At 39.9% G+C, this 72,089-nt stretch overlaps 1 protein-coding gene and 1 long non-coding RNA gene across 3 annotated transcripts; both read right to left on the bottom strand.

Annotated features, from left to right (window-relative positions):
- Positions 1 to 13,555: 13,555 nt before the first annotated feature.
- Positions 13,556 to 29,575, bottom strand: LOC132405154 (uncharacterized). The gene is made up of 3 exons (XR_009515777.1): positions 29,389 to 29,575; positions 23,848 to 24,031; positions 13,556 to 14,253 (listed from the first exon to the last, which is right to left on the bottom strand). It is a non-coding gene; the product is annotated as an uncharacterized LOC132405154 (long non-coding RNA).
- Positions 29,576 to 53,499: 23,924 nt separating this feature from the next.
- Positions 53,500 to 71,886, bottom strand: LOC132405459 (CDGSH iron-sulfur domain-containing protein 1-like). Of its 2 annotated transcripts, none has more exons than XM_059990285.1 (3): positions 70,839 to 71,886; positions 66,663 to 66,706; positions 53,500 to 53,741 (listed from the first exon to the last, which is right to left on the bottom strand). In XM_059990285.1, exons 1-3 carry the CDS (start codon positions 70,906 to 70,908, stop codon positions 53,625 to 53,627), a joined length of 231 nt encoding a protein of 76 aa, XP_059846268.1. In that variant the 5' UTR covers positions 70,909 to 71,886; the 3' UTR covers positions 53,500 to 53,624. The 2 variants fall into 2 exon arrangements, with proteins under 2 accessions (XP_059846268.1, XP_059846267.1); XM_059990284.1 differs by having other exon boundaries at positions 66,501 to 66,706; positions 70,839 to 71,050.
- Positions 71,887 to 72,089: the final 203 nt, after the last annotated feature.

The following is a 72,089-nucleotide window of genomic DNA, read 5'->3' as shown; positions in this document are numbered from 1 at the left end:
GTCATTGAATGGTTTATTGTACATAATTTTATTTTTGAATAAAGTATATTTTGATTAAAAAAAAGAAATGGAGAAATGGAAAACCCTAGAAATGGAGATAGCACTAACTACATTTATGACCTGTGTTTCAGGTTTCTGGACGCTGCTCACCGGACTTCACTGTAATGTTCTTCATGTAATTCTGACAGGCAGAACTGCTCACCGCAGTGGGTCTCAGACGTGGTCATTAAAATCAACTTCACTTAAGCAGAGTTATAAACCACAGTTGTGGTATCCAAAGGGGTCTTCCATTTGCACCCTGAAGTCATTACATGATATAGAAAAATGATCCTTACCTAGGAACTGCAAAAAGGCATGGCTGAGCAACCTTGACTTCATATTAATAGCTTTTTCAAATGCGGACTTTGCCAATAAAAGGCTATGCATGTTTTTAAAATCATGACGTCAATTTATAAGTAGTTAACTTGAAATAAGCTGTCAAGCTACCCTATCATGTTACCTCCCATATCTTAAGGACAGCAAAACATTGTGCAAGCTTACAAGTTACTTCCAAGACTTCTGGGACACTTTGCCAGAAGTGGAAGTATTTATAAAACCCTTTTGCTTTCAATATTGAGCGCCCAGTACAAACACAATCTATGATAATTGAACTGCAGTGCTGTAACACAATGAAAAGGAAGTGAAGTCTGATGTATGTCAGTATCCCACAAGCACTTGAGAGTGGAATTTGGAAGGCCCAAAGTATCACACCCAGAACAGGCTGTTATTAGGAAAGTGCATACTGCATTGTAATGCCTTCACATTTGCAGAAACTGAAGTTTGTTAAAGATACATACTGGATGTTTGTAATATATTTAACACTGCAAATGAATAGCTTGGTGAAGCATTGCAACCATAAAAGCTATATTGAAAAAAATGTAATTATTATTATGCAAGAAAATGTTAGCTAATAACCTTAACTATATTCTTTGTTGATTTAATGCTTATAAACTGCTAATATGCACAATGATTGTGAATAAATGTTCAAATTTCTCTTTAGAAAATGAAAATGATTACCTTGGATATGGTACTTCATGATAATTCTATTAGTTTTAACTATTATAGCTGTCAGATTCTGGTAAATGGGTAGATGTTAGATCCTGTCTGAAACAGCTATTTATTCAAGATTCAGAGACCCAATTTGTGTATCAGTTAGACTTTAGTATTAACTTCCTGAGTCTGCCAGCTTCCAGATACATTTATTTCCTCGTAATAAACATGTACAGTTTAGCACAGAATAAATGGTATGTAAACATGGAATCTATGCTATTGATTAACAGATCAGAAAATAATTTAAAAATAATCCAACAAAAAAAAACAACAGGCCAAGTAACTCATCATGTTTATAAGCTGTGCAAAGCAAAGTAATAATTCAGGAGAAAGTAGATTATGAAATCTGTACTTTGGTATGAGGTCAAACAGGCTATAAATTGATCAGAAAGACCAAAGGATTCCTATCCGCTTACATTAAACTTTAATCACCAAATTTATTATTCACCAAATGACACTTATCTTTGGTCATTAGCATGAATATTAATCATTCAGTACAATTGCTTGTGCATTTTAGTTAGTCGTCAGCATTTATTTTTGAGTCACAGTGCCTTGATAATGCTTACCACGTTTCATTCTAATACTAACTATGTTTTATTCTAGCTCCATTGTAAAAGTTCCAAGGTTGTCAAGCCGAGGAGTGGTGGTGGGGACAAGCTCCCATTACCTAAAAGTGCTCCTCACGGCATGTTCCTCAAATGCTTCTGATAACCAAGTCCAACTCCTGACCTTCTCGTGTGGCTTAGCCTCTAAGTCCAGCGGAACTGTTTCTACTGACAGGAGAAGGGACAAAGGCATGTTCCAGTGCCTTAAAACCAGTGCTTTGGGTAGATGGAGCTTGTCAGCCTGGGAAGGCAGTCCATTTAAGAAAGGGAAAACTCTGATTTCAAACCTCTGCTGCCTTGCGGCCATACCCACTTATGGGAAAGGCTTTGGGAGTAAGCCCTGAGGACAAAACCAGAGCTGGAGTCCCTAAGGCAGTCCGACGTTACCTTCAACCTCGTTCTGGCAACTCCTGCGATGACACTGGTGCCAAGCCCTTGCCCTTCCCTTGGACAACAAGAGTGGCATGGAAAGGGGAGACTTGCTGCATTTGCAACTGCTGGTCTTCCATACAACCTTGCCCAGGCCTGTGTCCTGGAGCCAGACTGAAGCAAAACTTGCCAGGTGCAGATCCATGGTCTCGCGAGACTAACGGATGCCATTAATCATTGTAAAAGTTAGAAACAGAACATGTTCCAAAATCCATTCAACTCAGGCAGATGGATAAGATTTTACCTACAGTAGCTGTTACAGGACAGAAGAGTCAAGAATTTGACAGAGTTACTAACCTTGCTCCTAACAAATTTGAATTTCAGCCCTACAGTATCACAGAGTGACATTTCATTAAATGACGTTGCTTTGTGATTTTGTGGGAGTCCTGATTTAAGGTGCTGATTTAAGATTAAGAGTGATGCTGAAGAACAATATCTGGTGTTGATAAACAGAAATACAAGTGGCATAGGAATATCTAAAATAGTAACTCTGAAAGCATTTCTGAGATGCTTTATTTTTATATTTGTTGCCAGACTTCTCTGACAACTCTGCAGATTCATCCAACGGTCTCGATACCTTCTCTACAGCTTAGGAAGTCCATGGTCACTGTGTTCTTCACCTGTATTTCCCTTTCGAATCTCTGTCCAATTACATAAATAATGTGCTTATTTTAAAATTTTACCATTTGAATAAAGTTCGTTCACTTGAAGTGTTTTTTTCAGCATCATTACCATATTGACATTACCAACTCACCTCTCCCAAGGGCGACATGAGGTGGGTGCAGATGCCAGTGATTGGTGGCAGGTTTCTGATGCAGCTTTACTTTTAATGTATTTAACCCTAAACCCACCTGCTCACAGGACGTACAAACTTCCTCCACGTACCAAAAACCTAATAGATAACAAAGAAGGAACATATAACATTACCTGGAATCCTTTAATATATTTTGGAGATGAAAGGCATCATGGAATTGAAAAAAAAAGCACAAATAGGATAATTTTGCTTAAGAAAGATGAAAGTTGATCCCATAGGTTAACTACCATTTAGTGGTAGTTTAAACATCTAAAAGTTCATTTATAATCAAAGTATACAACTCTGAAATTCCTGTGCTCCAAATAGCCACAAAACCAAGAAAGGAAAGAATGGCAACACGATCATCAACCCCCAAGTCCCTCTTCCCTGCACAAAATAGGAATAAAAATGGAACAGGCATATTGACCTCCAGATCCCCCTTCCTTGCACACAAAAAAAGAGAGTGATCGGGCAGAAAACAGAGAATGTAAAAAAAAACCGTAAGACTGAAAAAAAAGTCTTTCGTCCAAGTCCGTATCTAAAAAGCCGAAAGCCTGGGTAACATTCTCTGGGCAGAGCAGCTGTAGCAAAGCGACCCCACCAGTGATCAAAAGGCAGTCTCCCCTCTCCGGTAGCAGAGCGATCCCACCAGCGATCAAAAGGCAGTCTCCCCTCCCCGGAAGCAGAGCGATCCCACCAGCGATCAAAAGGCAGTCTCCCCTCTCTGGTAGCAGAGCGACCCCACTTGCGATCAAAAGGCAGTCTCCCCTCTCCGGTAGCAGAGCGATCCCACCAGTGATCAAAAGGCAGTCTCCCCTCTCTGGTAGCAGAGCGATCCCACCAGTGATCAAAAGGCAGTCTCCCCTCTCTGGTAGCAGAGCGATCCCACCAGCGATCAAAAGGCAGTCTCCCCTCTCCGGTAGAGCGATCCCACCAGCGATCAAAAGGCAGTCTCCCCTCTCTGGTAGCAGAGCGATCCCACCAGTGATCAAAAGGCAGTCTCCCCTCTCTGGTAGCAGAGCGATCCCACCAGCGATCAAAAGGCAGTCTCCCCTCTCCGGTAGAGCGATCCCACCAGCGATCAAAAGGCAGTCTCCCCTCTCCAGTAGCAGAGCGATCCCACCAGCGATCAAAAGGCAGTCTCCCCTCTCTGGTAGCAGAACGATCCCACCAGTGATCAAAAGGCAGTCTCCCCTCTCTGGTAGCAGAGCGATCCCACCAGCGATCAAAAGGCAGTCTCCCCTCTCTGGTAGCAGAGCGATCCCACCAGCGATCAAAAGGCAGTCTCCCCTCTCCGGTAGCAGAGCGATCCCACCAGCGATCAAAAGGCAGGCAGCTGGCGTGCACCATCTGCAATCTCTCTTGCCGCTTTATCAGCGAAATGGAGTCAAACATCAGCTCACAGCCTTCTTGTCACGAGTTTTGCACATGATACCTCTGCCTCCCGAAATCCTCCCAGAGACTGCAGAGGGCTGAAGCACCCAAAGGATCTCCAAACTGCAAGTCACAGACTCCAATAGTTCCAGGTTCTCATTTAAAATGATAAACAAACATAAGAGACATAAAAGAAGTGAAATATATGGTTTCATGATCTATCCAGAAAATGAAGACCGAAGGAGTGATGTATGCAGGCACCATCGTGACTAGAAGAAATTCGTTTCTCAATTTTAGTTTTTTTTTGTAATTTTTTTTATTGAAGTTCATCAAACAAACATTTCCATAAGATGTATTTCAGACATTGTACATATATATCACAAATCTCCACAAAGTATTTATCTGGGGTATACACTTATAGAAAAGAGTGGAAAGAAAAAATAAGCAAAAGGAAAGAACTATGTACAAGCAGGGAATTATCTTTTTTTTACAACAGATTCAAGTCTAAGCTTGGTTGTAATTGTAAATTTAAGTCTCCCCCACATAGCAGAAAACCTTCTGTTTCCGTTACCATAATATCAGTAATTTTCTGAAAGAAACTAAAATCACTTATTTTGCTTTAGTACTCGCTTTACTTTGGAGTATTCTTTGTGTTTCTGGAGGACCGCGGGGGGCAGGGTAATCTTGGTCAAAATATATTAATTTATCCTCTAAAAACATTCTCTTCTTACCCCAGATCCTTCGTAGAATTTCCGCCTTGGTGCTGTACCGAAGGATTTTAATTATTATTGAGCGTGGCTTTCTATCCTGGGGAGGTTTCGGGACGAACATGTGGTGGGCTCTTTCGACTTCCAGCTCCATAGCTGGGGGAAGATCCAGCACGTCCCGCAGTAACTTTCCGACAAACTCCATCATAGACGAGCCCTCCGCTCCTTCGGGAGCATTGTAGATTCTGAGATTTTTCCGCCGTGATCTTCCCTCCAGGTCAAGCATTTTACCTTCTTGGTGATTTAATATTTTTATTGTCTTACTCAGTATCTGTTCCATGTTTTGAATGCAATCTTCCACCTTCTCAATTCGAGTCCCTGACACCACTATATTTTGATTGACCCTGGAGAGCTCCAATTGTGCCTCTGGTAGATTTGGAACAAATGCAAAATCCTCTTATCACTTCGCATTCCTTTTATTCCTTAATCCCTATTTAAAAATTAGGGTTTGGCCATTCCTCCCAAAAGCTTTTGTGGTCTTCTTTCATGGTTTTTATGAAGGTCATTGCAACTGTTTTCTTTTGGTTAAAAACAGTAAATGAATTGAACTTTACCATTTCATAAGGTGATTTAATATTATTAAGTTCATGAACTCAGTCTGTATGAAGCTGTACTTCCTTATCAACACTCTTGCTTAATGAACCCAGTGCACTGATGTTTCTGTCAGTGCCACAATAGTGCCTATAGGTTCCTTTAGCACAGGGGTGTCAAACTCATTTTAGGTCACGGGCCGGATTGGGCAAAATGCAGCTTCATGCGGGCCGGATCAGTCGGGCGCGTGCGAACGCAGTTTTCATTGCCTCCGTTTTTTCAGCCTGTTCTCATGTGTCTCAGTCTCTGCTATAACTACAAAGTGTTTCACTTCACAAATTCCGTTTCTTATGAAGAAGACTGCTGAGCAAGCACTATTTTTATGATTGGTATTAACTTACAATCATAGGCTTCATATCGCCGGGCCATTAATAATTAAAATAATAGATCTATCTAAAATGATCTCGCGGGCCAGATATAATTGAATGCCGGGCCGGATATGGCCCGCGGGCCTTGAGTTTGACACCTATGCTTTAGCGTCACTAAGAGCAAGGCAGAACTAACAATAGAACATTATGTAATGAGGACAGTCATTCTCACAATGAATATTTGCATGATTATCTTCGTGTATTTGAAGTGTAGTGGTTAGGCTGTTACCGCTCTGGGCATCGGAGTTCAGTGTTCAACTCCCAGGAGTTCAATCTGTAAGCAGTCTGTACATCCATCCAGGAAAAACGTGGATTTCCTCCAGGTCCTCTAACTTCCTCCTACAGTCCGAAGACATACCAGTTAGTAGGTTAATTTGTCATTGCAAATTGTCTGTGAGTAGGCTAGAATTAAATCAGGGCTTGCTGTTCCACGCAGCTCCAAGGGACTGTTCGGCACTGTATCTTTAAATAAAAATAAGTTTTAAAAATGATATTCACTGGACCACTATATGAATGCCAAATTATTTGTTTTACACAGTTTGAAAATTCTTAACACAAACATTTAATAGCTAATTAATAACCACAAAATACAATCATTTACATACAATTCTTGAGTTTCCTTTTAGAATTTTTTTCCTGGCTCAACTCTCACACTACCAGTCTTTCTTTTGTCTCCTCCAATTCCTAATCCATGCTCTTCCTCTTTTTGATTTTTCCTCACTAGTCATGCCTACCACTAATTTCCCCTTGATGTACCTTAGGCTCCACTCTCAGCAGAAAACTTCATCTTCAGTCTTGTTCTGTTGGGACTAAAACACACTAGTCACCCAAGGTTTGATCTTTTATTGCCCAGAAACTAAAAGCAAAAAATGCTGGAAATATACAATGGGCCAGACAGGATCTGTAAAAGAAAAATTAAGTTACTCTGTTGGAATTAGAAAAGTGAAGAAACAAGTTAGATTTAAATTGGGGAGGTAGTACCACAGGCATGGATAGGACAGAGTTATACAGGTGATCAGAGTGATCTGGTTAGACTGAAAAAAGTGCAAATCAATTACTGTGAATGAAATGGTTGGGTCTTAATTTCACTTGCTGCTTCTTATGTAAGTATGTGTCCTCTGATTGAAGTTGCCCATGTAAAACTGAGTAGATATGTGTGACAGAAAATGTGAATAATGTGAATCATGGTCCTTTTTTTTTTAAAATAATTTTTTTATTGCATTTTTAAATGATTACAAAGTATGAAAAAAAACAATGTATATAACCCATACCCCCTCCCCTTAACCCCTCCCCCCTAACTACCCCTTAGAAAAAAAAGAAAGAAAGAAAGAAAGAAAGAAAGAAAGAAATTTGGAATCATGGTCCTTGATCTTTGCAAGTTGCCTTTATTTGCTCAACATCTGTCTCCAGTTTGCACCTTCATCAGCAACTTTTATTTACATCCAAACATCAGAGCTGACTTCCTGAACCCACTATACAGTTTTAGTTGGCTTTAGTCCACTGTCACAGATCATGTTGCACATCTGTATGTTTTATCATTGTGCCAAAACTTGCCATCTTCGATGTCTATGTCTTCACATTGAAAATACTGTCAATGAGATGTGCCCTCCAATTCCATTCCTAAGTTCCATTCCACAGCCATTACATTCTCAAAGTCAGTAAACATACTCATTTTCTAGGCCTTCTTGATGCCCAAAAAAGTTCAAATCTTTATGGCATCCGTGAAATTTTCCTTGGTATCAGACAGCATAATTTTGTGAGGGAGATCTTTAGCAATGTTTTACAAACACTCCCTGTATGGTATGCCTTCATTAATTTTGGATCAGTAGCACAGCTTACAGTTTCTTTGTGTGCAGTTCCTTCAGCTTCACTGGCTCAAGTTCATTTAAATGATACTTCAAAGCATCATTTTGCTCTTGCACCACCTCACATTGTTAGAAGTTCTTATCGGAAGATTACTTCTTTTCCATCCACCTGATAGTACACCTTGCATTTCCCAAAGAACGGCTAAGAACAGACACAAAAAAATAATTGGAATTGGGATTGAAGTCGGTTCATCATTGTCACATGTGACATGGCTGCACCTATACCATCGAGTGGGGCATCACAGGTAAGCTTCACTAGAGGATGTGGATCACAATGTGTGTGAACATTGTCTGAGATCATCATTTCCTTTGTCCTTTGGAAAGCCACCCCACACTGCCTTACCCATTGCCATTTCTTCCCATGCTGTAGTAATGAGTTCAAGGACTGGAGTACAGTAGCTAAGGCTCATTTGATGCCCCTGGGCCTGTACTCACTTGAATTTAGAAAAATTGGGAGGTGGATATCATTGAAACCTATCGAAGGTTGAAAGGCATTGATAAAGCAGATATGGAGAGTATATTTTGTATAGCAGGGGAGACTAGGGCCAGAGGGTAACACCTCGTAATAGAGGGGAATCGATTTAGAATGGATATAAGGAGGAATTTCTTTAGCCAGAGGGTGGTGAATCTGTGGAATTCATTCTCACAAGTGGCTGTGGAGGCAAAGTCATAGGGCGTATTTAAGGCAGAGGTTAATAGATTCTTGATTAGTCAGGGTGTAAAAGAAAGCAGGAGAATGGGTTGGCAGGGAAATTGGATCAGCCATTGATGAAATGGCAGAGCTGACTCAAAGGGCCAAATGACCCTTTTGGTTCCATCTTTTATGGGCTTAAAGATCTACAGTTTGGCAGGTACCTGTTTTAGTAATTGGCAAACCCTTTTAAAGGACTGCAACTGTAACATGTCTTTTGGCCTTGGAGCATCCACCACTGCATCCAGTATACTTGTGTAATCCTTATGTGTCAATGGTGTGACTACAGAAAGATGCTTGGTTTAAAGAATTCTCACTTGCATTATGCTCTGAGCTCATAACCTTATTTTTTAACATGGTCTTGAGATTTTGGAAATGTTTCTTATCATCCTTACCACCAACAACGATGCCCTCCAGGTAACACTGAGTGCCTGGGCAGCCTTGCAGCACCAGGGTCATTGCTTTCTGCCAGAGTCTAAGAGCAAATACTACTCCAAACATAAGCCTATTATAGCAATAAAGCCCTTTATGAGTGGTTATGGTGAGAGTCTCCATCTCCATCTGTAAGTAGGCCTCAGCTGTCCACTTTACTGAAGTGTGTCCCACCTGAAAGGTTTGCAAAGGTATCATCTATCCTAAGCAAAGGGTATTGATCTACTTTCAGTGTTGTATTGATGGTGACTTTAAAATTGCCACAGATTCTGACAGACCCCTCCTTCTTAGTTACTGAGACCACTGCTGTTGCTCTTTAGTCTTGATGTATTCTAACTTTATCAGGGAATGTATAAGGAACTGGATGGGCTATATAAAACTTAGGTGTAGCATTTTAATTTAACACTGTTTTACCCTTGATATGCTTTAAGTTACAATACTGTTGTGGCATCATTCAGTGCCTTTTTAAAATTACTTTCAGTTGCCTCTATTGTGGAGGATCTGGCATGCAAATGGTGGAAGGATTTCCAATGAATTTGTAGATGTCTCAGCCAATCACAACCCCACAATGCTGGCCCTCCTGTTTTTACCACCTATAAGCACAATGTGGCTTGTTGGTTGTTGTATTTCACTGTTAAGAATGTCAATCCCACAGGTAAAATTCTTTTTTCTTTTTACCAGTTTAAGCCTTTAGTTAGATATCTGCAAGCTTCTGTTCAGTTCAACATATCTTTTGCACGTTTTGAAAGGAAGAATAAAACTGCAGCATCTGGTGACCCTCTTCGGAGGCCACCGTCAGAACTCCTTTCATGAGAGTGAATGCTCGTAAGGCATCAGGTGCTGATGGTGTACCTGAAAACCAGAGGCAAACAACTGGCAGGAGTGTTCAAGGACATCTTCAGTCTCTCACTATTGCAGTTGGAGATTCCCATCTGCTTCAAAAGGGCGACACTCATACCAGTACCCAAGATAAGAAGTGTGAGCTGTCTCGATGACTATCACCCAGTTGCACTCACATCAACTGCCATGAAGTGCCTTGATAGGTTGGTCATAGGCAGAATGAGCTCCTACCTAAGCAAGTATTGGACCTACAACAATTTATCTATTGTCACAATAAGTCTACAGCGGATGAAATCTCACTGGCTCTCCACTCAGCCTTGGGTCACCTGAACAATAGCAATATTTATGTCAGGCTGCTGTTTATTGGTTACAGCTCATCAACAACATCATACACTTAGTACTATTCAATAAGTTCCAAGATCTGGGCCTCTGTACATCCCTCTGCAACTGAATCCTTGACTTTCTCATTGGGAGACCACAGACAATGTAGATTGGAAATGACATCTCCTCCTCATTGACAATCAACACTGGTGCACCTCAGGGATGTGTACTTAGCCCACTGCTCACTCCCTCTACACCCAGGACTGTGTGGCTAGGAATAGCTCAAATGCCACTGATAAATTTGCTGATGACAACTATTGTTGGCAGAATTTCAAACAGCAAGGAGGAGGCATATAGAAATGAGTTAGGTCAGTTGGTCGAGTGGTGTCAAAACAGCAACCTTTCACTCAATGTCAGTAAGACCAAAGATTATTGAAAGGAAAGTCACACCATTCATAGTCAGGGGATTAGCAGTGGAAAGGATGAGCAGTCTAAAGCTCCTGGGTATCTACATCTCTGAAGATATATCCTGGGCCCATATTGATGAGATAGTGTAGACCACCCAGTCCATCAAGCCTCATTCACCACGTAATAAGATCACAACTGATTTGTTTCTAAACCTCTGGCAAATATCCACAGATGTACCATGGACACCATTTTAACTAATTGCATTGCCGTCTGCTGTGGAGGGGCCACTACGGAAAAAACAGCAGAAAGTTGTGAACTTAGCCTGCTCCTTCATGAGAACTAGTCTCCCCAGCATCAAGAATATCTTCAAAAGGTGATGTCTCAAAAGGACAACATCATTAGAGACCCCCATCAACCAGGACATGCCCTCTTCTCTTGCTACTATCAAAGAGGAGGTACAACAGCCTAAAGAGACAAATACTAAATATTTTAGGAACAGCTTCTTCCCCACCACCATCAGATTTCTGAATGGACAGTGAAACCACGTACTGCACAGCTTCATTATCTTTTTCATCTCCACCCGAGGAGGTGTAAGGCACTCCTTGCTCCGTTAGCCTGTAGATCACCTTTGGGCAAGGTGTAACACCTGCTTACCCCCCCCCCCACCCCATCGGGGAAACATGAAGTCATGGGAGCAGGTGGCGAATGGCCGTATAAGCAAGTGGTGCATATCACAAGTCCTGGTTATTCGACCACTGACACTAAGGCAATCTCTGGAGTGTATTGATAATGGCTGGGGTCGCCCATCTTGTAAAGATACTGTGCACAAGAAAGCAATGGCAAACTTCTTCTGTAGAAAACTTTGCCAAGAACAATCCTGGTCACAGAAAGACTATGATTAGTCACGCCATTTGACATGGCGCATAATTGCAAAGTACTGCTGCAGCAAAACAACATTTTTCACAACATATGCCAGTGATACTAAACCTAATTTTGATATTGCTGTTCCTGCAAGGCAATCTTACATTTGCATACGCCACAATCAGAGCCTATTTTAATAAAAATCACATTACAACAAAATAAATAAACATATATTTTGGTCCTGAACTAATACCATTTCTAAAATTATTTTTGTTTAAAACACAGGCACAAAATTTTGCTGATCCTGCTACCGTTAAGGAGTTAAATAAGTTCATTTTATGGTTAGTATGAAGGGTAATATTTATATTTATACGGATGCCAAATTAGATCCTTATGATTCTTTAGATATTAAAAATTGAAAGATGGTTGTAAAAGTTGAGTTTTCTGCAGCTAAATGAAAATTTTGATGGACAAGGTAATCTTCTTTTATGATCTGGAGAGATGAAAAATAATTGAAATATCAGTATTCCCAGGAAATATTTATTAAGTATACTTGATTTGGCAGTAATAACTTCAGGGCCTTTGAAACTATATTCACTATGTAGTGTGATATGAAGTGGCAAAACATGATTCTCAAAGTAAACAAACTCGAAAATGTACTAAAATATAGATCACATGGTGGAAGGAACTGTAACTTGGTTAAAAAGGTAGATTTTATGTGGACAATGAAAAGAATCCTAGAAAGAGTCAACTGGCTTGTGAATCTAAAATGGGAATAGATCATGTATGAAATTCTGAGCAGGTCATGCAGCTTTTGTGGAAAAAGAAGCAGTATTAATGTCTCTGGCTAGAAACCTTGCATCGGAATAAAGTTCAATATGTTAATCTTCCATTCAGAACGAATTTACACTTTAACTTCCTGATCAAGAGTTTCCTGGGCTCCTGGATCTCATCAGGATGGAATGCAAGAGCCATGAGGTAATGCTACAGCTCTGTAAAACCCTTGCTAGACCACATTTGGAATATTGTGCTCTGCTCTGCTTGCCTCATTATAGTGTAACACCCTGGGAAAGGGTTCACTGCTAATGGAATGGTTTCTCTGTAGCTACATGTGCCCGAGAGAAGGGATTTCATGGGCTTTAGTTGGTGAGAGATGAAGAGAGAAGACGTGAGTGGAGAGAGTTGGTAGACCGCAGGATGGAGTAGACTTGGAGTGGGTGTCCGGGAGTTGATGACGTTCGAAGGAGGTTGATGGGGAATGAATGGACAGAAAACCATGAGCTCCAACGTGCATATTAGACTGTTCCATTAAAATGGGCTTTTTTCTCTTTTTGTTTTCTTTACTAACCCTATAGTCAAATTAAGAATTATAAAGCTCAGTCGTTTAATTGCATATGGTCTACTGTCTGATATTTGGTGGCACAGATTTGTAACCGGGCAACACATCACGCAGCAACCACAGAAACCATATTTCTCAAGTCTGGCTGGCCGGAGGCTGTCTTCCCCTAGACAAACACATGCTGGCCGAACCTGTGGGTTACACACTTGCAATATTGTGCTCTGTTCTGGTTGCCTCATGTTTGGAAGGATGTACAAGGTTTAGAGAGGGTGTAGAGGAGATTTATAAGATGCTGCCTGGATTAGAGATCATGCCTTATGAGGATAGATTGAGCAAGCTAGAGCTTTTCCCTTTGGAGCAGAAGAGGAGAGAGGTATTCAAGATTGTAAGAGGCAGAGATCAAGTCAATAGCCAGAGACTTTTCCCAGGGCAGAAAGGGCTAATAATAGGGGGCATAATTTTTAGGTGATTGGAGTAACATATAGGGGAGATGCCAGAGTTAATTCTTTACACTGAGAGTAGTGAGTATATGGAATGCCCTGCCAGGGATGGTGGAAGAGGGAGATCCATTAGGAGTATTTAAGAAGCTCTTATACAGGCATGTGGATTATAGAAAATTGCAGGACTATGTAGGAGGGAAGAGTTAGATTGATCTCAGAGTATGTTAAAGAGTCAGTACAACATTTTGGGCCAAAAGTCCCGTATTGTGCTTGATGCACCATCAATAACTCTCGGAGACGGGAGGCAAACAATAGGCTTTTATTAGCTGCAAGAGACCACGATTAGCAGCAAGAGCCCACCACACAACATCCTGGAGACTGAGGGAGGAGCAGTGCCTCCAATCGCCTTTATACAGGGGTCTGTGGGAGGAGCCACAGGAGCAGTCAGCAGAAGGGCGTGTCCAGACAGGTATATGTCGTTCACCACAGTGCTGCAGTGTTTTACATTTATCAGGGCTTCAAGATGGTACGACAATGAAGTATGCCACCAAATACTCAACTCACACACAGCTTCTGTGTCTGTTAAAAAGTTTTCTCACAGTACTTGTACTGAAAGGTTACTTTATTTACTTAGAAGCTCGAAGGTCTGACGAGAGGAAACTTGATCCACTTGTTTAGCACAAACTGCATTCCTTTGAACCTCAGGTGAGGACAAAGATGATTACATCTGCACTGGCAGACATATTTGGAATGAAGCCAACAGATCCTTGTGATACGGGAACAATCAGAGAAGTGCAGTTCAAAGCTGGCTGGACTTTGCACTTCTGTGCTAATAGCTGCCAATAAGCTTCTCCCCCATCTGGTGTCTCCATAGTCTCAGAAACTAGCATCAGGACGTGAGAAGCATGCTGAACGTGACCTATTGCATACTGGTGGCTGTGCTTTATCAGCAGCTGTCAATGTAATCACTATTTCAATATTTTGACTCTGGATATCTTCAGGACTCTGTCAAACAGTTGCAAGGTGAGCAGCCCACAAATCTAAGAACAGATCAGAAGATCAGAATCAGGTTTAATATCCCTTGCAAATGTCATTAATTTGTTGGTTTGTGGCAACAATATATTGCAATACATAATAATAAAAATATGAATTACAATAAGAAATATATATTAAAAATTGAATTAAGCAAGTAGTGTAAAAATAGAGCAAGAAAAGAAAATAGTGAGGTAGTGTACACGAGTTCATTGTCCATTCAGAAATCTGATGGTGGAGGGGAAAAAGCTGTTCTCGAAACATTGAGCTTGTCATCAGGTTCCTGTACTTCCTCTTTGATAGAAGCAATGAGAAGAGGGCATGTCCTGGGTGATGGAGATGCTGCACTTTGAGACATTGCCTTTTGAAGGGGCACTTAATGCTAGTGTCCATGATGGAACTTCCTGCAGCCTTTTTACATCCTGTGCAGTGACCCTCCATACCAGTCAGTGATGCAAACAGTTAAGTGCTCTCCGCAGTACATCAGTAGCCATTTGTGAGAATCTTTGGTAACATATGAAGCTTCCTCAAACTCCTAAAGAAATATAGCTGCTGTCATACCTTCTTTGAAATTTCATCAATATGTTAGGCCCAAGATAGATTCTCAGTGATGTAGACAACCAGGAATTTGAATCTGCAGATCCCTCAATGAGGACAGGTGTGTGTTTCCTCGACTTCCTCTTCCTGAAGTCCACTATCAATTCCTTGGTCTTACTGACATTTAGTGCAAGGTTGTTGTTGATCTGCCTCACCCTTGTAGGCCTCCTCATCACTATCTGAAATTCTGCCAATAGTTAGTTCTGTTATCAGCAAATTCATAGATGGTGTTTGACCTATGCCTAGACACACAATTGTGGGTGTAGATTAGAGTAGTGGGTTAAGCACACATCCTTGAGGTGTGCCAGTGTTGATTGTCAGTGAGGAGATGTTATTTCCAATCCATACTGAATGTGGTCCCCCTATGAGGAAGTCTATCTTCAAATTGCAGAGGGAGGTACAGAGGCACACACACAAAATGCTGGAGGAATTCAGCAGGCCAGGCAGCATCTATAGAAAAAAGTACAGTCGAAGGTTTGGGCTGAGACCCTTTGGCAGGACTGGAGATGAAAAGCTGATGAGTAGATTTAAAAGGTGGAGGGGAAGGGAAAGAGAAACACAAGGAGAAAAGTGAAACCTGAAGGTGGAAAGATGAAGTAAAGAGCTGGGAAGTTGATTGGTGAAAGAGATACAGGGCTGGAGAAAGGGGAGTCTGATATGAGAGGACAGAAAGCCATGGAAGAAAGGAAAGGGGGAGGAGCACCAGAGTGAGGCAAGGGGCAGGCAATGAGAAAAGGTGAGAGGGAGAAAGGGATGGGGAAATAGTGAAGGAGAATGGGTGAGGGGGCATTACTGCAAGTTTGAGAAATCGATGTTCATGCCATCAGGTTGGAGGCTACCCAGATGGAAAATAAGGTGTTGTTCCTCCAACCTAAGTATGGCCTCATCACGACAGTGGAGGAAGCCATGGATTGACATATTGGAATGGGAATAGGAAGTGCAATTAAAATAGGTGGCCACTGGGAGATCCTGCTTGTTCTGATGGATGGAGTGTTTGTGCTCAGCAAAGCAGTCTCCCAATCTACATCTGTCTGACCGATATACAGGAGGCCAAACCAGGAGCACCAGACACTGTATATGAACTCAACAGACTCACAGGTGAAGTGTCACCTCACCTGGAAGGACTGTTTGGGGCCCTGAATGGTAGGGAGGGAGGAGGTGTAGGGGCAGGTGGAGCACTTATTCAGCTTGCAAAGGTAAGTGCCAGGAGGAAGACCAGTGTGGAGGGACAAATGGACAAAGGAGTCGATCCCTGCAGAAAGCCGAAAGTTGTGGGGGGGGGTTGGTGGAGGGGAAATGATGTGCTTGGTGATGGGAATTCCACTTCCCAGTCCCTTTCCAAAATGACCTCCTCCAGTGAAATTACATCCACTGTGGATCTATTGTAGTAATAGGCAAGGTCCAGGTCCTTACTTAGGCAGGAGTTGATTCTGACCATGACCAACCTCTCAAAGCACCTCCTCACAGCAGATGTAAGCGCAACTGGGTAAATGAGACAGTTCATCCAGCTCTTCTTGGGCATAGTATGAAATCTATATAGTATACAGTACCTACAGAGAGCGTGCCCAGCTGCAATTTTACTCTCTGTGGTGCAGCCAGGTGCAGAACATCTTGTGGATAGAACCTATTTTAGTAATGGATATCCGCTTCCTGAGAATATTGCCTAAGCTTGCTTTCTAAACTCAAGCAGCTGTCACTTGAAAGATCAATATAGATGTAAGTAAACTTCCAATTAACAATTTGTTAAGTTTCTGGTTGTAAAATGAAGTCAGTCTTCAGTTCTTAAGATAGAAATAGAAAGCTGTAATCGGCTTGAATTTGAAACAAGCACTCTCTATAAAACAGCTTTGCAAACAAGCTCTGTATATATGCAGACATTGTGTCTGTGAGAAGTGGGACGTAGCTCTCCACTCCTGTTTTATTACTGCAAGTGTATAGTATAAGACAATGGGTTGTTTAATCTGGGTTGCTTCAAACAGACAAGCTGACTCTTAAGAGAAAATCTACAGAAGGTGGAAATCAAAACAACACAAGTCTCTGCTGCTGAAAGGTCCAAAACGTCGACTGTGCTTTTTTCCATAGATGCTGCCTGGCCTGCTGAGTCCCTCAAGCAATTTGTGCATGTCTCTCCGGCCCTGCTGAAGGGTCTCGGCCTGAAATGTCAACTGTACATTTCTCCATAGACACTGACTGGCCTGCTGAGTTCCTCCAGCATTTTGTGTGAGGAGCTGACTCTTAAGTTGTTTAGCTCAAGGAAGCTTGAAGAATAGATGCATATCATTCGACATATCAAAAACTAATGTGTTAATAGCTGGAAGATTTATGTGCAGGTTAGCTTTACAGTATTAATGATAGCTCATTGAGATCTATGTTTCAAAAATTCTTTCAGACTAATTGTGTAAATACAACATCTGCTTGTGAAGTCATCCAAGTGAGGGAAAAGGGGTAAGTATAAACGTATAAAGTATGTCAGGCTTATTAGGAATGGGGCAAGGAACATCAAAAAACAAGAAAGAAACACGGGCTGAACAAGAATCCATTCTTCCAGCTTTGATTTTTGCGACAGCTGACTTGTTCATCTGCTTCATGGTATGTCTTTTTAGTTTATAGGAAATGTACCTGTGCATTGAAAATCCTTAATCCTTTATCCGCTGTGATTTGGAAATGCTTTGCGCTTTATGCTTTGAGAATTGGAAATGGCTTCTCTTAGAAATAGTTTGTTATTTGGAAATATTCAAAATAGAAATCCTCTGTGAGTTTTAAAAGCGTCTTAGGAATGTTGTTTGGATTTAACCATGTGTCACCAAATATAAACTGTTATAAACTTGGTTAGCTGGAAGTATCTTCTCCTCGGTAGAGAGAGGGGGCACACTGCTCGAATAATGGGTATTGACAGTTAAACTCGCCATGCAGAATAAACAGGGAAGTAAACTAGTCTTTGAAGATTGGGTAGTTACAATATAATCTCCTTTAGTGAGAGTATTTCTGCCTATTTATATCAATAAGGCTTTTAGTCTTTGTTCAAGTGCAGAACTTCGCAGTTAGTAAACACAATGCCATCACATAGTGAGTTGGTCATACTACAGGTACAAAAAGAATGAAGGTGGCTGAGCACAAGGAAGGACAGGAACCCCTGTAATCATTAACCTCTCAAATAGGCACAGTCAGCCCCTGTGTTACGGTGGGGTAGGGGTGGCTTGTTGCTCTTAGAAATGGACCATATCATAACTTACTGTAACATAAAACTGTGGATTATAAGTGCAGGTGTCAAGGCAAGGCAGGTTGTACTGACTTATTTACTTTCTTCTGCACATATTCCATGAGAGTGAATTCTAATTAGCAGACAAATGCTTTGAGCCAAGAGTTAGCCTGCATCTATAGAAGGGAAGAAACAGTTGAAGTTTTGGGCCTAAAGCATCAACTGTTTATTCCCCTTCATAGATGCTGCTTGACTTGCTGAGTTCCTCTGACATTTTGTATGAGTTGCTCAAGATTCCCAGCATCTGCAGAACTTCGTGTGTAAGGGTTACCTGCATGCTGTTTGATCTACTGCTTGGGAAATTGTCTCCTGGGTAAATGTAGCAGCAGCTGTTGAGTTAAAGACCGTGGGTGGTTCTGAGGCACTGCCAGAGAGTGGAAAATTTAAGTGACCAGAAATGGTTGGGGGTTCATTTTTGATTGGATCTGGTACAGAATATTCTGAAGGGGGAGTGAAAACAGCAAAAAGTCACAGAACAAAATGATACAAACAGCATAAATAGGAAGATGGATGAGGTCTGCAAAATGGATTTAGAAATTTAAAAAGGTTAAAAAGCAGAATGTGTGTCATGTGCCAGTGGAGGTAGAAATTGGGGGAATAGGGCAGATGAACTTGATGGTAAGGAGTCAGTGTGGTATAAGGGGTTTTAGATACTGGGGTATTTAGATAATTTCTGCACTGGTTGGTACCTGGACAAGAGGAATGGTTGCCCCTAATCTGGAGCGGGACCGATGACCTCACAGGGTGATTTGCTCATGCTACTCAGGAGAGTTTAAACTAATTTTGCATGAGAGTGGGGAGCATAGCAGCAGGTGGGGATCAAATTGTAGATGATAAAACAGTGCACAGAGCAGACGGAAGCAAGTTAGAAAGCATAAAAGGGCTGACAGGCTCAGATATATTTACTTTAATGCAAGGAGCCTCATAGGCAAGTCAATGAACTTAGAGCCCAGATCAGCACTTTGAATTATGATGTTATTGCAATCATATAAGCATGATTAATGAAAGTTTTAGATGTGACAAAGAGGATTGCAAAGGAGACATAGTCAAACTACTCATTAGAAAGAACATAATTGCAGCACTTAACAATGATATCCTAGAGAGTTTGTCAAATGAGACCATTTCCCACAGTAAAGGGAAAAAAATCACTGGTGGGTGTTGTTTATAGGCCACCTAATAAAAATATTGCAGTGGCAGAGGCGATTAACCAAGAAATAACTGAGGCTTGTAAGAACGGAACAGCACTTGTCATGGGGGGATTTTAACTTCCACATAGATTGTGTGAATCAGGTTGGTCAAAGAAGTCTTGAGGAGGACTTCATAGATTGCATCCATGATGGCTTTCTTGAGCAGCGTGTTAGTGAACATACAAGGGAAAATACTATCTTAGATCTAGTTTTGTGCAATGAGACAGGTAAGATTAACGGTCTTGTCAGGGATCCTCCTGGAAAGAGTGATCATAGTATGATTGAATTTTGCTTTCATTCGGAGGATAAATAGTTAGATCTAAAACTGGAGTATTATGCTTGAACAAGGGAGACAGGATGAGGGAGGAGTTGACTAATGTAGATTGGGAGCACAGGCTATTTGGTAGGACAGTTGAGGAACAGTGGAACACTTCCAAAGTGATTTTTCACAGTGCTCAACAAAAGTATATTCCAGTCAAAGGTAAGGACAGTAAGTGTTGGGAGAGCCAGCCTTGGATAACTAAGGATATAAAAGATAGTATCAAAATTAAAAACTCATGTGTACAAAGTGGCAAAGAGTAGTGGGAGACTGGAGGACTGGGAAAATTTTAAAAAGCGACAAAGAACAACTAAATAAGAAATAAGGAAAGGGAAGATAGAGTATGGAAGTAAATTAGCACAAAATATAAAAACAGATAGCAAATATTTTTATAAATATATAAAGCGGAAGAGGGTGGCTAAAGTCATCATAAGTCCCTTGGAAGACGAGAAGGGAAAATTGCTATTGGATGATAAGGAAATGGCTGAGGCATTGAATGACTATTTTTTGACGGTCTTCACGGTGGAGAACAAGTCTAATATGCCAAAGAAGGATGTTATAGATGAAATGGGAGGTGAGGATCTTGATAAAATCACTGTCACTAAAGGGGTAGTGATGAGAAAACTAGAGGGCCTGAAGGTAGATAAGTCCCCTGGTCCTGAGGGGATGCATCCCAGGGTGCTGAAGGAATTGGCGGAGGTTTTAGTAGACCCATTGGTAATCATTTTTCAAAACTCTCTAGACTCTGGGCAGGTCCCGGTGGATTGGAAGACAGCAAATGTCACACCACATTTTTAAAAAGGATGTAGACAAAAGATGGGCAACTATAGACCAGTTAATTTAACATCTGTAGTCAGGAAAATGCTTGAAGCTGGTCTTAAGGAAGAAATAGCGAAACATTTAGAAAGGGGTGTTTCCATTAGACAGACACAGCATGGATCCAGAAAGGGCAGGTCCTGTTTGAAAAACTTACTGGAGTTCTTTGAGGACATAATGAGTGCAGTGGAGAGAGGGGAACAGGTGGATGTCGTATACTTGGATTTTCAGAGGATGTTCGATAAGGTGCTGCACAAGAGACTTATAAATAAGATACGAATGCATGGAGTCAGGGGAAGTGTATTGGCATGGATAGAAGGCAGAGAATTAGTATAAACGGGTGTTTCTTCGGTTGGCAGTCAGAGGTGAGTGGGTTCCCGCAGGGGTTGGTGCTGGGCCCGCAGCTGATTACCATTTACATTGATGATTTGGAAGAGGGGTCTGAGTGTAGCATAGCAAGATTTGCTCATGATACTAAACAGAGTGGAAAAACAAATCGTACAGAGGATGTGGAGAGTCTGCTGAGGGATATAGATAGGTTAAGTGAGTGGGCCAAGGTCTGGCAGATGGAATACAATGTTGGTAAATGCAAGATCATCCACTTTGGAAGGAATAATAGAAGAGCAGATTATTATTTAAGTGGTGAAAGATTGCAGCATGCTGTTGTGCAGGGGACTTGGGAGTGTTTGTGCATGAATAGCAAAAAGTTCACTTGCAGATACAACAGGTTATTAAGAAGGCAAACAGAATGTTGGCCTTCATTGCTGGAGGGATTGAATTCAAGAGCAGGGAGGTTACCCTGCAACTATACAGGGTACTGGTGAGGCTGCACCTGGAGTACTGTATGCAGTTCTGGTCTCCATACTTGAGGAAGGATATACTGGCTTTGCAGGCAGTGCAGAGGAGGTTTACCAGGTTGATTTCAGAGATGAAAGGGTTAACCTACGAGGAGAGATTGAGTTGTCTGGGATTATACTCTCTGGAATTCAGAAGAATGAGAAGGGATCTTATAGAAGTATACAAAATTTTGAAAGGGATAGATAAGATAGAAGTAGGAAAGTTGTTTCCATTGGTAGGTGAGACTAGAACTAGGCGACATTGCCTCAAGATTCAGGGGAGACGATTTAGGATGGAGATGAGGAGAAGCTTCTTCCCAGAGAGTGGTGAATCTGTGGAATTCTCTGCCCAGGGAAGCAGTTGAGGCTTCTTCAGTAAATATATTTAAGATACAGTTAGATAGATTTTTTACATAGTATGGGAATTAAGGGTTATGGGGAAAAGGCAGGTAGATGGAGCTGAGTTTACGGATAGATCAGCCATGATCTTATTGAATGGCGGGGCAGGCTCGATGCGCCAGATGGCTTACTCCTGCTCCTATTTCTTAAGTTCTTAATGTTCTTATTTGGAGAGAATTTAAGCATTAGAGAGAGGTGATCACTTTGGTGAGGTAGTAAGATCAGCCTGCCAATAATCAACAAGAATTAGAAGAACAGATATGCAGAATTCCACAGAAGAGCATGGGCAATAAGGTTATAGCAATATTGCCTTGTGTTTCCTTAGTGCAAGGGGCTTAATGTGGGTGAAATTTGTGAAGTGCATCCAAGAAAAGTTCTGAAGACAATATCTAGACTGTCACACTAGAGATAAGTCAGCAATTTATCTCATCTTAGGAATTGAAACTGGGCAGGTCGTTGAATTATTGGTGGGGCAATGCTTTGGGAACAGTGACCACAATTCTGTAAGTTACAATGTAGTAATGCAGAGGATATGATTAATATTACTATCATATGTCATGAAGTTTGTTGTTTTGTGGCAGTAGAACTATGCAATTAATTTTTAAAGAACTATAAATCACAATAAATCAAAATTAAATTAGTAGTGTAAAATGAGAGAAAAAATAGTGAGTTAGCATACATGTCCATTCAGAAATCAGTTGGTGGAGGCATGAAGATGTTCCTAAAATGTTGAGTGTGTTCCAATGTTTTAGGAACAGCTTTTTCCTCTCCACCATCAGATTCCTGAATGGACACTGAATCAATCCAAGAATACTACCTCACTATTTTACCTCACCTCACTAATCCTCTGGTTTAAGTCTTGAACTGGGGATGGTTGATTTCAATAGCATTAAGTGAGGAGTTGGTGAACATAGATTGAGAGCAGATTCTAGCCGGTGAAATGACAGCTGAAAAGAGGATTCTTTTAAAAGAGAGATAGTGAGGGTACAGTACCAGCATGTTTCAGGAAGGGCAAAAGGCTAATTAGAAAACTTTAGATGATGAAAGATATTATACGTTTGATCAAAAAAAAAATATGACAGGCATTGACAACTGGGTTCGAGTGAGTGTACTGAGGAATATAGAGTTTTTTTTTGTAATTTATTTTTTCATTGAAGTTCATCAAACATTTCCATAAGATGTATTTCAGACATTGTACATATACATCACAAAATCTCCACAAAGTAGAGTTTTAGAGCACATTTAAAGTATGTATTATTATCGAAGATTGCAGGAAAGAACTTATAAAAGTAATGGGAGTGGGGTAAGGAGCAGGTCAGAATTAAGAAGAAAGAGTTATTTGTTATAGTGGCATGCATAAGTGTTGATAATCTCCAGGGCTGGATAAGATTTAACTCAGGTTGCCATGGAGAAAGAAAGGGAGGAAGTAGAAGGGGACTTCTTTATCCTTGTTTTATTTAGAGATGCAGCAGCATGAAACAGGCCTTTCTGGCTCAATGAGCCATACCGCACGGCAACCCACCTACTTAACCCTAGCCGAATCACAGGATGATGCACCATCAATAACTCTCTGAGACGAGAGGCGAGATATCAGCTTTTATTGACTGGAAGAAAGAACAAGCAGCAATTGACCACCATGCTACATCCTCGAGACTGAGGGCTGGGCTCAGGCCTCAATCGCCTTTATACCGGGATCTGTGGGAGGAGCCACAGGAGCAGTCAGCCGGGGGGCGTGTCCACACTGGTATATGTAGTTCACCACACAGGACAAGTTACAATGACAAATTAACTTACTGACCACTATGTCTTTGGACTGTGGGTGGAAACTGGAGCACCCGGAGGAAACCCACATGGTTCACAGGGAGAAGGTAAAAACTCCTTACAGACTGCGCCAGAATTGAACTTCAAACTTCAAGCTGCAATAGCATTGTGCTAACTGCTATGTTCTATACCCACAGTTTAGCCACAGTTACAGTGCTGAATGACTGAAGGATATCTAATGTTCTATCTAAATTTTTAATCTAAAATTAGATTGCATTTGTGAAAGAGTCTGAGGGGTGACCTGATAGAGGAATCAAATTATAAGTGCCAGATTGAGTAAAAATCTAATTTTTTGCCTATGGTGGGGATATCAAAAAGGAGGGCCTTGGTTTAAGAGAGGAAATGTTTACACAGAGAATGGCTGATACCTGGAAGTCACTGCCAGGAGAGGTACTGGGTCTTCTTCTTCATGTGCCTTGTGCGTTACACGTTTGGGTGATCGTGGCTCTCCACGTCGAATGATCCCTCGCAGCGTCAATGATATCACGCATATTTAGATTTGTTATTTCTTTCACAGTGTCCATATATTTTCTTCTTCTTTTGCTTCTGGTACTGGGTACATAATCATTATATTTAAGGGCCAACAAACAGGCAAGGTATAGAAGAATGCAGACTTGTACAGGCAAATGAAATTAAACAGGCAAAAAAGTTGGCATTTGGGTTAAAAGGGACCCACTCTATAAAATGCAAAGGCCATTTAAATCTTTTCTTCCTGTGCTAGTACACTATTATAGACGTGAAGATATCTGGTTGTTTATAATCACACTACTGACAAGGCCACCTGTCAACCACTGAATCTGATACAGTTATAAATATTCATTCACGCTTTCTACATAGGACAAGCATGGAGGCAACCTTCTCAGATCTTTGCTCTGATTAGCAGACACCTGTTGGCCATTGTTCTCTTGTTTGGTCTAAATTTGATATGTGGAAAGTTATTTACAGTTTACCGCCACTGCCATTTTTTATATATCTCAACCATGTCTCCTCTCAACCTCCTTCCTGGAAAGGATCCCTCTTTTCTAGAAAGAACAGAGCTGGCTTCTCTGGCTTAATTGATGTTCCATTCCAGGCAATACCCAGTGACTCTCATCAGTACTGACTCTTATCACATTGTTCTTACAGGGACTGCAGATGAGGCCTAAAAAAAGCTTTGTAAGATGACTGTTTAAGTTCCCTGCTTTTGTACTCAATGCCATAACAAATAAAGAACAGAATCCTATGTCTTCCTAACCTCACGATCTACTTGGACTGCCATATTCAAGTTCAAAGATCAAAGTAAATTTGTTATCAAAGTACATCTATGTCTCCATGTACTACCCGGAGATTATATTTTGTGGGCATTTACAGTGGATATATAGGAATACAACAGAGTCGATGAAGAACTACACACAAAGAATGACGTACAAATAACCAATGTCCAAAAGGTGACAAGTTGTGCAAATACACTACAAAATGAAAAACAAAATAATAAATAATTAATAGATAGATAAATAAATAAATAAGCAAGCAAGCAATATTGAGGACATGAGTTGTAGAGTCCATGAAAGTGAGTCCGTAGGTCATGGAATCAATTCAGCATTGAGGTGAATAAAATTATCCACTTTGGTTCAGGAGCCTAATGGTTGAGGAGTAATCTAGGAGCTGCTCATTAATGCTCTTTAGGATTCTACCATGCATGGTATATGTCCTAGGCTCATTAGTAATCCCAAGTGCATGGAAGATCTTTTTTTTTATTGTCCTACCACTTATTCCGTGAACATCCAAAAACCTATCAATTTTCATTCTGAACATATTCAGTGATGGAGTCTCCACAGCCCTGTTGGATGGAAAGTTCCAAAGATTTGCCATCTTCAAGATCCGGACTTCTTGACTTCTCTTGAACACCTCTTGGCTTCTCATCTCAATTCTGAATGACAAACTCGTGATTGTAGTCACACTGTCAAGGGAAACATTGCCTCTGCATCCAGCCAGGGAAATATTGTCCCCACATGCATTCCAACAAGCCCTTTAAGAATTTTGCATATTTTAACTATATCTCATTTCTTTCTTCTTAACTTTAAAAATTTTGGGTCCAATTTTTTTGTCAGTTGACAATCCTGCAATCCCAGGAACCAACCTTATGAAACCCTGTTGTACTCACCCTTTTTTTTATTTTGTAAGACATAATCAGTTCATCCCATTATTGTTGCAGGAACTTGACCTGAAATGTCCACAATACATCCCACCACCAGTTCCATTGTCCAAAGGTACTACTGACCCACTGATTTGCTGGAGCAGTTTATGTTTTTACTTTGTTTTCCATTTTCTGCAGTCTCTTATGTCTGCTTATGTAATTTCATGAGGTTACCGTCACTTTTGTACCCATATTCCCTAGAAATAAAAGCCAACTTTGCCCTCCCAATGACATGCTGTCTCTGCCATTAATTTTCAAAGATTCATATATAAAGCTACCCAGGTACCCTAGAGTACCAACTCCTTTCAATCTTTCATCAGTTAAAAACCTGGATGTTTCTTTTTTTATTGAAGTGAATACTTCTCTTTTTATGTATTATCTGTAGTTCAGTTTATCTGCCATCACCTATTCCCTTCACCTGTCTAGAGCCCCCAAAGCCTCGTTGCATCAACCTCATAACCCAGAACCATTTTTATCATTGGCAAACTTAGATATAATACATTTCTGCTGCAAAAACATTGTTTTAGTGTGTAAACAGCTACACCCCGATAAGCATCCCATGTGGCATTCTACTGGTTAGTCACTTAACTTGAAGAGATGGCTTAGGAGACTAACCACTGTTAGGAGTTACAAGATTGTACCAAGCAACAGCGAAGGAACAACAATATATTTCCAAATCACGGTAGTGTGTGACGTGGAGAGCAACCTTCAGCAGGTGGGGTTCCCATGTTTTCACTGCCCTTGTCCTTCTTGCTGATAGAGGTAATGCATTTGGAAGGTGCTCTCTAAGAAGTGTTGACGAGTTGCTGCAGCGCTTTCTGTAGATGGTGCAGGTTGCTGCTACAGAGAGTCAATGGTGAAGTGACTGAATGGTTGTCAATGTTTATGAAGCTGCAATCATTTAGGCGAGTAAATCCATCATACTGCTAATTTGTAGATGAAGAGCAGGCTTTGGTGAATAATGTGAATTAATCACTGTACCAGTGTGGTAGCCTTTTCCTTTAACCTCTCTTTTAAGCTGTTGTTAGGCTACTTTGCATTAGAGATATCTCTCTATATACAGTATATATATTGTATCAGCACATTTTTTAAATACTTGCATTTGTTAGTGTCCATTATACTTTTTAATGAATATTTTACATCTACCTTTCAGCTCTTGACTCTAACAGTACCTTGGTATTTTGCATTGTTTAGGTTTAAGACACTGGTTTTAGTTTGAAGATAATTTACGTTCTTAATCTATGCTCGATTTAAGTAATTATCTAGCTGGCTCCTCAAGACACTGATCTAACAACTATCTCATATACACTCCTTGAATTTGTCTTCCACACAATTACTGCTAATTTGCCCAGTTTCCATGTAAACTCAATTGTTAGGTATTAACTGATGATCTCGATACCAAACCATCAGGATTTCAAAATACATACCGTGTATATCTGCAGATGCGGAAAGTCCAAACAACACACACAAAATGCTGGAGGAACCCAATGGGCCAGGCAGTATCTTTGGAAAAGAGTAACCAGTCTACGTCTCAGCCCAAAACATCAACAGTTTGCTCTTTTCCATAGATGCTGCCTGTCCTGTTCAGTTCCTCCAGCATTTTGTGTGTGTTGCTAGTATTTCAAAGCAGTTGGATTACTGATGCTTTGTGCATTAATGTGCACTTAGTGAGGTATGCAGTACAAAAAGAAAAATACTATAGACTTTCCATCTATTCTTACAATACATAACAAACACTAAGACTGAATATTATGTCAGTTATTGATCAATATTGGAGGACAAGTTATTATACTTGTCCTCTATTAATCCTAAGCATTAAATTACTGCTAGGCATTGGTGACAATAGCATAGTAAGGAAATTATATTGTTTGTCCCAATTTACCTTTAGCTGTTAGTTGCACATGTTCAAAAAATCACAAGATATTAACTTCAGCTGTGTTGATTATCAGGATAGTTTGTCCAATCACCTGATACTATCTACACACTCATAAGTATATTCCACCCATTATCATTTGATAGGAAGATATTGCAGATGTTCTTTGGAATACCAGACTTTATTTCATATTCTCTATTATCTGAACATGTTAAAATTAATTTATAACTAGACAATGGGGTGACCCGTTGGGGCACCCTTTGAGAGAAGGGTAGTTCAGTCTGATGTGACCAGAATGAGCATTAAATTTTCCTGAATGCTATTGGTATTGCTTTGCTTTGGAAATTGAAGAAGAAAAACCAGTTTATTAAAGAAGAAAGACATGTAGCAAGGCAAATATAGCTCCTCCTCATTTAATGAATGACATGTCTCGTTGATCTGCCACCCTTGTGCCTCTCGTTGTCATTCTGGAAACATGCAACCTTTTCATGCGCCATCTCATCTCTTCTGCTGTTTGTTCTTTGTCTCTGATCCTGGAGACATGCATTTCTCAGCTCCTTTGTCTTTTCCTCTCTCGTCCTCCTGTTCCTGTTGTTGTCATTCTGGAGACGTGCATGCCTCTCCTCCTCTGTCTCTTCTTCTCTCATCTTTTTTGTCCTGACTCTTTGATCTTGGAGTTATGTGGCCCTGGCCTCATCCGATTCTTGTTCTCTCCCTCTCCTTGCCGCTTCCCGACAACATTTGGCATCACCTCTTGACCATAATGTCCCCCCTCTCTTTCCTCACGGCATAATTAGGCTGACCGTAGTTTTTTATAATGCTGGATAGAAGATAGGAAGCAGTAACACCAAAGGAAGCTGATTATTCTTGATGATGTGGTTGGCGCTCTCCTAAATGGATATGATATAGTCACCGCTGTCCTTTGACTGCAGCAAAGAGTTTTGTAGGTGTCTCGAAGTACGTCATTACAGGTTACGGGATGTTATGTCATGCTTAAATTTAGAGAAGATCCGATGTTCAGTTTTTGAATCTAGACAAGACTTTTATATATTGTGGGGACCATTTTTGAGTTATTTTCAAAATCTTTGATTTGTTATAAAAGTACAGATGGTGGCTAATATATTTTATTATGATAAGGGTCTTTTATTCCCTTTTTTTGCTTTTCCTAACAGCTCTGACTTTGGTAGTGAGTTCAGATTTTTTTCTGTATAACAAAATTATTATATTTCAATATTACAATTTAATTTATTTTTTTATGAATACAGGGTTTGTGATTGTAACTGTATTTTTAACACAATGTATTTGGTACTTTTTGACGTATAATATATAGCTTCTTGTACTCTATATTCCTTTATGCAGAAAGTAATAAATATATTGAAAGTGAAGTACGTCATTTCAATAAGATTTAACGATAAAATCTCTTATTGATGGGTGGCAGTTAGATCTGTCCCAATCCGACACATGCTGATGGTGATACGTGACGGCTCGAAATAGAGCTGACCTGCTCTTTTGGGCCAGTTGGTGTCGCTGCTGAGGCTGGCCAAGCGCACGCGTCATGGTGTCGCGTCACGATTTCTCGGGTGAAAGTGGGGCTGGTGATATTGGCGAATGAGCAATTTTAGATGAATATATAACTCTGAACTTTTCCCACATTCTGTAAGTTAGTGCATTTTAAGTCGAATTAGCCAAAAAAAGTGCCGCTGTAATGCACCGTTTGCGTTAATTGGAGATCACAAACAGTCAAACAGACAATGCATGAGACTTTTAGTAGTATATAGATAACTAATGACATGCTAAATAACATTGAAAGTAAAATGTTTTTCCCATCCAATTTTGTGTACGTACACAGACAGCACATACCTATGTATGTCCTTCAATTATTTTGCTGCTCCTTATGTCACTAATCCGCTTTAACCTTTCAATCATTCAAGGTTTTGTGCTTTTTTACAACCGGCCTTTTCCACATCCCCGATTTTCTTTGTCCACAGTTAGTGTGTACTTTTTACAACCTGTCTGAGATCTAAACTCTGGAATTCATACCTTAACCCTCCCAACCTCTCCTCAAGGCACTCCTTGAATTCCATCACTTTGATAAGGTTAAACTTGTCATGGAAATGTTGACACTTTAATTATAGTTGCATTGCATACGTCATATGCAAATATTTTTAAAAATACTGCATTAATGCTATCCTGATAAACGTCTTGATCTAGTAGTAAGTGGAGATCAACCTCAAGTTAACATTCATATATAAAGGTAGACACCTTTCAGTCTCACGGAACAAGATTAGCAGGAAGACAGAGAAAGATTCAAGGCTGGCTTATATTGGAGAAGCAGCATTTCAGCATTGCTGAGAAGCTCAAGGTCATATATTAGGAGCATACAGAAACCCTTCATTAGTAGTAGAAGGAGCTCACAAGCTCATAAACTACCCACTGGCCTGGCCCATCGGCCACTTCTTGCACTTTCTGAGGAAGAGCTTCATTAATCACCTCAAACTCACAAAACCAGAGAGGAAGCCTGTCATCCCTGAACCTGGAGGGCTGCCAAGACAGTCACGCATGCCATGCTTTCTTCATCTTGTGTTTTCCCTTGCTTCTTGTAGATAAATACAGTGTATCCTTGATAATTGAGATAACATCAGGAATGGTACATTTCGGCCCAATTACACGGCAGCCCCAATTAGCCAATGTTTCATGGTAATATTTTTAAAAAGGTATAAAAAGACAAAATACTGTTTAACTGAGTAACAAATTACGTATTTAAATGAAATGCAGAATAAGTTAAAACACTATAAAAACTACTACAGTACGATAAAACTGTATTAGTTCCTTATAGTTATCGACAGAGGTATTCAGTATATGCTGACGTGTTACTTTGATTGACTGTAAATTAACAAATCAGCAGAACCATGTAGTCCAGATAGTGGACTGCCTTCAAACAATGCTTTCAATGATTGCAGTCTCCAAGTACTCATTTTAATTGTAACATTCAAGATGACTGTTAATATCTTCAAATCCTTCATAGTTCCTAATTTGAAGTTGTGAAATAGTTTCATTTTCACTCCCAGTGTTTCTGGCATCTCCAATTCTGAATGCTTGAAACCACAATGAGCAAAACAGTTCTGAATTATCTTACTGATTATTACTTGCCAAGTATCAGTGACAAAAATCATTACTTTTGAAAACACACAAGTGATGTACAAACGTTTGTAATTTTAGTGACTGATGCTAGTTAGAAAATGTTCAACAACAGTCTCTGTTCCAATTAAGCAGCATGGTGTCCTAAATAAACAAAGGGAATTCTGGCTATTTTATCGATTTGTTTTTCAAGAGTTGTCCCAAAAATCAGCTTTCCTGATTAACCAGTAGCCCAATCCACTGTATGTGTGTGTGTGTGTGTGTGTGTGTGTGTGTGTGTGTGTGTGTGTGTGTGTGTGTGTATGTATATATATAAACCTTCACTTTTGCAGAAATAGCAAATGAAATATGATAACTTTAATGTTATAATCAATTTGCCCATTCTCTTCACAGTGAGTGAGTATTTGTTTAAGTGCTCTGCATTAAGCTGCAGGTGTTTGTGTAAACAAGGGTCAGAGTCTGAAGGACACACTAGAAGCTGAACCCTAAAATCAAGGTGATCATGTAGGGTAATGTAATGGTCTGAAATACATGCATAATTCACAACCACTGACATTGAGTGGAGTTCACCTTTAGTGGCTGCTCTGAAGAGATGACATAATTACGGGAAGTTTTTACTGCACTTTATTTTGTATTTGGAGGACAATAAAGGAGCTGTTATGGTTTCCCTTAAACTTAAAACGCCTCACCCATTTTATTGACAAAACCTACAGTAAACATGGAGATCAGCAGCAGAGACTAAAATATTTTTACTTCTTTTTCTCTTGAATACAGCATCTATCATAAGACCATAAGACATAGGAGCAAAATTAGGCTATTTGGCCCATTTTGTCATTTTATCATGACTGATTTATTTTTCTTTCTCCACTTCTCTCACCTTCTCCCTGTAGCTTCCCAGATACGATGGTATCAACTGCCTGGAGCCTTACCTGGCGCAAGTAAAACTTGCAGCATGGTACAATGGGTGGAGTCCTATCGAGACGGCGGTGCACCTTGCCTTGTCACTGGAAGGAGATACCCTGCAGGCCCTCCTCAACCTAATGCCGGCAGATCAGTGTGAATACAGGGCCCTCATAGTGGGTTTCAAGCAGAGAGCGTGGGTGGAAGCAATGAGGGAAGAACTGGGCAGCAGATGGCGCCGTATGGGAGAAGACCTGGGGGCTCTTGCTGCAGGTGGCGTGGCTATCCCAGGAAGAGCTTGCCCTTCACATCTTTGCAAAGGCGCGATGCCGGTTGGTGCATTTTGACAGCATGCTCACCTGATGTCGCAATCATCGCTGGACAAGATGCTGGCCCAGGAGGACAGAGCAGAAGCGATCTTTGCCCCCCAATGTGTTCCAGCATCACCTCGCACTCAGCGAACCTGGGCTTGTGTCACCGAGGTGGAGCAGGAAACTGACAAGGAGGAGTCCATGAGACAGTTCCTACCAGCACCGCGCCGACCCCATCGCGGGCCACGATGCTACCAGTGCGGTGAGGCAGGTCATGTGGCCTGGGACTGCCCCACACAGGCACCATGCCACAGCTTAGCGCAGCCATTGGGACATGCCGATCGTGCAGCGCCGCCTGAGTCCTCCAGCAGAATCCCTCTGTTGTCACCCCTCCAGGTAGGCCGTTTGGGTGAAGAGCAAAGCTTATACGTGGACTGTATCGTGGAGGGCATCAGATGCCATGCATTAGTGGACACGAAGTCAATCATCATCATCCAGGGTGGACAACGATGACGGTCCAACTGGTGACGGTCACCAGTGACTGTGCAGCGATGTGAGGGAAGAGGAGATTGTGCATCACAGTGGGGAGAAACACAGTGGAGCACGAGGTGTGGGTTGCCGACATCCGAGAGTCCTGCATTCTTGGCCTGGTCTTGCTGTCTCGCTGGGGGGCCCCTGTGGATGTGTCGGGGGCAGCACTCTACCTCGGTGCTGAAGCCATGGCTCTCTGGCAGGGTAGCTCCAGTGAGCGGTCCCCCCAGTGGCAGCAACCACCACCGGCCTGGGGCAGTGCAGCACACCCGGCAGAGGCCCAAACAAACACAGCTGAGCAAGCGATGGTGACAGCACTTCAGGGACAGCCAGCGACAACCTCCCCACGATGGACCATGAGCAGCTGCGCAGCAAACAGTTGAGTGATCCCGTGTTGGTCCGGGTGAGGGAATAGACCATAGACAATAGGTGCAGAAGTAGACCATTCGGCCCCTCGAGTCTGCACCACCATTCTGAGATCATGGCTGATCATTCACTATCAATACCCAGTCCCTGCCTTGTCCCCATATCCCTTGATTCCCCTATCTATCAGATATCTACCTAGCTCCTTCTTGAAAGCATCCAGAGAATTGGCCTCCACCATCTTCCGAGGCAGTGCATTCCACACCTCCACAACTCTCTGGGAGAAGAAGTTCTTCCTCAACTCTGTTTTAAATAACTGACCTCTTATTCTCAATCCATGCCCTCTGGTACTGGACTCTCCCAACATCTGGAATATATTTCCTGCCTCAATCCTATCAAATCCTTTAATTATCTTAAACGTTTCAATCAGATCCCCTCTCAGTCTCCTCAATTCCAGTGTGTACAAGCCCAATCTCTCCAATCTCTCTACGTAAGACAGCCCTGCCATCCCAGGAATCAACCTAGTGAATCTACGCTGCACTTCCTCAATTGCCAGAATGTCCTTCCTTAAACCTGGAGACCAAAACTGTACACAATATTCCAGGTGTGGTCTCACCAGGGCCCTGTACAAATGCAAAAGGACATCCTTGCTCTTGTACTCAATGGCTGACTGTGGGATGAATGTCAAAGTGGGCAGAGGTCTCCACCCTGGACCCAGAGACCAAAGCCCTGTACTCGCAGTGGGGAACGCTGGAGATCCATGACAGGTTGCTGTTCAGGTGGTGAAAGTAGTCCGATGGTGACAAACTCTTGCAGCTGGTGGTCCCCATGGGCACCGCGCCGCAGTGCTGCAGTTGGTGCACGGGCTGATGGGGGCCGACCATCTTGGAGTGGCAAAGACATTGGGAAGACTGCATAAACGTTTCTACTGGTCTGGGTACAGGCAGGATGCGGAGTTGTTCCTGCACAGCTGCGACACCAGCATGTCGCAGAAGGGGCCTGGCTGACAACCTGGCATGTCAATGCAGCAGTACATGGTGGGGCCCCAGTATGGGTCTACTGCCCCTCTCGGAAGAAGGGACTATCTCCCAGGCTTGGAAGTCACTGGAAGGGGTCGGGCGAGGTGCTTGACTGCATCTCCGATGTGGTATATTGGATACGGTTGCCTGAGAGAGAGAAGGCAACCAGAACCAGCTGGCACTGTTTTAGCCCTTGGCCACCACTAACCCAGCGAGGCTGAAGGAAGGAAGTGACACTCTGAGTGCCCTGCCTCACACAAACAGGTATCAGTGTTGATGTCCACCAGGACTTTTGGACCTTGCTATGGACTCTGGGGTTGCCGGGGACAGCTGACCCCTTGGGTGGGGGCAGCGTGATGTTCTGGATGGGTGTATGGTCGACAGCCTGCCCCTGCATTTCCAATGACCAGTACTGTTTATTGTTCTTGTACTGAAATGCTTTTGTGGGATTATGGTGAAAAGTCCCAGTTCATTTATTGTTACATTTTAGCTTGTGTTATACAGTTATTTGTTTGTGTATCTGTGGGTCACCCTAACTGTAACCAGGATGTGTGATGCTCACCTCCCCCATCTGTGTGAGAGGTTGGGTTCACTCTCCAGGTCATGGTGTGCGGTGTTGTGTCTATCACAATAAAACGTTTGTTGAGTTAAATAGCTTCCTCGCCTGAAATTATGGACCAAATACTTGCTACAATATATTACACTGACACTGCTTCCTCTGTTAATTATTGCTACATTGTGCCAAGTGAATTATGACATTATCAGGGATCATGTATCCAAAATAAAGTTTCACCTTAGCCACCAACAGTTGAACACTGTTAAGTTACTGTACAAAGAGTCCATTAACCTTCTCCAGGATAATAGGCAAAATGGCTTTGATCATATCACAGCATAACAATTAGTTAACATGACAAATATTATCAGGTAGACTTTAAGCTCCTTCATTTTAACCAGATGATACTGCTGTTTGATAATTCATTATGTTCTGATTTTTTTCATTTGTTTAACAAGATTCAAATTGTAAATTTGCTTCATTGATGATCCATTTCAAAATCTTTATGACTTGTTAATCAACTTTTGTTTGTTCACAATAAAAACCAAGCATAACGCTAAGATTGTGTTCTAGAGTACTCATTTAAATATACTTTATTCCTTTGTAATAAGATTTAGACCCAACTTAAATCTGCTGTCACCTTTTACCGTCTTTATTAGCACAAACAAGAATGATCTCAATATTCTTCTGCCACTGTATTTAGATATTTAATTGATGATAATTAATGTACAGTGGCAGAATGGCACAAACCTTCAGTCTTAATTTCATTTTTCCCCCCCACAAATGTAGTAACATTTAACGTCATTCCGGCAAAGAAAAAAATTCTGATCAATGAACTGGCATTGTCATAGTAACAATCTATTCTGCAATGACATTTTTAATCACGTGACCAACAAATAATAATCTCTCTTTATTTGCCATTCATCATATGTATAATGATTCAAAACATTTCACAATAAAAAGAGGAAAGTGAGAGCAGAAATACATTGTGGATTGGGGGTGGAGTAAGATGGGAAAGAGGATTTCAAGCACTGGTCTTTCATAAGATAGGGATCCAGGGCAGGAGTCTCTGAGAACAGGAGGAGGATGTTTGAAAAGACAGACATGCAGGTTTGAACACAGATATGGAACAAGGTAGAACGTTTAAGTGGTAGAGTTACTAATGTACATTGGAACAAGGACACAAAGTATTTGAAGATGATGATGGAAGCAAAATTCACCCTTTTTTGTTCTGGAATTATTTAATACAATTTCTTACCTGGACCATTCTTTTGGATAAATGTCTAATATCTTGACGAGAGTCAGCCAGATCCTGTATAGAATGATTGATCAATGAGTGAGTTGCAATTTGCAAGTTAAGAAACTTGCTGAAATGGTTATGTTTTAAAGAATATTAGAGATCATTGAACATATATCTTTAAAGCTCCAAAAGCCTTCAGTCATGTTTGAATAAACATAAGAGCCAGGAGAATGCATGAGCATACGGACTGTCCAGTTTCATCGATTATTCAAGAAACTTAAAGCTGATGTGATTGTTGGTCTCAAATCTATTTTCTGACTGAATACCTTTGTTTCCCTTGATTCCCTTCTAGTATAAAATAATGTTATCCTTCATCATGCACAATGACTCAGCATCTACATTTCTCTAATTGATATAATTCTTTCTGATTTTTTTAAAGACTCAAATGTACAATCCAAAAGAATGATTGGTATTTGTGTTGTTGAAATGACATTTCTACTTAAATTCAAGTTTCAATTCTTTGTCATTCAGTCTCTAGTGAGACTCACTGTCAAGTCCATGTCTTAACAGTTGGACTGCAATGCAGATGTCAAGAGACTGCTGTGAAGCAAGGTTGGAGGGATGATTAAATTTGAAACTGTGTGCTCAAAACTGCTGAGAAAAGGCTATTCAAATGTTTTTAAATTATGGAAAAGATCAAATGTACATGCATTGCTTCAAAACAGATTTTCATTTAAAAATGGCTAGAGCTGCAGTCTGAAAAAAAGTATCAGTTACGGCAAATCAACTTGCATATTGACAGAAAACACGGTGCAGTGACTAGGAAGCTGATCAAGACAGCATCAACGATTCACAACGACAGACCAGCAGGATCAAACTGACTGCAGAAACAGGTTAAGGCTGTAACTGTAGTAATTGTAATTGTTTTATTTCCATTGCCAACATTTGGAGGCCTCCATTTTTGATTGTTAATTGTTCATTTATTTTGTGAAAAGAAAATAACATTTCCAGCATCTAGAATGTGATATTCTTATAATTTAAATTACAACAATTCAATCATTTCTGCCAAAAGTACATTGTAAAGCAAGTTAGTCTGATACCTCTTACATTCTTCCTGGAAACCACTTTAATTGGAGCTTCTTGAAGGACAATCTAATATTTTTAAAAATCCATATTTTAGCAGAGGTGCTCTTAAATTTCTGGGTAGTATATGATGACATATATGTACATTGACAATGAATGTACAAGGGGTGATTGATAAGTTCGTGGTCTAAGGTAGAAGGGGTCAATTTTAGAAAACCTAGCAAATTTATTTTTCAACATTGTCCTCTCCTACATTTACACACTTAGTCCAGCGGTCATGGAGCATACGGATCTTGGATCTCCAGAAAGTGCCCACAGCGGGGGTGATTGATAAGTTTGTGGCCTAAGGTAGAAGGAGATGAGTTATACAGCTCCCGTTACATGCACATGCAGTTCAATTCTTTAAGTGATTATGCAGAAAGTTTGAAGTTAATAACTCAGTCAGGGGTGATTGATAAGTTTGTGGCCTAAGGTAGAAGGAGATGAGTTATTAACTCAAGAACATCCAAGAACGGTTTGGATCTAGAAAAAGTGAACTGAATATAATTTCAATGTAAACCTCAAGTAATAATTCAGCCTTCAGCCCTGCATCTTGATCAGGCTAGGAGATCAATTTTGATTCCATTTAAAGGGCAGGCAAGGAGAAGTATCAGGCACAGCTTGGAATTAAGTTTCAAATAACCACAGATACTTCATCAGCATGACTTAGGCTACAAGAGGCAATCAGCGTACTATAGCAAAGCTCTGCAAACCAACATCCAGCTGTGATAATGATAGAAGAAACAGCAGATAAAGGGTGAACAAATATCTTACATTTCTAATGTTGAAGCTCAATAGAAATGCTAGAGATATAACTATGGTGTTAACTAGGAGGTACTTACAGTCAAAAGTCTTAAGTGGATTTCATGCTCAGCCTCCTCCTAAAGAACTAGCATGACACAAATCAACATTTTAAACAGTGAGGAGGGAGCACACAAGGCATGAATGTTTCCATTATGCATGCACATGAGCAAGCCATTCCTCCCATCAAACTGCTTCAAGAGAGTTAAGGTATTTAAAAGAAACAAAACAGCCCCCCTCCACACACACACACACATCCATTGAAATAAACAAACCTCAGGATAACTGTTATCTAGCCCATTATAAACCCATTAGAGCTTTCACAATCTAGTTTAGTGATGCAAGGTTATCAGCAGGTTATTCAGGCAAAACATACTTCATTAATAATTTGCTTTTTATTTTCAGATCACATCACAGTTTTAGTCAAGACACATCACATGAGATAAATGCAGGAGGATAGAATACTGACCTTGAACAAGTATTGCACTGAGAGGCCCATGGAATAGGAATCAACGGGAAAATTCTTCAGTGGCTGATGTCAATGTTTGACACAAAGGATGACCATTTTTGCATTTTTCAGGAAAAAATCTTTCAGCAAAAAACATCTTCAATAAATTTATCAATGACTTTTCTCCAGCTTTGTTGACTAGACCAGTCACTGATATTATTCTCAAATTCTCATGGTTTGCACAATATTCAAGTGGCAAGCATTCTACAAAAGTGCTTAACACTGTTCATAACCATCAAGGGCCCAACCGGTACCCTTCAACCATTATTGGCACCACGGAATTTCAATGTTCAAAATACATTTATTATAAGATCATAGCACCGTAAGAAACAGGAGTAGAATTAGGCCATTTGGCCCATCAAGTCTGCTCTGCCATTTCATCATGGCTGATCCAATTTTCCTCTTTGCCCCAATCTCTTGCCTTCTCTCCAAATCTCTTCATGTTCTGACCAATTAAAAATCTATCAACCTTTGCCTGAAACATACATAAAGACTTGGCCTCTTTCTTATTCTGTTGGTTTGAGGAAACGTACTAAGATGGAAACTCTTTTATTGGTTGATAAAATTAAAGAGATTGATAAGAAATATTCAATTGCTCCTAGTAAGGAGCTTTACAAACAAAGGGTTGAACTTCAAATGGAACATAGTTTATTACTTACATCCTCAATTGAAAATCAATTAATGAAAACTAAATCTGATTTTTATATACATAGTGATAAATCTGGTAAACTATTAGCTAGTCAATTGACGAATGCTTTGGTTAAACGTCAAATCACTAAGATTGGTCAGCAGAATGGGAATCTGACAGTTAATCATGATGAGATAAATAAGGCATTTCAAGACTTCTATACCTCCCTGTATCAATCTGAATTTCCTCAAGATCATAATACCATGTCTGATTTTCTTGGGAAATTAAATTTTCCAAGATTATCATCTGATGATCTTTTGATATTGGATACTCCTATTACAGATGTAGAAATTAAGGGGGCTATTTCCTCAATGAATTCTGGGAAAGCACCGGGTCCAGATGGTTATACAGTTGAATTTTTAAAATTTTTTTCCGCTACTCTTTCCCCTTGGTTAGGTAAGGTTTTTGAGGAAGCCATTAGATTGGGGAATTTGCCACAATCTTTTTATAGAGCTTCCATTTCTTTAATATTGAAGAAAGATAAAGACCCTACTAACTGTGCTTCTTATAGACCTATATCTTTATTGAATGTAGACTCCAAGATTTTTTCCAAGTTACTGGCATCTAGATTGGAGAAGGTATTACCCAAAATTATTTCAGATGATCAAACTGGTTTTATTAAAAACCATTATTCTTTTTTTAACATTAGGAGATTGTTTATACTCCCTCACATGACACTTCAGAATGCGTGATTTCATTAGATGTGGAGAAAACATTTGATAGAGTTGAATGGCCTTACTTATTTAATGTATTGGAGAAGTTTAATTTTAGTCCGATATTTATATCATGGATTAAATTGATTTATCATACTCCAGTAGCCTCAGTGTTTACCAATAATCAAAGATCTCCCTTTTTTCGCCTATTTTGGGGCACTAGACAAGGATGTCCTCTTAGTCCATTACTATTTAACATTGCCTTAGAACCTTTGGCAATTGCCATCAGACAATCACAGGATATTTTGGGTATTAATCGTGGGACAGATATTCATAAGTTATCTTTGTATGCAGATGATTTATTACTATTCATTTCTAACCCGGAGAAATCCATTCCAGCAGTTTTATCATTATTGGCTCAATTTAGTGAGTTTTCTGGGTATAAGTTAAATCTTAATAAAAGTGAATTGTTTCCTTTGAATAAACGGATCCCAATTTATGGAAATTTACCTTTTAAATTAGTTAATGACTCTTTCACTTATTTAGGGATCAAAATCACAAAAAACCATAAAGATTTATTTAAATTTAATTTTTTACCCTTAATTGATCAGATTAAAGGTTTGTTTACTAAGTGGTCACCTTTATCTTTATCCCTAATAGGTAGGATTAATGCTATTAAGATGGTTATTTTACCTAAGTTTTTATATATTTTTCAGGCCATACCAATTTTTATCCCGAAATCTTTTTTCACTAATGTTGACTCTAAAGTTTCTTCATATATATGGCAGAATAAAAATCCCAGGTTAGGTAAAACATATTTACAGAAGACAAAAAAGGAAGGCGGGTTAGCATTACCTAATTTCAGATTTTACTATTGGGCAGTTAATATTAGATATTTGTTATGTTGGTTGAAAGATGGGGGTGGATCTTTTGGCCCTTGTTGGGTGAGTTTAGAAACTAAATCGGTATCAGCTTATGCTCTGGGTTCTATCTTAGGGACTTCTCTCCCTTTTGCTCTTTCTAAATTGCTGAAACGAATTGACAACCCGATAGTTAAGCATACTTTGCGTATATGGTTTCAATTTCGGAGATTTTTTGGGTTGACTCAATTCGTTTTAAATAGTCCTATTGTATCTAATTGTTTTTTTCACCCTTCCATTATAGATCAAGCTTATTCGACTTGGAAATCTAAGGGATTACTAAGATTTTCTGATTTATTTTTAGATAATTGTTTCATGTCTTTTGAGCAATTATCCAACAAATATAACTTGCCTAGATTTCATTTTTTTAGATATTTACAGATTAGACAGTTTTTAAGTTCTGTACTCACTACGTTTCCAAATTTTGTGCCTTCAGATATTTTGGAGAGTTTATTTGAATTAGACCCTTTTCAAAAAGGGCTTATTTCAAAACTTTATAATATAATTATGAAGATACGTTCAGAGCCTCTTTATAAGACTAAAAAGGATTGGGAAAGAGAGCTTAGTCTTAGTATTTCTAGTGAGAATTGGGATAGAATTCTTCAATTAGTTAATACATCATCGTTATGTGTCAAACATTCATTAATACAATTTAAGGTCGTACATAGGGCCCATATGTCCAAGGATAAAATAGCTCATTTTTACTCTCATATTAGTCCTATTTGTGATAGATGTCATTCTGAAATTGCGTCTTTAACTCATATGTTTTGGTCTTGTTCATTTTTGGAGAAATATTGGAAAGATATTTTTGATATTATTTCTTCGGTTTTGAATATTGATTTACAACCTCATCCTATTACTGCAATTTTTGGTTTACCAATGTTAGACTCACTGCATTTATCTTCTTCTGCCCGTCGAATGATTGCATTTCTAACTCTGATGGCCAGAAGATCTATATTGTTGAATTGGAAAGAAAATAATCCTCCCACTGTATTTAATTGGTTCTCTCAAACTATGTTATGTTTAAATTTAGAAAAAATTAGAAGTGGTACTTTTGAGACTTCTATTAAATTTGAAAAGTTATGGAGACCATTTATTCAACATTTTCATATGATGTAATATGACCCTGTGCCAAGTTCATTTGATTTCCCAGCTTTTAGCTTATGTATTTTGAGAGGGCCGGAAGTGATGGCATTGATGAATACTTATTTTTGTGAGATATTATAAACAGCCCCCTTTTTTTCCTCTCTTTTTTTTTGATTTTTTCTTCTATATTAGTTATTAGTTATTAGATTAGATTAGCTAGTTTTGCATTATATTTTTTTTGTTTTTTTCTTTCTTTTTTCTGTTTTCTTTATATCATATATTATGAAATATTTAGACTTACTATGTTCATACATATATTTTATGGCTTATGTCTTGGTAAACTCATTTATATTGTAACTATTATGTATGTTTTTTCATATTTAATGGAATTTATATGTTGGTAATTTCCTTATCAATGTATCATTTGTATTCTGTCCATATTACTAATATTAATAAAAAGATTTAGAAAGAAAAGAAAGACTTGGCCTCCACAGTTGCCCGTGGTAAGGAATTCCACAGATTAATCACTCTCTGGCTAAAAAAATTCCTCCGCATCTCCATTCTAAAAGGATGCCCCTTTATTCTGAGGCTGTGCTCTCTGGTCTACCACCATAGGAAACATCCTCTCCAGATCCACTCCTTCACGCCTTTCACCATTTGAAAAGTTTCAATTCTTCTGAATTCAAGCAAAAACAGACCCAGAGCTATCAAACACTCTTCATATGACAAGCCATTCAATTCTGGAATCATTTTCTTGAACCACCTTTGAACCTCTCCAGTTTCAGCACATTCTTTCTAAGATAAGGAGTCCAAAACTTCACACAATACTCCAAGTGAGGCCTCACCAGTGTTTTATGAAGTCTCAACATTACATCCTTGCTTTTATATCCTAGACCTCTTGAAATGAAAGCTAACATTACATTTGCCTTCTTCACCACTGACTCAATCTGCAAATGAACCTTTAGGGAATCCTACACAAGGACTCTCAAGTCCCATTGCACCTTTTTTTTGTATTTTGTATTTTCTCTCCATTTGGAAAATGGTGAACCCTTTCATTTCTTCTACCAAAGTACAAGACCATACACATCCTGACACTGTATTCCAACTACCACTTCTTCACCCATTCTCCTCATCTGTCCAAGTCCTTCTGTACCCTCTCTACATCCTCAAAACTACATGCCCCTGCACGTATCTTCACATCATCTGCAAACTCTACAACAAAGCTATCAATTCCATCAACCAAATAATTGACATATAACATAAAAAGAATTGCTCCCAACACAGCCCCTGTAGAACAGCATTAGTCACTGGCAGCCAGTCAGAAAAGGCTCCCTTTATTCCCACACTTTGCCTCCTGCTAATCAGCCAATACTGTATCTATGCTAGAATCTTTCCTGTAATACAATAGACCCAGAGCTTGTTAAGCAGCCTCATGTGTAGCACCCTGTCAAAGGCCTTCTGAAAATCCAAGTATACAACATCAGCTGATCGTCTTTTGTCTATGCTGCTTGTTACTTCTTCAAAGAATGCCAACAGATTTGTCAGGCTAGATTTCCCTTGAGGAAACCATGCAGACTATGGCCTATTTTATTATGTGCTTTCAAGTACCAAGACCTCATCCTGAATAATCGACTCCAACATTTTCCTAACCACTGAGGTCAGACTAACTGGCCTATAATTTCCTGTCTTCTGCCTCTCTCCTTTCTTGAAGAATGGAGTGACATTTGCAGTTTTCCAGTCTTCCGGAACTATTTGTGAATCTAGTGATCGTAAGATGCCTGATGCCTTTGTGACCTCTTCCACTTCTTTCAGAACTCTGGGGTGTACACCATCTGGTCCAGGTGACTTATCTACCTTCAGATCTCTCAGTTTCCCAAGAACATTCTCTCTCGTTATGGTAACTTCACACATTTCATGACCCCTGACACCTGGAACTTCCAACATACTGCTAGTGTCTTCCACCATGAAGGCTGATGCAAAATACCTACTCAGTATATCTGCCATTTTGTTGCCCCCATTATTACCTCTCCAGCATCATTTGCCAGTGGTCTGATATCCACTCTCACCTCTCTTTTTTACACTTTTTTGGACCTGAAGAAACTTCTGGTATTTTGGTATCCTCTTTAATATTATTAGCTAGCTTACTTTCATATTCCATCTTTACCTTCTTAATAACTTTTTTGTTGCCTTCTATTGGTTTTTAAAACTTCTGAATCTTCTAACTTCCCACTAAATTTTGCTCTATTGTATGTCCTCTCTTTGGCTTTTATGTTGGCTTTGATTTCTCATTAGCCATGGTTGTGTTTTCTTTAGAATACTTCTTTCTCTTTGGGATGTATATATTCTGCGCCTTCTGAATTGCTTCCAGCTAAAAATTCCAGCTATTGCTGCTCTGATGTCATCCCTACCAATGTCGTCTTCCAATCAATTCTGGCCAACTCCTCTCTCATGTCCCTGTAATTCCCTTTACTCCAGCGTAATACTGATTGATCTTACTTCAACTTCTCTTTCTCAGATTTTGGGATGAAATAGATTATATTATAATCGCTTCGCTCTAAGGGTTCTTTTAGCTTAAGGTCTCTAATCAATTCTGGTTCACTGGACAACACCCAATCCAGAATACAGCAGCTGAATCCAGAATACAGTAGCTGAACCATGAGCTGCACTAAAAAGCCATCCAGTAGGCACTCTGGAAATTCTTCCTCCAGTAATCCAACCTGATTTTCCCAATCTACCTGCATATTGAAATCCCCCATGACTATGGTAACACTGCCCTTTTGGTATGCTTTTTCTATCTTCCAATGTAATTTGTAGGCCACATCCTTACTACTGTTTGGGGGTCTGTACATAACTCCCATCAGGGTCTTTTTACCTTTGCAGTCCCTTAGCTTTATTCACAATGATTCAACACCTCTTTCAATACAATGATTATCACCTCTTTCTAATGACTTAATTTCATTTTTTTACCAACAAAGCAACACTGCCCCCTCTGCCTTCCTGCCTGTCTTTTCAATACAATGTGTATCCTTGAACATTAAGCCCCCTGTTATAATCTTCTATCACCCATGATTCAGTGATGCCTGCAACATCATACATGCCAATCTGTAACTGTGCTCAGGTTCATTTACCTTATTCCAAATACTGTATGCATTCAAATGCAACACCTTCAGTCCTGTATTCACCCTTTTCGATTTTGTCTGCATTTTACACTGCAACTCATCCTGTAGACTGTATTTTTTCCCTATCAACAGCCTCTCCTCACTACACGTTGCCTCAGTCTGTGAACCAGCTACCTCACCTTCAGCATTATTACTGGCCTTTCCTACGATACTTCTTGCATTGAAATATATGCAGTTCAGGACACTATTTGTACCATGCTCAAAATTTTGATTCCTAACTTTCTCTGAGGCCTTACCAACATCTGCCTCCTCAACCTCTCCACTAACTGTTCTGGCCCTCTGGTTCCCATCCTCCTGCAACTCCAGTTTAAACCTTCCCCCTCCAGTTCAGGTGCAGATCGTCTCTTCTGTACAGGTCCCACCTTCCTTGCAAGAGAACCCAATGATCCAAAAATCCTATGCCCTCCCTCCTACACCAACTCCTCTGCCGCATATTAAACTGTATAATCTTCCTAGTTCTGATCTCACTAGCATGTGGCATGGACAGCAATCCTGAGATCACAACCCTAAAGGTCCTGTCCTTTAATTTAGCACCTAAATCCCTGAACTCACTACGCAGAAGCTCATCACCTGTCCCACCCATGTCATCGGTACCTTCATAGACTATGACTTCTGGCTGTTCACCCTTCCACTTCAGAATGCCGAGGACTCGATCCAAGATATCCTGAACCCTGGCACATGAGAGGCAACATGCCACCCAGGAATCTCGTTCCCGCCAACAGAACCTCCTGTCTGTTCCTCTGACAAACAAATCCCCTATAACCACAGCACACTTCTTCTCCCTCTCCCTTCTGAGTCACAGAGGCAGACTCAAAGCCAGAGAATCGCCCACTGAGACTTTCCTCTGTTAGGTCCTCTTCCCCAACATTATACAAAATGTTATACCTGTTGTTGAGGGGGATGGTCACAGGGGTACTCTGCACTGGTTTCTTAACCCCTTTCCCCTTTCTATCATCCAGTTTCCTGTGTCCTGCACCTTGGTTGTAACTACCTCCCTGTATGTTCTATCTATCACCCCCTCAACCTTCTGAATGATCCAGATTTCATTCAATTCCAGCTCCAACTCCTTAATGCAGTTTTTTTAGAAGCTGCAGCTGGATGCACTTCTTGCAGTTATAGTCATCAGGGACACCGGAAGTCTCCCTGCTGCCTTCCCACATCGCGCAAGAGGAGCATTTTACTGTCATGCCTGTCATCCCTATTGTCCTAGCTGAGCAGATATAAAGAACAGAATGAAATAAAAATATATTTTCTTTCCTTTAGACCATAAGACCATAAAACATAGGAGCAGAAACAGGCCATTTGGCCCATTGGCTCTGTTCCACCATTCAATCATGGTTGATGAACCCTCTCTTTACTGAAGCCTCAAAGAGTTAAACCCTTAAGATCTCCACTCTGACTATGTCTACTCAGATAACAGCCACTGCACTTACCCCTGCTTCCTTTTAATTTGCTTTTATTAACCAATCCCAAATGTCAACCAGTTGGCTGGTCAAAACTCTTTTTACACTGTTGCGATCTGCTCCTGCTTTATATCCTCGTACAGTGGACCTGATTGAAGACCCCACCTCTCCAGGCTTCCGATGTCTGGATTAGCCGCTGGTCAAAGCTCTATTTATTATCGAAGTATGTATACTAAATACAACCTTGAGATTCATTGCCTTACAGGCATCCACAAAACAAAGAAACCCAATAGAACCCATTAAAAATAAGACTGTCAAACACCCAGTGTGCATAAAAAAATTGTGCAAACAGTAAAAAGTAAGCAAATAACATTCAGAACTAAAGTTAACAAAAATGAGTTCACAGCCACAAAGCCAGTTAACACTGCAGCTGGTCCAGAAGCCCATTTGTTGCAGGGCATGACCCCAATTCAGAACAGAAACGAGTAAACCTCACTAAGTAGTGAGCTGAACACTGGCCCCAACACACTGATCTTTGCAATCTGGCCTGCCACCAAGTGTCCCACTCCTAATGTTTTGGGGATCACCTTTGATTAGGTAGGTAGGTTTGAAATACTAGCATGTAACTGTGCTTCAACTACAAGTATTTATCTGTGCAATATGGAACTAATCAGATAAAAAAAAGTATACCATTTAAGTCTGTATTTTTAATAGATGAACAAAAACAGTGATAAAGCTAACAATCAGGAGTAACTAAGTTTTTAACATTCTTCTTTGTGACTGATAGATTCTGTTTTGAAGCCTCAAAGCTTGTTCATTATTAGACAATGCTACTACTTTTGCATTCACATAAAAACTGTATAATCAGAAATCTGCAAATGTAAGACATTTCTCATTGGTTGAGAAACACATAAAATCAGTTACAATAATCACATTTCCCTGCATAATAACATCTATATTTTCCATTGATCATTTTGTAAAATGCATTAAAAAATGAAATCAAATCCTGAGAAACAGTTGACATAGGATTGGAAGATGTAGAATCCTTTTGGATAGAGTTAAGAAATTGCAAGGGTGTAAAAAACTCTGATGGGAATTATATACAGGCCTCCAAACAATAACTAGGATGTGGGGTACAAATTACAACAGGAAATAGAAAAGACATGTTAAAAGGGCAATATTACAATAGTCATGGGCACAGGATTGCTGCCTTTGCCATGTAACAGTGAGGATAGGAATAGAATGATGTGGCAGATAAATGTGTGGCTGAAAAATTGGAGCAAGACACAGGGAATCAGATTTTTGTATAATTGGGACCTCTTCTGGGGCAAGTGGGACCTGTACAAAAGGGAAATCCGAGGAGGACCAATATTCTTGTGGGCAGATTTACTAGAGCTGTTGGGAGTGGTTTAATTTAATATAGCAGGGGGATGGGAACTAGTATGATAGAGCTGAGAATAAGCCAGTAGGATTACATGTAAATGATGGGTGTAACACAAATTTAGGGATGAACAAGCCAATGACTGGGTACAAATACAGACAGAGTAAATTGTACCACAGAGGCAAAATTCAAAAGCGCGAAATATGCAGGACTGAAGGTGTTGTATTTAAATGTACATAGCATTCAGAATAAGGTGGACAAACTCATGGTGCAATTAGAGATTGGTCAGTATGGTATTGTGGGCATCATTGAGTCGTGGTTGAAAGAAGGTCGTAGTTGGGCGCTTAACATCAAAGGACAGACGGAAAGGCATAGGTGGTGGTGTTGGTAAGAGATGGAATTACAGTTTTAGGAAGAGATGACATGGGCCAGAGAATGTTGAATGTTTGTGGGTAGAGTTAAGAAATTGCAAGGGTAAAAAACACATCATATATAGACTTCCAAATAACAGCCAAGATGTGGGGTTGAGATAGCAAAGGGAGCTGGAAAAAGTATGTAATAAGGGTAATGACACAATTGTAATGAATGGGGGACTTCAGTATGCAAGGGGATTGGGAAAATTAGGTTGGCATCAGATCATGAGAGAGGGAATTTGTTGAATGCTTACAAAATGGCTTTTCAGAGCAGTTTGTGCTTGAGCCTACTCATAGAACGACTGTCTTAAATTGGGTGTTGTGTAATAACCCAGATCTTATGAGAGAGCTTAATGTAATGGAACCCTTAGGAGGCAGTGAACATAATATGATTGAATTTATATGCAATTTGAGAAGGAGAAGCATAACTCACATGTATCTGTATCAAGATGGAATAAAGGGAATTACAGAAGCGCAAGAGAGGAACTTGCCCAGGTGGATTGGAGGAGGATACTGGAGGAAATGACGGCACAGCAGAGTTGCTAAAGTTTCTGGGAATAGTTCACAAGGCGCAGGGTAGATATGTCCCTTAGAGGAAGAAGTTCTCAAATGGCAGGCAACCGTGGCTGACAAGGGAAGTTGAGGACTGCATAAAAACCAAGGAGAGGGCATGCAATGTAGCAAAAGTGAGTGGGAAGTTGGATTATTGGGAAGCTTTTAAAATCCAACAAAAGACAACTAAAAGAGCTTTAAGGAAAAAGGTAAAATATGAGGGCAGACTAGCCAATAATATAAAGCAGGAAACCAAAAGTTTTTTCAGTTATATGAAGAGTAAAAGGGAGGTGAGAATTGATATTGGACCACTGGAAAATGATGCTGGTGAGGTAGTAATGGGCAACAAAGAAATGGCAGATGAATTTAATGAGTACTTTGCCATTTGTCTTCACTGTGGAAGACACTAGCAATGTGCCGGTGGTCTGCGAGTGTCAGGGAGCAGGAGTGAGTGACATTGCTGTTACAAAGGAAAAAGTGCTAAGCAAACTGTAAGGTCTTAAGGTGGATAAGTCACCTTAGCCAGATGGACTACATCCCAGAGTCCTGAGAGAGGTTGCTGAAGAGATAACAGATGCATTGGTCATGATCTTTCAAGAATCATTTGATTCTACCATGGAAGATTGCAAATACCACTCCATTCTTTAAGAAGGGATGAAGACAAAAGAAAGGAATTAGAGGCCAGTTAGCCTAACTTCAATGGTTGGGAAAGTGTAGGGGACTATTTTAAGGATAAGATTTCAGGGTACTTGGAGACCAATGATAAAATAAGTCAGAGCCAGCATGGTTTCATTCCCTTACTGCTGCAGAGAAAATGTTATGCACGGATTGACAGAGATGCTTTGACCATGGTTTGGGGTGTAAAGTATTTTTACTAGTAGCTGTATAGGAGAGATTACCCTCATTATTGATCATCAGCCTCTGGTGTTCATTTTCAATTCACTGAAGGGTGTTCCACTAACAGTAGCAGAGATGGGTTCTGTTTCTTGGAAGACACAATTACAAGATGAAATTCAAGAAGCTATCTAATCATATAAATGCTCATGGGATTGTCCCATTTACCTTTAGAAAAAGAAATACCTGAAAATGTACAAAAGAGGACTCTCCTCTTGATGTATTATCCCTAATGCAAATCGGAAGTCTCTCTATTATGGCAGAGATGATTCAAAGGGAAACCAGGAAAGACCCCACACTGTTGAGCCACTAGAACGTGCAGCATAAAATCCAGATCAGTTTTTACCAGGGCCAGGATGAACTTGCCCTTGACAGAGATTGCCTTATGTGGGGGATTGTGAATTGTACAATTCAAGCTGAGACTGAGAGTTGAAGGAGCAACATGCCGGCCAACTAGTCATGGGCAAAGTGAAAGCGTTTCCCCAGAGCTTTGTCTGGTGGCCTTGGAAAGATCAGCAGAACAAACAGCTTGCAATGTACTGTTTGGGATGCCAGCATGTTCAGAAGATGCTAAGACCAGTGCCTCTCCATTTCTGGCAGAAGATTCATGTGGATTTTGCCAGGCCATTAACATAGAACATTACAGCACAGAAACAGGCCTTTTGGCCCTTCTTGGCTGTGCTGAACCATTTTTCTGCCTAGTCCCACTGACCGGCACCTGGACCACATCCCTCCATACACCTCTCATCCATTGTATCTGTCCAAGTTTCTCTTAAATGTTAAAAGTGAGCCTGTAGCGGTGTGCTACACGCAGCGCTAAAATTACGACACGGCGTCGGTAACTGCAGTCGAAGGAAAAAAACTTTATTCGAAAACTTCAGCCTCACTTTTAAGCCTCCCTCAACCGGCCCCCCATGGCGCAGAGGCTCCAAAGCTCTGTGCTTGCAAACCCCCGTAGGCTATCTAATTGTGAGTCGGTTCGGATGCGCCAGGAAATGGGTCACCACAAGCCCACATTTATCACTTCATCTGCCAGCTCATTCCACACTCCCACCACTCTCTGTATGAATAAGCCCCCCCCCCCACCCATGTCCCCTTTAAACTTTTCCCCCTTCATCCTTAACCCATGTCCTCTGGGGTTTTTTTCTCCCCTAGCCTCAGTAGAAAAAGCCTGCTTACATTCACTCTATCTATTCTCATCATAACTTTAAATACCTCTATCAAGTCTCCTCTCATTCTTCTACACTCCAGGGAATAAAGTCCCAACCTATTCAACCTTTCTCTGTAACTCAGTTTCTCAAGTCCTGGCAACATCCTTGTAAACCTTCTCTGCACACTTTCAACCTTATTAATATCCTTCCCGTAATTGGGTGATCAAAACTGCATATAATACACCAAATTTGACCTCACCCTATACAACCTCACCATCCAGTCCAGTACCTGAACTAGAAGTAGTGGATGCGGCTATGAAGTGGCCAGAAGTGTTCCCAATAGTTCCACTACAGCCTTGCACAGTGTTGATGTGTTGAGAGCCCTCTTGTCAAAGACTGGTGTTCCAAAACATTTAGTCAGTGACAACTGACCACAGTTTGTTGCTGAACATTTCAGTCATTCCTGAAAATGAATAGAGTAAAACATATTACATCTGCATTGCTCCATCCAAATATAAATGGCTTGGCTGAAAGGTTTGTCCAGAGTCTAAAGAACACACTTTTAGCAATGTCAATTGAACACACCACACTACCAGTGAATCAGAAGCTTGCCAATTTCCTCCTTGCATAACACAGTGCAGTGCACTCTACAACCAACAAAATCCCTTGCGCTCACACTCGGATCTCCTCAAACCTTATCTCAGAAGTAGTATGCAGGACGAACAGCCGAGACAATTTGATAGCTCCACAAACAAGGTGGTTTGATGTTTCATTCCTGGACAAGCAATGCTAGCAAGGGATTATAGAGATGATCAAAAGTGGGTGCTTGGAAAGATAAATGACAGTACTGGGCCACTCTCCTACACAGTTCAGATTGTGTCTAATGTCATCTGGAGATAATGCAAAGATCAGTTGAGGAAAGCAGTCAATTGTTAGAGAAGAGTGGTGTCCAGAGCAGTGAGGAGCACTTCCTGTGGCCCAGAATCAACTCCTAAACAACACAGAGGAATCCCTAGAACCTGAGTGTTTCACTGTCATAGGACTCTCCTACCAAGCAGAGTGACTCCACCTCCCCCCTCCCCAGTCAGGAAAGATGTTATTCCACAAGAGTAAGAAATCCTCCACAGCAATTAAATCTTTAGGCCTGAATAGGACAACTTAAAAGTTACTATGCTGTGGATCTATGGATGTCTGTCCAGTAATTGTAACATATAGTCTACTGTGTGTATAAATAAAAGAGAGAGATGATAGAGAGCAATAGGTTACATATTTGAGATGAGATGTATTCTATGTAACCCCCTGGGTTGCCTCAGGCTCGCTCAGCTCGTTCTTGTCTAGGGGGAGCAGCCTTTGGCCCTGCCAAACTGGATAATCAGCTGGTGTGGATGCTGTGTGATGTCCCTGCCTCGCCCAAAAACAGACAGTACACCATATGCGATTAAATGAGTACAATTTATAAAGGTTACTATAACTAAGTGATTAATAACGATACAGTATATATGAAGAGAAAAAAAATAAAGAACAGGCGCCAAACTTATCAAAGTCCAAACCACTTCGTGCACAACCGTTGGAGCTCAATTTCTGAAGTCTTCTGGCCACCATTCGATCCCCTCCGAACTCCTCGACTCGCAGCTCAGGACCCTCCGAGTGGTCAACCAAGCACATCTAGCTTCATCCCCCCTCCTCAGAGTACCTCCCGGCTTCGGACCCCCCTTTGGGGTCTGATCCTCGCCCAGCTTACAGCATTGCGTCCTCTCTCTCGACCCCCTCGCGCCGATCTGCCCAAAAGCCCGTCAACAAAAGCTTACAGACTCAGAAGAAAGAACATTAATCCCCATTTGGTTTACAAAGGAATACCATTCTCGTTATCAGTAAATTAGCATTCCTGCTAGTTAACAAAAAGAAGAAACCCTCTTTACATCTATATTGAGTTGGAGTTTATAGCTAAGCAGGGAGGAGTGCTGTGTATTTAATATTTGAGTAATATTGTAAATATATTTCTGATTAAGCGTTTTTTGTTTACATAATTCATTATGGGTTATACTGTATGTAAAAGTCTGTGAATTGACATACACATTAAGTCACCACACCTTATTAAAAGTAAGCAGAAACATTTATTCCCAGCTCTGTTTTTCATTCAGTTAGATGTTATATTTGGAGTTATAAAACATAACAATAAGAGCCCAGGAAAGATATTAGTATGGACAGAAGATTGGCTGTCTGGCAGGAAGCAAAGAGTGAAAATAAAAGGGGCTTTTTCTGGTTGACTGCAGTGACTACTGGTGCTCCATAGCGGTTGGTGTTGGGACCACTTCTTTTCACATTGTATGTCAATGATTTGGAGGACAGAGTTGATGGCTTTGTGACAGAAAGATTTAGAGAGATTGGGCAGAAGGAATATATTGTAGGGAAGTGTATGGACATGCACTTTGGTAGAAGGAATAAAGGTGTGAACTATTTTCTGAATGGAAATTCAAAAGTCAGAGGTGTAAAGGGTCTTTCGAGTCCTTGCAAGATTCCCTACAGGTTAACTTGCAGGTTGAGTCAGTGGTAAGGAAAGCAAATGTAATGTTCTCATTCATTTTGAGAAGATTAAAGTGTAAGAGCAAGGATGTAAGACACTGGTCATACTACAGTTGGAGTGTTGTTAGCACTTTTGGTCTCCTTATCTAAGAAAAGATGTGCTGGCATTGGAGTGGGCCAGAGGTGGTTCACAGGAGTGATTCCATAAATGAAAAGGTTAATATATGGGAAGATTTTGTTGGCCTGGGTCTGTACTCACTACAGCATAGAAGAATGGGGGGGGGGACCTCAATGAAACCTATCAAATACTGAAAGGCCTAGATAGAGTGGACGTAGACAGGATATTTCCTATAGTGGATGAGTCTAGGACCGGAAGGCACAGCCTCAGAATAGGGTTGAGAGGGATAGTAAAATCAACCATGATGGAATGGCAGAGCAGACTTGATGGGCCAAATGGCCTAATTCTGCTCCTATGTCTTATAGTTTTATAATTTTATTCATCCTTGGATAACTATGCCAAAAATTATATTTAAAAAACAATAACACTAAGAATGCAAAATATTCTTCAGCACTCCTAAAATGGCAAGCTGTTCGAAATCTGAGTGAATTTTCTTTAAATGAAGTAGCTAAGATTAACAGATAGATCATTCAACAAAAGTTTATTTTCAAAATAACCATTAAACTTTGAAAAGTCAAAAATTACACTACATTAATTTGTGAAATATAAAACTTCATGTGCATTGAACCAGACTCAAATATTTTCCACTTTAGTGCTGGAGAAACAGAGTATGCTCTGACCCAAACATTTTTGTTATGATCAAAGGTCCAACGTTATCTCTGGCTATTGAATTATGTTTCCTATGAGAACCATCACAGTAAGGGAACTGCAAAATATAAAATCACAGATCATTAGTCAAGATTAACTCATGCATATATTTTTCCAACGCTCAAACTAGCCATGATTAGTTAAGCTTCACAGACCTTAATGTTAAGGTATTGCAGACATGTAAAGGATAATGAAAGTATCTTCAAAAAAAGTTGCTGCGTTTTTTCCATCATCACAGATCAATTTAGCAAGCCTGTGCCAATCCTCATACTCAACTATCAAGAGCACAAGCATGACATATTGTACTTTCTTACTAATCCTTTACTCTCCTTGTTGGAAAGTCTTGGTTCCAGTCTGTACCTATCTTATTTAGAACTCAATGGGTAAGTACATATATAAAAAAATTAGTCATCACATTGTTTTTGTTGCAATCACATTATTTATTCATTAATTAAGCTTGTTACTATAACATAATTGCTAATGTCTTTATGACAACTGTACAATTATAATGATTTTGTGAAGTCAATTTAAGATATTTCAGATGCCATTAGAAAAGTAACTTGTAGAAACAATAATATTTTATATCAATAATGAGAGACAACAGTAATATTTTATAAAGGTTACATTAAAATATATGCTAATAAAGAAATTAATATCATAGCTAAGTTAGATCCTGGACAGAGGACAGGTGTAACAGTATTCAGAATCCTATCATGTTTAATAATAATAGCTAGAGAATCAATCATCTTAAGTGAACAGATTAATTTTTGATCATTTGATTATTGATTTAATATTGAAGAAGCAGGATGTTGGTATTGCTAATAGGCCTTATTGCAGAGAAAGGTAAGTTGCTGTCCTGAACTGCTCCAGTCATTGTACTGAAGTTGTTCCTAAGGAAGCTCCAGAGTTATGGAGCAGCGCACGTGAAGGTAGAAGTTCCAAGCAGTACTGTCTGTGTTTGCTGCCCTTATTCTTCTAAGCAATACAGACTGGGTTGAGAGAAACTACTACGAAGTCTTTGTAAATTTCTTCAGTACATGTAACATCCATAATGGTTTAATGTTGTGGATGAATCATTTTAACTGCACAAAGTTGAAAATAATTAATCAATTTCTTGGTGTACCTTTAAGCTCAATAAGGCTTTGTGGGATGGGGGTGGTGGGGTTGGGTGGGTGTCAAGCAGTGAATCAGTCAAATCAAAATACCCAGTGCCTATAGCAAGTCTTTGTGCAGCTGGTTCAATTCAGTAAAACTAAAAAATTAGCAAGAAAATGTTAAATATAAAAAAAAGTAACAAAATAAAACTAGGAAAGGAAGTAAGATTAATAACAAGGATCTAATGGGAGAGATTAAAATAATTTTATTAATCAAATTTGTAGTATTAACTTACTTACAAAGGCTTCAGCCTCCACATTTGTAAACCTAATTTATCAGCATCAGAGCAGTAAATATGACTGACTACACCATTAAAAACTCAATTGCTCCTGACAAAATGAGAGTCAAACTTTTCATCAGCTTTTATTAGGATAATAGTGTGTAATCGGCCTCATTTAAAGCCATTACTATGATCTCTCTGCAGGTTCAATCTCCAAAGACCAACAATAAAGTCTATAGAAAGACATGTTCAAATTAACAGCAGTGTCTGGAGATTTACGTTTAATTGTACATGTGCGGACTCCAGAAATTTACTTGGCAATTCCTGGAAATGCCATTTTAATACTGCAAAATCCAAACCTATAAAAGTTTATCTGACTCTTGATACATTACAATCTTAGAACTTAGAGATGACTATAGATTTATTTATTCACTAGTTACAATCAGCATATATAACTGTAAATATTAATATACTATTAGTAGACAGGAGATCTCAGATTTTCTCACTTTTATCTTCAGCCTGTTATTTACGACATCAATGATGGTCCTATAAGTCATCAGTTACTTTTAAGCCAAACAAGCAACTGAATAGTATAATGATCACAAACCTTCCTCTGGGGACTAATATTTTAAGTGCTTATCATCATAGGACTAAGTTGACAAAAATCAATTTCTACAGGATGAACAGCTGCTCAGCTTTCTTGTGTAAGTATCACTGTGGATAAGTTACAGCGTGTCATAACTAATGACACAACTCATACCTAGCACACAAGTGCCATTGTGAAGAAAGCATGGCAGTAGCTCAGCATTTTGTTTTAAAGAAGTTTGCAAAGATTCAACATGTCATCTGGAACTTTGAAACACTTCTATAGATGTGTGCTAGAGTATATTGACTGTTGCATCAAGGCCTGGTATAGAAATACAAATGCTCTTGAACAGAAAGGGCTACAAAAAGTTATGGACACAGCCCAGTTCATCCTGGGTAAAGCCCTCCCACTACTGAGTACTTCTACATGGGAAGCAGCATCCACCTTCAAGGAACCCACCTTGCAGGCCATGCTCTCTTCTTACTGCTGCCTCCAGGAAGGTACAAGAGCCTCAGGACACACACCACCAGGTTCAGGAACAGTTATTAACCCTCAACTATCAGGCTTGTGAACCAGAGGGGATAAATTTAATCAACTTTACTTGCCCCTTCACTGAATTGTTCCCACGACTTAAGGACTCACAGTCAAGGACACTTCATCTCATATTCTCGATATTGATTGCTTATTTATTTATTATTATTTCTTATTTTTCTTTTTGTATTTGCAGTTCATTGTCTTTTGCATATTGTTGATTGTTTTCCCATTCTGCTGGGAGAGGTCTTTAATTAATTCTATTGTGTTTCTTATATTTAATGTGAATACCTGCAAGAAAATAAACCTCAAGGGTGTACATGGTGACATATATACTTTGATAATATATTCACTTTGAACGTACTCAAACTTCTTTACCTTAATTGCATTAATCACTAACACTGGTGCAAGTGACATGGAAGATCTCAAAAAGTTCAAGCTCAGTTAATTATAAAAGAGGATGTAATTAAAAACAAATCAAACAAAGACAATTAAGACAAAAACTGGAGAGCAGGAGACAGGAGATTTAAGATCAAATTACCACATTTCAGACAAAATTTATATCTTCTAACTTGCTAAGGAGTGTAAAAGAAACACTGGAAGCATTTATTTCCTGGTAAAACGTACATTCAAATTTTGGGCACATTTCAAATTTATGGACTTTTGATGGATAAAAAAGTTGTTTGTTAAAGTTAGGCAATGAATGATGAAGCTGGGAGAATTCTACTTGATCTGACAATAACTAAAATGACCAAGAATAGTAAGAAATATAGGATGAAGCATTGTGATCAAAAGGTAAGAGGCAGCAGCATCACAAAAGGATTAGAAGATAATATGGTTATAAGTCATCAAATTGTAAATGGAATGTCAGTCACCTAAATCTTGACATTGTAGTCTGGACAGTGAATGTAGAGAAACAACTGGCAATATTGTGGATATGGTTGAAAAGCTTTGATCATCACTGAGATGAATAAATTGATATATGAAGAACACATATATTGAGAAAATAGAGAGAATGAGCCACAGACTGCAGCATAGTTCTGCAGTAAGGTCACCAAATGCTGTACACTACTGCATGATAAACCAAGAGAGCCAGTGTGTCTGCTAACTCTTGAAATTTCATCACCTGGGTTAAGTCCAGTCCATTAATCTTTCTTGATGTCGATAGGCTCAAGTTTCAGCCCCATTTGATGAACCTTCAATGGAACTGTGGACAGGCAAGCTGTTGATCAATTGTTGGTAGGGTTAAAGCTGTTTAAGTTGTAAAGACCATGTTAGCATTCAAGATCAGATGATTCTCAGAGCACATTGATTTATTATCTTCAGCCATATCATTTGTAATGTTTGCTTAGCTTTTATCATCTTTTCACTGGTCTGTGTACTTGATTAGTTTTATACCACCTTGCCAGGTTTAGGCCAAACTCAGAATAGGCATACGAGATCACCACCAACAGATTTGATGGCCAACACGATACATGACAGAGGAAGCAAGGAAGATTGGGTCCAGCTATATTTGAGTGATAAATTCAATCTGAGGAATAGCGGGCATCATTGCAGCTATCACAGCTGAGAAATGGAAGGAAATTCCTGTGGCTAAAAAAAATCAAAATGGGTAAGGCATGATTAGCTATTGCTATGTACTACGGAACAAAATAGTTTCTGCTGGAACCCGAGGAAAAACATGTAAAATTGCCTGAAAGGATGATGGGTTGCAGGAGAAGGATGTAATTTTAGCAAGATTGATGGAAGGAAATAAAATAGTTGGAGAAACAAAGACAGAATAACTATTTAGTAGCTCTACGACATCAGACTGGAAAATGATCTGAACCAGTTAATGATGAAAGAAAATAAACAAGGAGCAGTGATTTAAGGGAAATTATCAGGTGCTGAAGCGTAAGGAAAGGAATTTGGTTTGTGTGCTGGCCATTCACCACACAAGGAAAAGAATGAACTACAAATTGTAAGTTATAAAGAGGCACAATTTGTGCTAATCCAGAGACCGTAATGGGGAAAAAATATTTTAGACACAGGGTGGAAAGACTAGAAGAGGAAACTGTGGATGGTGAATGGAAAAAAAATGTGCAGTGTTGATTGAAGAGTAAGAGCCTGATAAAGCAGACAAAAGCAATTCAATAAACTGCAGGATATCCCAAAGTCTCACCTTACATTGAACTAATACACCTGTATAAGTAAGGAAAACTGCAAGAGATCAGCAAACCTTCATACAAGGTGATACAGAAGATCATTTTTCTTATTCAGAAATGTTAATTTTGATACAAGGTTTAGATCAGAAAACTGACACTAATTTAAATGGAGCAGTGCTGGCTGGGCTATCCCAAGACAACTTGCAACAGCATTAACAATATTGTGGATAGTGCCAAGCTTGTGGATACAGAAGAGGTGATCTATTTAAAATCATGACACAATGTACAGGTGAATCTGCTTGACATAAATTGAAGGTAATCTTAAATGCTGCCTTTCCTAGAATGTTTCTTTCTTTAAAAAGTTAGTCATAATGTTTGCCATTTTAATTTTCCAGTCCTGGAACTCTTTTGGGGAAATAAAAGGTTTTGGTTCAATTAGAGTGATGAACAGCTTTTGTCTCATAAAATGTCAATTAGAATCAGAATCAGATTTAATATCACTGACACGTCGTGAAATTTGTTAACGGCAGCGCTACAATGCATGTTAAATATAGAAAATAAATATACAGTAAGTATATATGTATATAAAGAGCTGTGTTCATGTGTTTAATGGACATTTAGGAATTGGATGGCAGAGGGGAAGAAGCTGCCCCTGAATTGCTGAGTATGTGCCTTCAGTCTTCTGTACCTCTTTCCTGACAGTTACAAAGAGGGAATGTCCTGGGTGATGAGGGTCCTTAGTAATAGATGCCACCTTTCTGAGGCAGTGCTCCTTGAAGATGCCTTAGATACCATGGAAGCTAGTATCCAGGATAGAGATGACTAATTTTACAACTTTCTGTAGCTTCTTTCTATCAATTCAGTATCCCCACCCCCATACCAGACAGAGAAACAGCTTGTCAGAATGCTGTCCACAGTAGAAGTTTGAGCGTTTTAGGTGACAAACCAAATTTACTTAAATTCCTAAAGAAATATAGCCACCATCTTGCCTTCTTTATAGATGCATTGATATGTTGGGACCAATGTTCCCTCTAATTTGTAATGACCAGCGTGTGCAAAAATCCTGTGCTGTGCAAATTTTTTTGCCCAGAGACAAGGACATGTTCGCACTGAATAATTTCTTCAATAAGAACAGTATAAATAAGCCAGTTCTAAAGTCCGCAGACAAATCATCACAAACTCCATGTTGTGTACACCGTCTGCATCAGAAAACGGAAAAGGAAACATGATTGTGTAAGATCGTGAAATACACTTAACATGCCAACAAGATAGAGAGTGGTAACCTTTTGTGTACAGTTGTATTTCCTTTGTGCGTCAGTAACAAAAGATGAGTGCATGCACACCTTAGAGGGAACGTTGGTTGGGAACAGTTTAGATCCTCAGTGATAATGATAACCAGGAACCTGAAATTGTTCACTCTCAAATGGAACTCAGCTTAATATGAATATACATTAGAGCTGTTTAAGTTTGTAACCAGATTATCTCGAGGCTGGCTGGCTACAGAACAAAAGTCGGTTTGTAAAGGAATAAACTGAGAACAGATAGCAATTTACAGCTTGTTCCAGTTCTCCCGCCAACTATAAACTGAACAGGATCCAAAAGGGTCAAAAAGTATAATTGGAGCATATGCTTATCTGAAAAAGGAATTGGACCCATTGCGTAACAAAGGCCTACGTCATCACACAACAGCAAAAGTAGTCATGACAGACAAAATTTTCCTTGTGTGTTTTGCAGAATATGTAACCTCGTGAAGCTGTGGAGAATTCAGAATCCGGTTTATTATCACCAGATGTGTCCTGAAATTTGTTAACTTAGCAGCAGCAGTACAATGGAATACATGCAAATATAGAAATAAATTACAATACGTATATGTATATAAATAGTTATATTAAGAATAGTGCAGAACCAGATTTTTATATATATAAAAATTGAGGTAGTGCTCATGGATTCAATGTCCATTTAGGAATCTAATGGCAGAGGGGAAGAAGCTGTTCCTGAATCATGAAGTGTGTGCCTTCATGCTTCTGTACTTCCTTCCTGATGTTAACAATGAGAAGAGGGCATGCCCTGGGTGATAGGGGTCCTTAATAATGGACAGCCACCTTTCTGAGGCACCACATGTTGACAATGACTTGGATACTACAGAGCACCCAGGATGGAGTTGACTAACTTCACAACTTTCTGTTGCCTTTTTTTCGGCGGTCCTGAGCAACAGCTCCACCTATCCCAATACCAAACAGTGATGCAGCCTGTCACAGTGCATGTAGTTAGTGTATGTGGGTGAGACAACCAGTATTGTGACAACTCTGGATATTGTGAATCCAGAGTCATTCAATCAACTCCATCATGGTCAGTCCCAAACACTACTGCAAAAACAGGAGAGTTGAGCATGGGGCTAGCAACCCCATGCTGTAAAAAACACAGAGCTACCAAATTGCCAATAAAAGCTCCAAAGATCTCATCCCTGAAAGATGAAGGATCTTCACCTAGAAGACATTCAAGGTCATGTGGTGAAAGTGGAAGCTACAGGGCCAATTAAGTTTCGGCCATGGACAGAGAGCTCTAGCAAGTTGCTGCTGGTAGCCTATGCCCCAGTAGGGGTGATGAGCTTAAGAAAGTCTTTTAGTTACTTCCATGGAGCCCTGTTCTATACACACTGGATCCCTTATAATTTGTCTACCAACACAACTGATCGTAATAGCCACAGCTCTACACACCATCCTTACACATCTGGGGAAGGATGCTTATGTGAGAATGCTGCTCTTGGACTACAGTTCAGCCTCAGCACCATAATTCCCTCCAGGTTCGACAAGAAGCTCAGAGACCTCGGCCTTCACCCTGCCTTGTGTAGCTGGATCCTGGATTTCCTGTCAGATCGCTGAAAGGTGTTAAGAGTGGGCTCCCTCACCTCTGCCCCTCAGGGCTGTGTCCTAAGCCCCCTCGCTTACTCTCTGTACACCCATGACTGTGTCACCACCATAGCTCCAATCAGCTAATTAAATTTGCTGATGATACTACATTGATTGGCCTAATCTCAAATAATAATGAGGTAGCCTTCAGAAACGAAGTCATCAGGCTGACAGGGTGGTGTCAAGAAAACAACCTCTCCCTCAATATCACAAAAACAGGGGAGCTGGTTGTGGACTACAGGAGGAATGGAAGCAGGCTAACCCCTATTGACATCAATGGATCTAGGGTCGAGAGGGTGAACAGCTTTAAGTTCCTCAGCATAAACATCATTGAGGATCTCACGTGGTCTGTACATACTGGCTGTGTGGTAAAAAAAGCACACAGCACCTCAGACAGTTGAAGTAGTTTGTTATGGGCCCCCCAAATCCTAAGAACTTTCTACAGGGGCACAATTGAGAGCATCCTGACCAGCTGAAATATTGCCTGGGATGGGAACTGTACTTCCCTCAATCGCAGGACCCTGCAGAGTGGTGCAGACAGCCCAGCGCACCTGTAGGTGTGAATTCACCACTACTCAGGACATTTACAAAAGCAGGTGTGTAAATAGGCCCGAAAGATCATTGGGGACCTGAATCACCCCAACCACAAACTGTTCCAGCTGCTAACATCCAGGAAATGGTACCGCAGCATAAAAGCCAGGACCAACAGGCTCTGGGATAGCTTCTTCCACCAGACCATCAGATTAATTCATGCTGACACAACTGTATTTCTGTTGTATTGACTGTACTGTGGTACACACTATTTAATAAAAATTACTATAAGTTGCACATTTAGATAGAGATGTAAAGTTTTTGTTACTCCTCATGTATATGAAGGATGTAAGTAACAATGTCAATTCAATTCAATATGGTGGACTAGAGAAGTACCCTTGCAATCAGCAAGAAAAATCTTAATAGTCTCCAATCACTGTTTAACAATACAAAAGGTAAGGTTTTTGTGCTAGGAATGGGAAAAATGTAGTAAGTGTTGTGCAGAAGACAACAGAGCCTGCTGACATAATTTTGCATTAAGTTCCTTATACTGTACAAAATTGGGAACAATGTTGGTACCAGATGGTAGAACTGAAAAGGAATCAGTACTGAGTCCTGCTATAAGCCATTTTGTATCAATAAAGTCAATTACTTGTCCAGCACATAAACAGGCTTGTGGCTCTTCAAGTCCATGCCGACCATTTTGTTCTACACTAATCCTGTGCCATCATTGTGTCTATTCTTATTTAACTGCCCGTCTAAATATCTCTGAACTGTAATGATAATGTCTCATTCTGTCATCTCCTCTGGCAACAAGCTCCAGATGTTAACCACTCTGCCTTAGATGAAAAAAAATTAAATCTCCCTTAGAACTTTTTCTCACTTTGAGTGAATGGCCTAATGTTTTCAACACAATTTACACTAGGAAAAATTGAATGAACCCTATATATGCCATTTACATTATATCAGCCTTTGGCTTTCTTTCATTCAGGAATACAGACATAGCGTATCAAATTACTTCTTATAACTAAAGTCCTTGAATCTGGACAACATCCTTGTGAACCCCTTTTACATTTTCATTAGGGAAACCACATCCTTTCTATAGTGACAGCAAAGCACCAGTCTGTAAAGTTGTAATATAATACTGCAACCAAAGACAAGCATGGCACAGAACTGTGAAAAAAGTGTATCTACTTGTGTTGCCACTTTCCGGGAAGCCTGGACGTAAACCCAAAGGTCTTTGTTCATCAATAACCCTTGATGCTATACCCTTTGTTGAACATGTCCCACCTGACTTCCACAATGCTTCACCTTGTCCTTGTCAGGATTAAGTTCCACCTGCCAACACTGCCTATCTTTTTATCTGAGATGATGTTGCTCGCTATCCACAAGATCAGTTTTCATGCTATCTGCAAACTTTCCAATCAGACCTCCTATGTTCATATCTAAGCCACTAATACATGTCACACCACACTGGTGAAGAATGCTACACCAACACAGATTCTGAGAGACATTGATCCCTGGCATTTTATCATAAATGGTAAATGCAGCACAGGACCTACTTGGTTATTGAAGGAAATTGCAGTATTATATAACCATAAAACAATTACAGCATGGAAACAGGCCATGTTGGCCCTCCTAGTCCATGCCAAACGCTTACTGTCACCTAGTCCCACCGACCTGCACTCAGCCCATAACCCTCCATTCCTTTCCTGTCCATATACGTATCCAATTTTACTTTAAATGACAATATCAAACCTGCCTCTACCACTTCTACTGGAAGCTCCTTCCACACAGCTACCACTTTCCAAGTAAAGAAATTCCCCCTCGTGTTACCCCTAAACTTTTGCCCCCTAACTCTCGTCCTCTTGTTTGAATCTCCCCTACTCTCAATGAAAAAAGCCCATCAACGTCAACTCTATCTATCCCCCTCATAATTGAAAAAACCTATATCAAGTCCCCCCTCAACCTTCTACGCTCCAAAGAATAAAGACCTAACTGGTTCAACCTTTCTCTGTAACTTAGGTGCTGAAACCCAGGTAACATTCTAGTAAATCTTCTCCATACTCTCTCCATTTTGTTGACATCTTTCCTATAATTTGGTGACCAGAACTGTACACAATACTCCAAATTTGGCTTCACCAATGCCTTGTACAATTTTAACATTACATCCCAACTCCTATACAATGCTCTGATTTATAAAAGCCAGCATACCAGAAGCTTTCTTCACCACCCTATCCACATGAGATTCCACCTTCAGGGAACTCCGCACCATTATTCCTAGGTCACTCTATTCTACTGCATTCTTCAATGCTCTACCATTTACCATGCATGTCCTATTTTGATTATTCTTACCAAAATAGAGCACCTCATTATGGATAACGTAATACTGTAAACTAAGCTTATTTTGCTCTACTTCATTTAGACCTGTAAGACTTGGTGCATGAACTTCATTAAACAGATATTTACATGGGTGGATTAAAAGAACATTTAGTTTGCTACATAACGTGGTTCAGATACTGTATTTTACTTTTACATGAACAGCTAGTCGGGGTTATGAAAGATTCACCAATCACAAAAGCATATTTTATTGTACATATAAGAAACAAATAATCCCTGAAGACGGGCATGGGTGGAATCCCAGTGAAATGTTAAAATCAGTATTGAAGCACATCCTTCAATTGGAATCTTATTGAGTCACACTACTGCTCAATGGTGCCTGTTGTTACTTAAGCTCCATTGTCAGTGTCAAAAACATAAATGATCAGATTCATTGTAAAAAAAAAACTCAGAAGTTAATTAGATAATACAATCAAGGGGAAATGTACAGCAAGTTGTCACAGGTGTGATTTTTGCAATATAAAAAACATGTAGGAAAGACTACCGTGCCAACTAATAATGGAACTGCAAGTTTAATGTAAATATAGATAATGGGTTACAGTTAACACTTGAAGGTACAGTGCAGTACCCTATGGTAAAGTCATTGTAGCTTTCCATGCTGCTTCTTTGAGGCCAAATAGCTGGTTCAACGCTCAACCCAGCATGGAAAACGTTCAAGGAGCCAGCCGGATTTGAACCATGAACCACTCGCCTAAAAGGCCAGCGTGGATCCCCCTACACCACTGCTTTTATGGTAAGGTAGAGGGGTTATATTCATGAATAACAGTTCATAACATTTTCTATCTTATAAATTTGTGAATTTCAAAATATTTATGTCATATTATTTCTAAGGTCTATACTTATTTGTAACATTTGCACAGCTTTGTTATATTTTGTAAAATTGTAAAAAAACTGCTCTGTATCCTCAGCTGGTTTACCCAACTTGGGTTAAGTTCAGGCTGAATTCAAAATACAGGACAAGTGAAAACTATCCATAAATCTTTAACAGACTTCAGGAGTTATTTATTAATATTAGGCAAGACAGTGGCTATACTTTATTAGGAGTTTGAAGAGATTTGGCATGTCAACAAATACACTCAAAAACTTCTACAGCTGTACCGTGGACAGCATTCTGACAGGCTGCATCACTGTCTGGTATGGAGGGGGTACTGCACAGGACCAAAAGAAGCTGAAGGTGGTTGTAAATCTAGTCAGCTCCATCTTGTGTACTAGCCTACAAAGTACCTAGGACATCTTTAGGGAGCAGTGTCTTAGAAAGGCAGCGTCCATTATTAAGGACCTCCAGCACCCAGGGCATGCCCTTTTCTCACTGTTATCATCAGGAAAGAGGCACAGAAGCCTGAAAGCACACACTCAGTGATTCAGGAACAGTTTCTTCTTCTCCGCCATCCGATTCCTAAAAGCACAATGAATCTTTGGACACTACCTCACTTTAAAAAAAATTATACAGTACTTCTGTTTTTACACTTTTTAAAAATCTATTCAATATACAAAATCGATTTACTTGTTTGTTTATTGCTACTTTTATTTTTTCTCTCTGCTAGATTATGAACTGCAGCAATGAATTGCTGCTGCTAAGTTAACAAATTTCACGTCATATGCCAGTGAAAATAAACCCGATTCTGATTTTTAAAACATTCTGTTCATGAAAATGTTTATCGAATGTTGATGAAATGAGGAAAACAACTAACAGAAAATATAATGAACTTCACAGTCTCAATTTAAAGACACAATCAGAAATATTATGGGCTATTCTGAATATTTTTTTTTAATGGCCTTTTCCCATTTTCATAAAATAGAAAACTAGTTTAGTTGCAGGAAAGGTTAAAAGGTTAAAAAAAGTCAAGCAGCCAAAAGCACTTTTTAAAATAATTATGTTTTTATTATCCTAGTATGACCGCTGCTGTGACGGGTAAACAGAGCATCACAATCCACGTGCACAGTTTCATCAATGCTCTGTCTTTAAACTACTGCTTGTTTTTTTAAGAAAAAGGATAATAGTCTTATATTTACATAGATACCTTAAAAAACACAAACTGAATGGATAAGGCCAAACTCCTCATATTGTTTCAATCAAAGTTAGTGAAATTACTAACAGTCTTCACAATTTCAAGAACACCTGAATAATAAACACAATAGTCCAAGCTGTTCACTAACAGAAAACTTTTAGTAGTGTTGTAGATTACTTATAAAGTTAACAAAATCAAATGTAGGCAAAAAGATATTGTGGACCAAATAATCCTTTGCAGTGTGTACCGTTCTGTAAAACTGTCAACACTGAACACTACTCTATCATTTATTATGCACTTTTGCTGGAGCTTAAGCATCAGAAATCACTGACCTTATTTGATCTCCAACACCTGCAGAAGCATGTTTTAATATCCAAATCTTCTACATCAAAGTTGTGAACTACCTCAAGAATGTATTTATCAATTGCTGGGTTCACTCTTCTGTTCTTCATTAATCTACTTTTGATCAGATGATACAGAAAATAGCCACTAACCATTACTCCAATGGTTAGTCCATATGGAATTATTGCCCAGCGAGCTACAATTGGAAAAATATCACAGTAAGGGAACTTAAATTTAACATTGGTTCAGATAATTAAAAATAGTTTTGATTCATTTGCAGATTATGAAATAAATACTATTCTACAATATTTTAGTTAAGGTCATCACTGCAAATGGAAAACATCTGTTAATTGCAAAAGAACATTGCATAACAATACAAACCTAGAGCAGTGGTTCCCAACCTTTTCTATGCCCCACACTCCTAGGAAATGTTTGATTAATGTTCGCACCCCCCCACAAAAGTAATATCACATTTGAAGATGAAGTCTAATTTTTGATCCACAAATTGAACCACATACAATACTGTGGGTGAACAAATTGAATTTTAAAAATAAGCTTTTAACACAGTGCATAAAATGCAAATATAAATTGAGCAATTAGATTCTAATTTATTCAGAAGAAATTGTAAGCAATAAAATCAATCCCAATTGTGAACATAAAATTCAATGGCTTCTTTGCTTCTGCTTCTCATTCATGATTTTGTCAAAATGTGGAACTTTCTTGCTGATTGTGATCCGCAGGTCTGCCTGTGGATTCAGGCAATTCCTAGATTTTGTCTTGATTGACAAAAGAGAACTGAATCCAGATTCACAAAAGCATGCTGTTGCAAATGGAATGAGGACATGGAGTGCTTTTCCACCAAGTCTTGGGAACATATCCAGTGCTGCACATCAAAACTCCTCCAAAGTCTTGCTTTCAAATTGCATTTCAAGAGCTCTATTTGTCCGCAAATCAATAAGATCTTTCTTCAGCTCTTCATCATCTGACATTTTCTCCAAATTGTAGGAATATGGATTCATGATCCATTCTTCTGAAATCGTCAGGTCTCCAGCAGCAAAATATCCATCAAATGATTCTGACAGCATTTCCAAATGAGCCACAATTTCTTCACACACAGGAGTATGGATCCAGCATCATCAAACATCTCTAGTGAAGGAAAATTTGAGAGACTGCCTCTTTCCATCCTTCGACGCCAAAGACATAACTTTTCTTTGAAGGCATTCAACTTTTCACAAGTCTTCAACATGTTTCTCCCTTTTCCTTGAAAAGAAACACTCAGGTCATTCATACAAGTGAAAATGTCAGACAGACATACTTTATTGATCCTGAGGGAAACTGGGTTTCGTTACAGCTGCACCAACCAAGAATAGTGAAGAAATACAGCAATATAAAACCATAAATAATTAAATAATAAGTTATTCATGTTCAGTGGAAATAGTCCAGGACCAGCATATTGGCTCAGGGTGTCTGACACTCCTAGGGAGGAGTTGTAAAGTTTGATGGCCACAGGTAGGAATGACTTCCTATGACACTCAGTGTTACATTTCAGTGGAATGAGTCTCTGGTTGAATGTACTCCTGTACCTAACCAGTACTTTATGGAGTGGATGGGAGTCATTGGCCAAGATGGCATGCAATTTGGACAGCATCCTCTTTTCAGACACCAACATCAGAGTCAACTAAGTACGCCAGCATTTGGGCAAATTCCTGTGATTCCATTGCCCCAACCAGATCGCATTCACGCTCCTCCAGAAAAACTCTGATTTCTTCCCACAATTCAAAGAAGCGGGTTAAAGCTTGTCCTCGTGACAACCAACGGACTTCTGTGTGGAAAAACAAAAGTGAATGCTCACTTTCCAGATCCTCACAAAATGTTTTGAAGATGCGATGGTTCAAAGCACACCCCCTGATCCAGTTGATGATCTTCACACAAGTATCAAGAACTTTCTTCAAATTTGGAGGCAATGTTTTTGATGCCAAAGCATGCCGATGAAGAAAACAATGGGTAACTTGCAAGTCTGGAATCTCCTTTTTCATCAATGCAGAAAAGCCAGATTTATTTCCAACTACTGCAGGTGCCCCGTCAGTGCACACAGAACCAATGACTTTGATATCTAAATCATGTTTGGCAAAGAAGTCTTTCACCAGCTGGATCACATCCTTTGCAGTTGCGTTTGTTTTCAGATCTTTACAAAACAGGAAATCTTCCTTCACAGCACCATCATTGACATACCTCACTAATGTGATGAGTTGACTACAACTGGAGACATCAGTTGACTCATCCAACTAAATAAGAGATTTTAAGAGGACTAGCTCTGACATCTGAGATGACCTGGTCCAAAATATCTTCACTCAAGTCACTGATTCGGTTGTGAATGACATTATTTGATAGTGACACCTGTTCAAATTTTTTTCTTGCTTCTTTGCCCAGGATAATTGTTGCTATTTCCAGTGCACTCTTCCGCAATTGTATGGGGCTTCTTGGATTTCGCCACTTTATATGCCACTTGGTATGAAGCAAGTAGTAGTGGTTTTTCAACAGAAACAAAACCTAATTTTGGAAGAGTTCCTTGTGAATCAAAACAAGCTCTTTTGATTTTCAATGACCCAACATCATGTCCTTCAATATCAGCTCTACCATGCCTGTTCTTGAAGTGCTCTTGAAGCTTGGATGGCTTCAGATTTGAGTTGGAAAACACAACGCTACAAAGTATGCACTGGGGTTTTTGGAAGCCATCATTTCCTGTTGTGCAAGTGAAACCAAAGCACACATAGTCATCATTCCATTTCCTTCTTTTTGACATGATGAAGGGTTAAGGGTAAAGAGAAAAATATGAGCTAATATAAGAAAAACTATCTGACTAAGTCAGGGATGCCCAATTTACGCAACCAGACACGCCTATATCGAAGTATCATGAGAAATACACTTTCGAATATTCTATTACGATATATCTGTGGTTACACTAAGATAAATCATCAGGTGGAAATGCTACGGGGACACGACACGACTTATTAGGCTACTCTCTACTGAATTTACACACCTATTTCCAATGACTACAGGAGATATGAACTCCCATCACACGATTCAAAGTCCTTGGTGCTAACCATGATACCTCCTCAACTAACACAATTCAAGAAAAAAACCTTTGAAACTCAAAAACTTTAATGCAATGAGACAAATACGAATGAAAGACTTCAGCTGCTTTTTAATCAAAATGCGGCTTTTAAAAATTTTATAATTGAATAATTTACCTACTGTCTGCCGGTTTGGTTTTAACACAAGGTCGTTACTCGATGGTTGATTTGGGATATATAAAGATTTTGGCATTATAAGATGATATTTAAATCTGAGATGTAACCTTCTAGCTAACATTGATGAGACTCCTCAACTCTGAGGTGTAACTTCCCAGGTAACAGTAATGAGAATCCTCAACGCTGACTCGGTCAGCGGGAGACTGGAGTGAGTTTACATCTCTCTCGACTCGGGCAGCGGGAAAATGGAGTGTGCTTGGGACAAACGTTACTACCACTTCTCAAGGCACACTGGCAGCTGGCTGAGTGATGACTCGTGACTCAAGGACACAAGCCACGCTTTGTTGCACGCCCTGAAAATTTCATCCCGCACCCCAGGTTGGGAACCCCTGTCCTAGAGCAAGTTGCATAGAGTTGATTTCTCACATTAAATGCACAGAACTTTACAGCAAATCATACAGTTGAAACAAATCAGATGATGAGTATTGTTTTGCAACAGGGATTGGAACTAGAAATTCGATGCAACTATAAGTATATCAAATTTATTACAAGTTTTCGATACAAGGTGGGTAAATGGATTGCAAATATTTGTTTCATCGTGAATTTTAATGAATATTATTTACTTAAAAATATTAGTTCGGAGGCACTACTTAATCTGGTTTAGGAATGACAATACCGAAAAAGATGGCTTTAGAAGCTTCGCTTTCATACAAATAATTCCCCCCACCCCCCAACGCCAGCTTTCAAATTGTATTGCAACAAATTAAAATTAAATGTACATTCATTTTCCCCAGGTTCGGATCATTTGATCGCAATTCTACATATTTAAATCCACATCTTATGAAACTCCAAGTTAATGGCCTCAGGACAAGAGTGACGTTGCCTGCGTGGGGAAGGCTTCATCCTGCAGCAGTCGGACACAGCGATCCAACCATGCTTTCTCACAGTAGGCAACACCTTAAGCTTTCTCGAAGCCTGGCCGACCACCCGGGCGGAATAGCACGTTTGAAAATAGGGGCAAGAGCCGAGGGAACCCCTCCTCAACACGCCCACGTATCAGGCCGCAGCAGGCCCTACCTCCCCGTGCCGCCATTGCAGAGCCAGCCGTCACCGAAAGAGGTCGGATTTGCCTTCCCACTGCACCCATAGTTCCGCAGAGCTTTCCGCCATTCCCCGTCTCCACGGCAACTCGTCTATCAGCGACCTGCCAACTTTTTGCTTCCCGGTGCGAGCATTTTGGGAGATATACGGACTCGTTTATTCACACTTTCCACATAGAATAAATAAACTGCATTTTCCCCTCTGCTAAGGATCAGGTTTAAACTTATTTGGCTTCATTTTTAAAATTTAAAAACGCCAAAACTTGTAAAGCAAAACATCCTTTTGTTTCGGGTGCAGGATCAATCGGGAAGCTCAAAGAACGTTAAGAAAAGCGCTGGAGAGCGAGAGACAGCTGAAGTTATCGCTTTCACTGGCAGAACACACATTTTAGGTACAACAGCCAAAACGCACTGAGCAACCAGTGGCAGCTGTATTTGCAACCAACTGGAAATTGCCCACGAAGTTGTATGGACCTTTTAACCTATTCAAAGATCAATCCATTTTCTTTCTTCTATGTGCCATTCTGGAAGTCTCTTACATGTCCCTACCACCACCCCTGGCAGTATTCTCTATGCATTTATCACAATAAACCTCTGGTGTCACCCACCCATACTTTTCAATCACCTTAATATTATACCCTCTTGTATTAGCCCTTGCCACTGACTATATACCTCAGCATCTTATACACCTCTATCAATTTATCTCTCATCCTCTTTCTCCCAGGAGAAAAGCCCTAAACTCATTCAACCTTTCCTTACAAGACATGCACTCAAATCCCAGCAACATCCAGGTAAATCTCTGCCCCCTCTAAAGTTTTCACATCCTTTCTATGAAGCAACCAGAACTGAATGCTTATGCCACATGTGATCTAATCAGTTGTATAGAGCTGCAACATTACCTCACAGCTACTGAACACAAATTTCCCCACTGAACTCCATCCGCCACTTCTCAGCTCAGCATTCCTTTCAATGCCTGCAATATCATAAGACACCTCTTTCTAAAAATGTTACCAAACTTAAACTATTTCTTTCCCTTTTGTCCTGCTTAGATACAAATAGTTTGTTTGGAGCTCACCTACCTACCTCATTTCCCTGTGTCCACACTGGATATTTGAAATATGGATTCCAAATACCTATACATCAAGACTGCACTTTTGCCTAAAATAGCAGGGAAAGAAAGCAGCCATTTTGCTGAAGCGTATTTGATGACTCACCTGTCACCCTTGCA

This window comes from Hypanus sabinus, chromosome 15 (assembly GCF_030144855.1).
Source record: "Hypanus sabinus isolate sHypSab1 chromosome 15, sHypSab1.hap1, whole genome shotgun sequence".
NCBI classification, from domain to species: Eukaryota; Metazoa; Chordata; class Chondrichthyes; order Myliobatiformes; family Dasyatidae; genus Hypanus; species Hypanus sabinus.
This window is presented reverse-complemented; position numbering and strand designations above follow the sequence as displayed.

Excerpts from the sequence above, each read along its gene's own strand:
- LOC132405459 (XM_059990284.1), bottom strand. The coding sequence starts at position 70,908 with ATGGGTGCAGTGGGAAGGCAAATCCGACCTCTTTCGGTGACGGCTGGC. Across the intron at positions 66,707-70,838 it reads TGCAATGGCGGCACGGGGAG|CTCGCTGGGCAATAATTCCA; the intron begins GTAGGGCCTGCT and ends TTCCAATTGTAG. Across the intron at positions 53,742-66,500 it reads GGTGTTGGAGATCAAATAAG|TTCCCTTACTGTGATGGTTC; the intron begins GTCAGTGATTTC and ends TATATTTTGCAG.